This window comes from Magnolia sinica, chromosome 10 (genome assembly GCF_029962835.1).
Source record: "Magnolia sinica isolate HGM2019 chromosome 10, MsV1, whole genome shotgun sequence".
NCBI lineage: Eukaryota > Viridiplantae > Streptophyta > Magnoliopsida > Magnoliales > Magnoliaceae > Magnolia > Magnolia sinica.
The window spans coordinates 12,585,115-12,652,819 of record NC_080582.1 but is presented as its reverse complement, the minus strand read 5'-3'; the positions used below and the strand labels follow the sequence as shown (position 1 = coordinate 12,652,819).

Sequence of the window (67,705 nt, the reverse complement as noted above, 5' to 3'; positions counted from 1 at the left end):
TTGGTGGCTACTAGCCTCTCATGCAACACAGGAAATCATCAAAGGGTCCACCCCACCAGAGCATGACAGCTGAGTGTTCAACAACAGTGAGATGGCCTTTGGTCGTTGTTGAACCCCAACAGACTTTTGAATCGATTTGGATGAAGATACCATTACTTTATGTCCAAAAATGCAACTTTGCATGTGGTATTGTTTTAGAAGGTAACGAAGAAAAAGTAGGCTTTAGGCATTATTATATATGATCATGTTCAATTAAAATAAAGGTGTTTCTGTTATTTATTCTGATTGTTTCATGATTTGATTGGCTTGTGCATCCAAACGCAGTGTTGAAGTTGAATTCTATCAGGAGCTATCTAATTTTACTGAAAACTCTGATTAAGATCAAATGCTCAAGTGACAGAATGGTGTTTCCATTGCTTAAACTGAATGTTTTGCTATTTAATTGGCTTGTGCATCCAAATGCAGCTTTAGGATTGAACTCTAGTAGAGGCTGTTTTACTAAAAACTGTCATTGAGATCCAATGCTCGATCAAAAGAAAGGTGTTTTTAATGTTTAAACTATTGAATTACCCTTATGGGTGGGCCCGCAGGATCCGACGATATCTACATGATTTTGAAATCTTCACACAGACCTAAAGATGGAAGCTCGACATCGAGTAGTTTATCTGATCACCCTTTCGATTCTACAGTTAAGATGCTCATGGATCATGATTGATGTTTTTATTGTCTAGAGGCAGGCTTAATGGACAATGAGTATTTTTCTCTTCCTAGTTTCTCTTTAAGAAACTCTCTTGATTGAAATGCATTTGACGAGGGAATGCATCAGCCAGGATATGAGAGGAGTTCAGATGAAGCAGGGTTTATCCCCTTCACATCCTGTGTTTCTCCCATATTCCAATCCTTTTTATATTTAAATTTAAATTTTCAAGAGAAAATTAAAAGAGGGATATTGGAGTGAAAATTGTGTATGACCCATACACTAATAGTTGCCCAATAGTGGGCCCTATGGGTTTATATCTAACATCTCGCAATCAATTATGTTGTCGGATGGGTACAATATTGGTTGTCCATCTAACTTGTATTATAATAACCAAGAAAAAAACCACAATCATAAGAATCAGAGACATGAGATCAACTATAATACCATTGTTTCGTAATAAGTATTAAAGTATTAAGTGATCACCTTACAAGTACTCAGCAACCCAAGCATTGCAATGTATGTTGTAGTCCAAATGAACATATGAGATGGATTTGACTCTTGATTTGAAATACTCGCCCAATATATGTACTTATCCAACTTACCGAATTTATTTAGAAAACTCAGTTTATCGCAAACATTAATTTCAATCATTTTTAATATAATATTATAATACACATAATTTTAAAAAATATATTATTTAAAAATTTATATGGAAAAAAATCAATACTGTCAACAAATAAATTTTTAAGCGTGTATTAATAGTTTTAAATACTTGCTATAGTTTTTTTTGAGATCTTTTTTATATAAATGTGTAATTTAGAATTGATTAGGTTGTTTTTTTAGCATAACTAACTCTAGTCAATGTAAAGACCTTTGTCATTGTACACTAAAATAACAATACCCAATCTCATTTTCTTACACACAACGAATGTAGCTGAGTACACAAAAAGTCACATATGGCATTGGTAACTTGCATGATGCAATAATAAGATTGAATCAATACAATCTATAGGTAATTGGCCCTTGTATGTGTCTACAAGTTGTGTCATAAAATAGACCATAGTAGACATATGTCGGGTTTATAATACGTAGGTCATTACACATGACGTATAATTATATATGCTCACAACTTTGATTTTTATCAAGCCATAACATTAATTGTATAGAAGAACAATTAAGCGATTATGTTATTTTGACTTTGATTTGTATTATCTTTAGTCACTTACGAGCAAAGGCAGATATAATGTCTCGTCAGTTATATCATCATTATCTATTCTTCATAATAGAAGGCAACTTATACCTTAATGTATGAATATCACCCCACTTGTATATTCAGAGTTGGTTAACTCATGTGAGTGGGTAACCGTTTTGCAAACAATAGTAGAGATCTCTTAGGATCTCAAAGTAAATATTAATTATCTATACACCTAATCAATATTAATTCTCAATACTAAACAAAATGAATATTTATTTATTAATTAGATACATAAGTATATCATATGGGTATACAACTCCATCATTTAAGCTATTTCAATCTCATTTGCCTAATGTGACCTGCAATAGTTCTTTAACTATAAATTTCGTTATGAGGTCTATCAACATCTCTTTAGTGGGAATGTAGGTAAGGATGACCTTTTTTATCTCTCACTTAATTACAAATGTAATGATATTTTATCTCAATATGCTTAGACTTCTAGTGGTGTTTAGGGTCCTTCGCCAAATCAATGGTAGACGTTGTCTATCCTCTATGATACAGGCTCATAAATACCTAGTACAACACGTAGACCTTGTAAAAATATTGGGACTCAGACACACTATTGAACAACAGTATAACAAGCAATATACTCCTCGGCTTCTATGGATGAAAGAGTTGTAGATATTTGTTTCTTGCTCGATCTAATCATGAGATATCACCTACTCTGAGTAAGATTATATAGCCTAAAGTTGACTTTCCCTTATCGAGATCATTATCCCAGTTGGTATATGAAATTCCTTAAAGCTAGATATTCATGCCTTTATATTATAACATCGGGTCCTTGGTCACGTTTGACAACTTGTTAATGAGACTATGCCAAATTACTCTAATAATTGCTAATTATATCAACTATATAACTATTATCCAACCTTGTACATAGCATGACATACATTAAGTTATCTACTACACATTCGCATAATGATATAGAGTGGGTCGCGGACAGTTTCATGGCCACGATGGATCAAAAAAGGTCTGGTTGACGACGGAAGTGATCCGGACTGTCATACCTTAAATCAAGCGTATTTCACAATCTGGAATGAGTTATCGAGCGTCAAAATATATGATTTTGGGGTAGAACGAGCTACTTTAGCCACCCAACCCCGCTATGTCGGGTTACGCAAGACGGATTTGCGAAATACCACTAGATCGACGGTCGTTTTCCTATTTTAATTTTGTTTTTACTATAAATAGTAAGTTTTAGTTTGATTATAACTCTGCATCTGTTGGGCTTTAGGAGTTATGCCCTACACGAGAAGTGCTTAGAATAATTAGGAGAACGACTTGGTAAGGCTAAATAGGACACTTATTATTGTTGGTCGAAAACCTCGTACACTAGTAGACATCACAACTGTCTATAAATAGTAAACTATTTAAGTTGCGAATTCTAGGAGTTTTAATTGTAGTTTGATTCTGATTTCTCTCTCATTGCTTAGTATCCCTATTTAAAGGGTTGTGAACTTGTTTATTTCATTCATCAATCAATTACGAATTTTATAGAATTTATTTTTATTTTGTTTGCTTTCTTTCTCGTGAATTCGAGAAGTCTCTGTGAGGAGTCTAGAGAAGTTTCGTAGATTCAAAACAATTATCCCCCTGAGGAAGACGGTGCTCGACCTCACATCCTTCCCTGCGTCACATAAGGTCGCAAGATAGACAATTTCTCAGCATCAATCTAAGAACATTGACTTATTCTCTAGCTTGATAGTTTTTCTCATGTAAGTTTCAATAGCTTTTGAATTTTTTTTATCATAAACAGCTCTCAGATTTTTTGTATGTAGGTAATTTAATTTAAGCCTAAAAACTTCTTAGAACGGTTCCTGATGATTTTTACTCGAGAATAAAGTTAGCTTCATTAATATTTTTCATCTCAAAATTTGAGAAAAATCAATCTTTAGTCGTTATCAACAATCGCATATCATTATTAACTAGCAGGATATCATCTACATAAAAAGATAGTATAAAAAGATCTTTTAAACCACTTCACATATATACAATGATCTTCTTGAATCATTGTGAACTCGAAGGTGGTAATAGCTAAGTGGAACCTCATGTACTACCTGCCTTGAAGATTGCTTCCGCCCATAGATAGATTTCAATAATTTATAATTAAAAAAAAAATCAGATTATTTTTATCCATATATCCCACAAACTCTTACATATATATTTCTTCATCTAAATCGCCATTTAAGAATAAGGTCTTTACATTCATCTGAACAGCTCTAAGTCTAGACTTACAATAATGAACAAGATCATGTGAATCAAGAAAAATTTGTAACAGGATCATGTGGACGAGAAGAACTTTTGTAACGAGTGAAAAAGTATCATCGTAATCAATTGCTTCAATCCAAGTGAAAGCTTTAGCAACTATTTGTGCTTTGTACTTGTCTATTATACCATCTACCTTTGCTTTATTTTAAGCACCTATGTATTCTTTATTGCTTCATGGTTGGGTAGTAAATTTACAAATTTTTATATTTTATTTTTCTTCATGAATGCGATTTAATCATCCATGGCAACTACCGTTGGAGATAACAATGCATCCTGATAAGAATTAGGTTCATCATCGCCAATTGCAATGAAAAAGATGTATCTTTGGGAAGCCTGCTAAGATGTATTTCTACTGTTATTGCGAATTATAAGAGCATCACTATTATGAGAGTCGAAGATCCAACTCTCCTGAGATACTGATCAGGCGGAAATATTGTATATTTAACCCTATTTATACATGTTTTCCCTTACATTCAAGTGTTTAACTGGACTTAATTAGATATGTTTCTAACATACAAATTGATTTCAGAGTTAAAGAAAATTTGAGTTTAAAAAAAGAAATTAAGGTTTGAAAGAATATAATTGAATATTTGAATATTTGAGAATTGAGATTGAAGATATGAAGACTTAAAAAGCCAACGAAGAGAAGTACCAAAGTGAGGAAAGCAATAGAAGATCAAAGTATAAAGAATATAAGAAATTTAGCAGTCATCATTTGATCGACCATAGCCTTCGATCGACCGAAATTGATCAACGAATGCATCAAACTTTGTTGAATTTATGTCGGAATTCACTGGATACTTTTTGCATAGTTCAATCGAATATTTCATGATTTATTTGAAAAGTTTACTAGACATATTTTGTTAACTTCGATCGATCGACAGATCAGATCAATATATTGGCACAACATCCGATTTTCAAAATCAGTTGTTGGACGTTATTGAGATCCATCGATCAAGCATCGATCAACGATGAAAGTAACTGCGTAAATTCGAGAAGATTCTAAGGCGATGGAAAAGTTTGGTTTCCAAACTTATAAATAGGAGTCTCTAAAATGTCCATAAGCATCATTCTAGGGTTTAGAAGAGAGAGATAGTGAAGATGAAGCTATTTCAGTGTTGTTCTTTTGTCCATACTTCAGTTCTAGTTTAATTTTCTGTTTTCTTCTTTTGTTTTATTTAAGATGTTAGCCATACTAGGCTAATCTCTTAGCTAAGGCTAAATGATGAACCTCTTAATGAATTTTGATATTTAATTTTTTTTTAATTTAAGTTTATGGTTTTAAATGTTGAATTGTGATTGTTTTTATTAAATTATTAGATTGGAGAAGGAATCGATTTGTAAAATCGATTGATCTATTGTCAACTCTGGGTACAATAGATACTTTTGATTCCCTGTGATCGATTGCCTATATCTTCATGAGAGATAATTCTATCTCGATTTATATATCTTATTGGATGCTTATTATTGGATTTACTACTCTATCTTACTATTAGACATATTAGAATTTGGTTGTAATTGAGTTATTAACTTGAAAAGATGAATTGAATTCAGAATTTATTAAGTGAGAATTTTTAGATTCTTAGTGCTTTATTTATTATTGAAACCTTTTTCGATTCTCGTTGGATTAAAATCTAGACCAGCCTTTTTATTTCTTATTGTGTTCTCGACCCAATTACCTATAGAACGATCTTGGTCTCACCGAGTTAAGACTACATTGCAGACCTTCACTTGGGGTTATTAACCCTTTGGTTCGATCAAATACATTAGGGATTTTAAAAAGTTCTATATTTTTTTGTTCTTTTTTATGACACACACACACACACACACACACACACACACAATGAAGGTCATGTCTCGAGATCTTATCTTATTTCACCATCTACAATTAGGGGCTTGAGTTAGCTCGGATTGACTCAGCTTGAGGGACGACTCAGGGCGAGTCAAACTCCATACAACCCAGCTCGATTTGAAAACGAGTCAAGTTCGAGCATAGTGCAGCTCGACTCTACTCGACTCGAATATATATATATATATATATATATATATATATATATATATATATATATATATATATATATATATATATTTTAAAACAAAACCCTACCTAACTCGTGTCCGGCCTTCCCTTTCCCTTTCCCTTTCCTATCTCTTTTCCTCCCTTTCCCTAACCCAACCCACCGTTGCCCGCGCCTACTTGAGTAATCTCTCTCTCTCTCTCTCTCTCTCTCTCTCTCTCTCTCTCTCTCTCTCTCAGCATCTGCTCAACTTGTCTCAACCTGGCTCAGCATCTACACTTAGCTATTCGTCTCAGCTCTATCACACACACTCTCTCTCCCTCTCTCAGCACCCACCACAAAGGTAGGTTACCTTCCTCTATCATTAATGATTTATTTAATTTTTTATATATCAATGAATTTTAATTTTCTGTTTGATTTGGGTTGTGTCCTAGGTTAGGTTGGGTCGGGTTGGATGCTGACTTGAGTCGGGTGTGGGTTGGGCGTTGTGTGGGGCCGGGTTTGGGCTTTGGGTTGGGTCGGGTTGGGAACGAACTCGACTCAACTCGAGGTAAGCTCGACTCGAAAGCTTTGGCAAACAGGCAAAGCTCCAATGTTAAGCTCGAGCTCGAACTTGAGTAAGGCACGGACGAGTCAAGCTGAGCTTGGCCCACCTTGACTCGACTCGGCTCGATGTACAGCCCTATTTACAATCCTCATGAACTGGAATGTATTCTCTTAAGTACATAGGGTACCATCCCTTTCAATGCATAAGGTATTTGATAAATAAGCACTTGATGATTTTGCTATTAAGTTTACTTTTATGAGAAGTTGACAACAAAACATATCCTAAAGATCTCAAAGTGCATAGATAACCTAAAGAATGAATCCTTCTAATCCGCATCTCATGTGGAGCCTTAGAAATAGATTTAGACTTAGACGTTATTAAAAATATATGTGATTGTAAATAGTGTGTCACTTTAAAATATGGTAGAGAGATTGGCATATGCCATCAATGACCTAACCATATCCAACAATGTCTTTTTTCTTCTCTTTGCAACTCCATTTTGCTATGGATTATAAGCCATCATGTACGGTTGGACGATGTCAACACTTTTACAAGTATGATTTGAATGTTTTAAATATATATTTACCACCTATATCAAATCTACATATTTTATATTTTTATTTAGCTAATTTTTTCACCTTAGCTTTGTATTTGAGAAAACACACAAATGTCTTATATTTATGTGAGATGAGATACGTATATCAATAACATAAGTAATTGTCACTGAAAGTTACTCAGTATTTGCATCCATTTCAAGCACTACTATATATTGGAATATGTCCCTTGAAAAATCAACATGAGCCCTAATCCACTGGTCATGTGGATGGGATAGATCACGATGACATAGGTCTTACTTGTACATTATAATACACTTTACTATTTAGTATTATCTTGAACTTATATGTATAGAGGTTAGTTAAGGAGTGAGTCATCTAGTAATTCTTGAGAACTTGAGATTGGACACTACAGTCATTGACTAAGGAGAGTTATGATCAATAGATCTCAACATCTTATTTAGACCATGACCGTAACACAAGTACGTAAGACACCTATGTATATTTTATGATGTGATGTAGGGTCATCCTTTCTTGAGGTAATTGACTTGGGCCATGATGGATAATATATACTAATAGAGAGCCAACTTGGTGTTGGTATGTCTTTACCCTTTTTCCAAGTAGAAGTGTGAGTGTACCATGGATACTAAGATTTTTGGTGACACTTACATTAGTTTGATGGAGTTCAAGTTACTGAGACTAGATGACCATAGTGATCAAGACTTGTTGTTACATGAGATGTGATTAATCCTTAGACCCAAGGACATGATATATCCACGCCGTCCATCTATTTTTCTGGCTAATTTTAGGATATGAGACCAAAAATGAAGTAGATATAATCTTAGGTGGACCACACCACAGGAGACTGATTGACCATTAAAAACTTCTCGTGGGCCCCAACAGTTTAAGCTGATTTTTTATTTTTTTGCCCTTCGTCCATGTCCATGTGACCTTATCAATAGGTTGGATAGCAAATAAACATTAAAGTGGGCCCCAGGAAGTTCCGAATGGTGGGAGTTCAATCACCACTGTTTCATATGCTACAGTTTTCGGGGGTGTGGATTAGCTGCCACCCGGGTGACAGCTTAGTGGGCGTTACTCTTACCTTGTGACGCCCACCTTGAAGAATTTTTTTCACATCCACGCCGTCCATCCGTTTTTCAAACTCATTTAAGAACGTTATCCCCAAAACTTAAGAAGATACAAATCTATGGTGAACCACACCACTCTAAAAATTGGTGAATGACCATTAAAAACCTTTTGCAGGCATTCAATCATCACCGTTTCTTTTGGTGTGGTACAACTGAGATTTGGATATAATTAATTTTTGGGATTTTCTCCTAAAATGATCTATAAAAACGGATGGACGGAGTGGATATACCACATATGATCAAGGTGGTCCCTACGGTAAGGGTAACACCTAATCCATGCCCCTTTTTTGGGCCATGGGCCTATGGCCCAAAAGGAGCTGAATAAAATGTTTTTTTTTTTAATCTTTTTATTATATACATCAAGGTGGGTCCCATGGGCCCATGGGCCCAATGGGGGAGTCCCCACGGAAATTACGATCCATCACAGCCACGAATTAGGAGAGCTGACTAAGCCGAGCGTGATCCAATTAAGGTTGTTGCGTGTCCCATTGGGAGAATCTCCACCGTTTGCTAGACGTGCTGACGTGTCATGGGTTTGCACTATCTATCTTAGCCTCTTTTATAGAGAAAACTTTGGTAGAGTGAGATGCCGATCGAGTGCGTACTGAATAAATTGTTGTGCCCGTGTGTCCTATCCAAGCCGTCAATCTGTTTTATCAGCTCATTTTAGGACATGAACTCAAAATTGAAGCATACCCAAAGTTCAAGTGGACCACACCACAAGAAAGAGCAGAGATAATGACACACACCGTTGAAACCTTTCTAGGGCCCACAGTGATGTTTTTTTGGTCATACAACCGGTTCATAAGGTCACGCAGACATGGGTGAATGGAAAATTCAAATATCAGCTCCATCCAAAACTTTCTTAGCCCCTAAGAACTTTTCAACGGTACACTATCAATTCCTACCGTTTCCTGTGGTGTGGCCCACTTGAGTCTTGAATATGCTTAAATTATGGGCTTATGCCCTAAAAAGAGCCGGTAAAAAGGATGGACGGCATGGATAAGATGCATACATCATGGTAGGCCCCACAGAGATTCCTCAGTGGGCTATAGGACACAGATTGCTTCCAGTAGTGTGTTATGGTGATACATGCCAAAGTTATATCCGCTTCGAACCAAATGCCTTTGAGCCCTTGGCGACAAAATGTATTAGGAGCAGATTTGTATTGGCTGGCTAGACTACTTAACCGCCAATTAACAAGAAATCTGTTAATTTATGAAGAAGAGGATTAGTACTTTGGATGAGTTATTTTTACCTTAAATATAAAGACTTTTATCACAAAGGTGATAGTTTGATTAGGTTCCTCAACATAATAAACATTAAGAAAGAAAACAGGAAATAAAAGGCCAAATGCCGATTTTATTAATATAAATGTAGATGTAATACAATCGATAAATAAATAAAATAAAGTAATAGAAATTAACGACGGTGGTTCGAGCAGGCGATGCGAGACGGTCGTGGACGATCGATGGTCTTCTTGACTTGGACATTCGTAAGACAATCATGATTTGGTCAACAAGCTATGAGCAAGGAAATCATTAAGGACTTGTAGATTATGGGATATTCCACAGTGGGGTGATCATGAATGATTTACTAAACCCAAATCCAACGATGCATTAGACAAAAGTGAAAAACTAGACTAAACTACGCTAATCGATTCGAACTAATTGCAACATATTGCTTGACAGAAGCGGAAAGGTTAAACTAGGCTATGCTAAACTAAGATAAGTATCCATGCGTGACGAAAGATTGATAGGCAGCATTGAGCTGAAAAAGTTGTTTTGCGGGATTGGCCGGGCGTGCCAAACAGACTGGATATAGCAATCCAGGGATAGAGCAATCCCATGGATCTCAAGACAATCCACTGACAACACCATCATTACCTAAAAATCCATGCCATCCACCCTAGTACCATTCAATCCCTTCCAATCCACCCGGCCAAACGGGCCCTAAACCCAAATCCAACGATGCATTAGACAAAAGTGAAAAACTAGACTAAACTACGCTAATCGATTCGAACTAATTGCAACATATTGCTTGACAGAAGCGGAAAGGTTAAACTAGGCTATGCTAAACTAAGATAAGTATCCATGCGTGACGAAAGATTGATAGGCAGCATTGAGCTGAAAAAGTTGTTTTGTTGGATTGGTGAGGGCCTATAGCTCTTTGCTATGTGCTGTTTTTACAGGCTTGAGAGCCTACAGTGAAGCGCGGTCTCTAGTAATGTGAGAGATTACGATGGCTAACCGTGTGATCTCATGCAAATCTCCTTAATACTTCACGTAAGTGTAGCCTTCCAAATTCAGCCACGTGTACAAGAGGGTTGTTTCCAACAAGTAATGTAATTGTGTATGCTCTCGTAGGCCATCACTCTTGCCATGACCATTCCGATCTTTGAAACATGTAAATGAAGCCTTGTTAGAGAGCTTCCCTGTACTCGCCTTAAATGCTTTGCCAGAGAGTTGCTTTTGTTAGAGTCTTACATTTAATGCTTTGCAATACAAACACATCTAATCTCTTAGCATTAGAATTCATCTTCACCACGTGCAGTATTTGACCCTCACGTGACGTTTTTCAAGTCATTTAATTTGGTCGTGTCAAATCAAGTGTAAACAATGCACCTCACATCTCTTTGCATTTAGATAATACGAAAAGACATTGAATCAGAATTGAAAGTTCTTCATCAAATTGGCCGTTGGGACAGCCATTTCTTTTGATGTTCCTGGGATTCCCATTATAAAGGATACCCTAGTCAAATTGGTTATTGGAAATCGTTTCAGTCATTAAATTGGTCATTTTAGCCCTTCATTCGGCCATGGTAATTTTGACCTAATCGACCATTAATGGTCGGTTGTGGGTCGGCAGTTAGTTTGTTGTTGGTTCTTACATATTAACAGTTAACTTCGTTGTATTGATGACCAACTTCACTATTTTGACAACTTCATTTTAATTAAGATAGCCTCGCCATGTGACGGCTAACCACTTTGCGTTGGCCCGTGTTGGTCGCAATAAAATTGACCACAAATTGGAACTCAATTCTTCAAGCCAAAAAGAGACCGTGAGGTAACCCTCCTTCCCTTAAAAGGTCGGCTTCTTAGACTTTCTTTTCCATCGTATTGTTGGTGCTCTCTCTTAAAGCCATCAGCTAATCTCTGCACTGGTACACTTAAAACACACATTACAATGCACCATAATGCTGCTGACTGAATCATACAAAGTCTCCTCAGACTACACAAGCTTTTACCACATATATACCTGAAAAAGGAGCAGGACAGGGTCCGATAAGGATGGATGGTCAGAATAGTTTTTACACACCATAGCAGACCTCTTCAACGAGTTTGGATGAGAACGGACTAGACTGACAGTTTGGATCGCTGAAAAAAGGCTGAAGAAGGCTAGTTGTTGATGGTTTGATCACTGAAAAAGGCTAGAAATACATGACCAGACGCCACTTTTTAAACTGATGGGGTTTCATCCACCATGCACATGGCACTCAATCGGTTCCATCCAGACTACCCAAATGATAGGGTTCATTGTGGAGGGAACAAAGCTCAATTACCACAGTGATAGATAGATCCTAACCACCCAACCACTGGTTGCCAAATGGACAGATGAAAGTTATGATGGCCAGAAGTTCAAACTCATAAAGCGAAAACAGACGGTTTCAACCTGTACTAATCACGGTCTCCCCTCCATCCACGACGGGATCCACCACTACCGTACTCATGTTTCTGGTACATGAGAAACCCATAAGAAATGATCATGAAATGTCAGGATCAAGATGGGTGATCAAACCAAAGCAGACCAAACTATCCCCTTCGCTGGTTCAGCCTCCCATTGGGTTCTTGAAATTTTAGTCGAGGTGTGGGGTTCAATCAGGCATGTTAACATCCAAAGGGGGAAAAATAAATAAATTTGAACAGATGCAAATAGTAATGAGATTCAAATGTCATGAAGACAATGTTACATGCAGTCGTATGACGGAATTTGAACAGCAATTTATTTGAGTTATAAATGCATAGGCTTGGTTTTATACACCTAAGGAGGATCTTAAGCCCTTTTTTTTCATCCAAACCCAAGAGTTAAATCTCAAAAATCAACTTCATAAAAATATGAACGCATGTAGAGAGATACAACCAACATTGAATCAATGATCATTTCACTAAAACTACAAAATGAAACATTACCTTAACGACGAACCAGAACTGATCTGAAATAGATTCCATGTATGCCCAAATGGGATTTCTCGCATGAAAGCCAGAAGTTGCACAGGGATTCGCGCCAAGTCCTATCTGGGGCATGCGGGCTTTTTTCTCTTTTCCTGATTTGACTTTATACATTGACATTTTGATCAAGCAGAGTATTTGGATATCAGCTTGTCCACGTGAATTATGATGTCGTCAATGCGTGGACGGAGAGCAACCTGCGTTTGGAGCATCCATGTCACAAACTGATGGAGAGGCTCGGGGTAGGGTGGGTTGGGCCCTGTGGGCCATTTTATCTGGGCATTCATGACAGCCAACTGTAAGCTTCCTCCAGATTCGCCAAGCACGTACTCAAAGGGAGATTCACCATACCTGCAAGCAGCAGCGAAAGATAAATCTAGGACCGCAAGAACAGAGAAACTATCCAGTACGCAAGTAAATGCAGGTACATATCTTGCAAAAGATGTGAGACATGATACGATGTATCATTTTCTCTTATAACTAGTGATTTAATAAATGTTGATTGGCTGAATCATAAGATTAAAGCATTCCCAACAAGGTAGAATAGCAAAAAGATTCAATTGCTGAGGGGTCGCTTGTGTGCAGGGATTTTGGGGAAACGGATTCAAAATCCATTTCACCCCTTTGAGAGGACGTTTGGCAGCAAGGATTTTAGAGGATAAGTCAAAATCCTCAAAGAGGACCATTTTGAAATCCTCCCGTATTGTTGTTGTGCAAAATCCAAGGATTTCAAATCCTCCTTTTGATACTCCAGGTGCGTATGGCGCTTGACACATGCACACACAAATTGTACACATGGCATAGGTTAGTTCAATCTAAACTGACTAGCATGTGGACCTCACTGTTGTAATCTATGGTCCCAATATCATATTGATTATCTTGGAAATTTTGAGACAAGTTACATCATCAAATTCATTTACACATGAATATACACAATATAATTCTAAGTCAAAATCCAGGGTGCCAAACAATTTCTGGGTTTCTCAGCATTCAAAATCCAAGCTTCCAAACACACATGAAAGATTCAAAATCTCAAGGATTTAAAATCCTAGAGGTTTTGAATGCAAATCCCCTGATATCCAAGCTGCCAAATAACCCCTAAAGGTAATTGACATTTACACACACCCATTCAGATGCATGCGCTAATTTTGTTTCGTCGTGTAGTCATGAGAGAAAAATTAGAAAAGAGAAGGTGCATGTAATAAAAGGAATGGGCAGAAGCAGTGGCTCCAACATTGAAATGCTACAATAAGTCTATTCATGGACAGATAGACAATAATATTAATACCTTCATATAAACATAAGGTTAAAAGGAACAAGGAAAAGAATATAGGTTGGTTCAAGGACAGATACCATTTTCCCTTCATAAACACAATGTTACAAAATGGGTTGATGTTTGTAGGCCAAAAAAGGAAGGGGGTGTGGGGATTCGTAACCTGGGTCTTATGAACAAGGCTCTTTTGGGAAAATGCGTTTGGAGATTTGGTGCGGAGGAGGGAGGTTTATGGAAGGAGATAATATCAAGTTTGGGGTGGATCGGGGAGGTTGGTCGACCAAAAAGGTGTCTATTCACGTAGATTTGCGGAAGTTTGGAATTCTATAATTGATTTTAAAGATGTGGTTCTAAGTGGGTGGGTTTTGGGGTGGTTGATGGCTCTAGGGTGAGATTTTGGAAGGATGTGTCACTAGGTAATTAGAAGCTCCAAGATCAATTACCAAGGCTTGCTCAAGAGGCTGTGGACCCTAATATTTCAATTAATCATTGTTTTTCGTCTCAAGAGGATCGAGGGTTTGGGTTCCCTTGTGTCGAAGGGACCTCCATGTGGACGAATTTGAAGAGTTGGTCTCTTTTGAATCAGCTATTGGGGATTTCTCTTTCGGTAGGCATTGATTCAGTGAGGTGGTTGGACTTGAAGTCGGGGGGAATTTTCAGTCACATCTCCTCTATGATGTCAGTTGGTCCTAGTGGTGGGGTTGAAGCGCACGCATTCTTCCTTTGGTACTATAGGGGCCCCTCCAACTTGGCGGATTTCACATAGCTAGTTGGATGGAATAGGGTGTTAACGATTGATAATTTGAGAAACAGGCGCCATAATTAATGCTTGTCCTTTATGTTGGTAAGATGAGTCGGTGAATCACCTTTTCATGCATTGCTTGTTCTCTAGGCAAGTGTGGGGAAGATTCTTTGGGCTTTTCAGTGTTTCTTGGGTTGGGCCGAGATTGGTTGATGATTTTTTCAGGCAGTGGCACATAGGCAGTCTTGGTAAAGGTGATTCTAAGGTCTAGAGACTCTCCTAGCCGAGCTATGGGCTATATGAAAGGAGTGGAACAATATATGCTTTCGAAACACATGTGGCAGTCCAAGAGGAATCTTTCTTCGAGCAAAATCTTGTGTCTTTGAATGGGCAGTGGCTTCGAATAAAGTTTTCGCTGTGGATTTTCTTTTCTGTTTCTTTTTTTTGCTTTCGGCTTTGTCATTCCATTAATAAATTATCATCCTTCAACAACAACAACAACAACAAAAATTTTGTTACAAGGAACACGGATTAGAACAGTCCCTTTTGTCTACTCTTCATGCGAATAATTTGAAATTTACCTCAATCAGGCAAGAATCCTTGAGGTTTGGTAAGCTCGCACGCATGTACAAGGGATATCGTCTCCACGTTGCAACATGTACAGCATGGCATCATCATCATCTAACCGTATCCCAACTAATTGGGTTTGGTTGCATGAATCCTGATGTGCCATTCTACTCTATCAAGGGCCAAGCCTCTCTTGGTTCTCATATCCACTCCCTTCCTCAATCTAACTCAAGGAACGGTACCTTTGTGACTTCTCTTAGCATGGTCAATAAAAATTCTGTATATTATTGAAAATAAGAAAAGGTAGCAGTTATGCATTTTTTAAAAAAAATTTTGAGAATTAACGCAGAGAATTTTATTAAAAGGAAAAAAGGGAGAAACAACAAAGGGAGAAAGCACGGCTCTGCTGAGATAGCAAAACTGCTAAGCAACTAAAAAATCAAAATTACAATCTGTGGGCTTAGAAGAGTAGGTAGCCCATTCGACCACATAATGAATAGCCCTAAACCTGATAAGGTCCGCTGAATTGGCTTTGTCGTTAAAGCACCGATCATTCCTTTCAACCCAAACAGCCCACCAAACCGCGAGGAGAGCTATCCGCCAGAGGGGAGTCCTGTGTTTCCCGCGTCTAACCCCATGCAGTTATGCATTTTACAGAAGAACATGTGACCTTTTCAGCTGCTTAACAAATTGGACTTCCAAGTGAAGGTTAGTTGCAGACAGATCTTTTAGAGCATAGTGACTCTCATAATTATAGGGTCCTCATCAGCAAAGTTGCAGTTTGTTGACACGCAAATGTGAAGCAATTGCTCATTGATCCAACACATTGATCTTATGGGCCAATCGTGAATGGGGAATGACCTGAAAACTGCTCGGAATGAAAGATCCTAAACATTTGGTTGTTGGACTATTTTCCCTTGAATGTGGACCCTTGCAAGGATTTTCTTGCCAACTATCTATTTGTAGGCCATTCATCAAAAGGTTAGGACCTCCTAATGGGATTTTCATGGCATATAATAGTGAGGTTCCCATCTCAACAGCTTAGATCACTGATGGTTCCCAGAAGTACAGAATCCAGCAAGCCAGACTGTATGCTTGCTGATGAAAAGTATCCTACAACCAATGTTATCAAAATCATACGATTTACAAAATGAATCTTACGATTCATATCATATCGTACAAGTGTATGATTTGAATTGTACACCCAAATCACAAATCCCAAAGAATCGCATCAAATCGTATGAATTGTACGATAATCGTAGATTACATAAATGGGCCTAAAAATTACTTAAAATTCAATTATTAATTTTTTTTCAAATTTTCTTCTTTCTATATACCCTTTTGCTCATAAAACATGAAAAAGGCCCCCCCCCTATTAAATATGTCCTCAATTTTTTCTTTAGAGATAGAGGAGCAAGAGGAGATTTGGGGATTTTGATATTCAAAAACTCAAAACAAAGAAATCAAGATACTATTCACAATGGAATCAAATGCCATTTTTTCTAACATGATTCTACACTTAAGAAAGGTATAAAAGAAAAAAATTATTCAAGGATTATCGCATATTTTTTAAGGTAAATTTTTCAAAAGACAACAAAAGAAAACGAAGGGAAAAGGCAAGAATCCTTTAATATCATGATATATATACCATATCCATTTTCTCAGTTGATAATATCATGATATGTATTACTTTTTTGGTACAAGTTGAAGGGAAATGGATGATTAATGAATTCTTAATCTTTTCTGATTTACTTATATTTTTTTATTTGTTTTTCATATGTATATTTTAAAATTAGAAAAAATCTTACAATTTATGATACGGTTTGCGATTCGATACGATTAAACCCCTTTTACGATTTGTGACACGATAACAATTTTGACAATATTGCCTACAACTTTAATTCATAAGACATCAAGTGGTCCCATCCGGATTCCTATCAATAACAAATCACCTTTTTATAGTTTATGTCAACCTTTACAAGCATTATATTCATGTACTAAAAGTGTCTCATATCTAAATCAACCCAGCTGGGGTGTTCTTCAACGATGGATAATTCTTTTATCGCAGCTGATATTCCAAAGGAGCGCACATGTTACAATGGTACCAGAAAGATGTGGGGCTCACATGATGATGATGTATGTTCACCATCCAACCCGTCTATACGATGTGTCACCTTCGAAAACCCTTCCAACCCAAAACTCAGCCCGATCCTAAAGAAATGTGGGACAAAGCAAATGGAACGAGCAGTGCGGGAATGCCCACCCTTGAATTCTACAAGAGCCCAAATGAGTTGCAAAACAGCCTGAACCTTGGCATGACGCTTCATCTAGATGTGGATGAAAGGTAGGAATGGCCTTGACTATATATACACAGCACAGTGGGTCCTCCGTGCTAATCAACGGTGGTGTTCCCTCTCAATACGTTCCCAGAGCTTTGGCCCATCTGAGTTTTTGATCAGTCTGATTTTGGGCCCTGGAGGTTTTCTGAGGTGACGCATCTTATGGAAAGGTTGGATTCTGTGAAAGCATCGCTGGACCCCACATCTGCCCAGTGCCACCGTAAGCTTATGGTGGGACCAGTACCATTGGAGCATGCCTCTATTCCAAAATGCTACAAGGACGTGTCTTATACATTAGCCAACAGAAGAAGCATGTTTTATTATACATTAACCAACAGAAACACATTTTCTTAAATATAACATTTAGCTGAAAATGCAAATAATTAACAAGAAGAAAATAGAATAATGACAAAAATAGTAAATCAAAAAATGTGTGTCACATTGAGATGAAAGTTTTAAGGAGTCCTCACATTATTGCGTAGAGAGTACATCCTAGAGACCAAATATCCGTCCTCTCATCAATGTCAGCATGGCTTGGACAATCCCACAACTCAGGGGCTCGAAAAGGAGCAGAACAATGCTCAGCTGCCCATTCCTACACACCAACCAGACAATACAGGGCATCTATAAGCAAATTGGAGGATCTAACTGAACGCTAGTATGAATATACAATCACATTTAGCAATATACAAGGAAGAATTATATGATCCACAACCAGAGGATATCAAAGGGACCTGAGCTTGTGCAGGTTGGGCAATCCAGGCCATTAATCAGATGGGCATATTTTGGAAAATCCTAACCCTCAAATGGATGGTCAGAGTAGAATAAAGACCATGCTCACTAGAAAGAAGGCTAATGAGTGGAGGGCTAGGATCTTCCAGTCTGGTACAGTTTTGTGAATGGTCCATCCATGGTTGGGCCAATCATATCAATGGTCAAGATTGCAAAACCATGGGCCTCATTAACACAAATAGTCTTGAGGATGCTGCACATATCCTCAGCCTGAGGATCATATAATTCATCTATATATGATTCAGAAGAAGTGTAACAACTTCATTTGGTCTAAATCAATGCAAAGCAGAACAAGCACTTGCAAAATCAATGGGTATAGAACTAGAATTTAAAATACAAATAAGACCCAAGATGGCAGAACTGATGACGTTGACCAACACCGAAGGTGTTAAATCTGTCACCATTAATATAAATAGATACAGAATTAACTACTGTGAATCGGGGTGGTTCATGTTGAAACTTGAAAATGAAGTATGATGATCTGAATGACTGCCACAGCTGAAACATTGACAAGTCTAGTTCTGCTGCATACAAGATAGCTTCATTGCATTCCCATATGATATATTCAAGTCAAGGTGTTCCGACGGTAACAGTGGCGACGCTAACGGTGGCCGTAATGGCCACCACCATTACTGTTATGATAAAGGCTGTAAAGGCCCCTATATTGGCCGTTACGGCTTTTTTTATTTTTTGAAAAAACCGTTACAGGGCCTTTACGGCCTGTTTTTTCTGCAACGGCTGTTTCAACCCTGTAACGTGTAACGGTTATGACCGTTACCGTTACGTAACCTATTTTGAATACCTTGATTCAAGTTAACAGGTAAGACGTCTAGCTGGAAAAATAAAGAATCCAAGTAACTAATAGAAATTGGAAGAGTTACTTGTAAAAACTTGCAAAAGGTAGACAAACTGAGTATAGGTATGTTACCATGTTTGGAAGTTCATGTTTCCGAGGCTCAACATGATTCAATAGTGCTAAATGAGACTGGTAAGCTTGGTGCTCGGCCTACCTCATCTCCTATAAATCAAAAGCATTCTTTACATGAATCTCAGGGTGATAGTCTAACAGACCCTGGCATGTACCAAAGATTGGTTGGGAAGCTGATCTACTTAACTATTACAAAGCCGGATATCACTCAGGCTGTGAGTGTTGTTAGCAAGTTCATGCATTCGCCAAAATCGTCACATCTTGATGATGTGTACCATATACTAAGATACTTGAAATCTTGTCCACGATGCAGTTTTCTCCATGCTAATCATGGATATGTTCGTATTACTGGATATTCTGATACTGACTGGGCAGGGTATCCAACTGACAGAAAGTCAAATTTTGGCTATTGTACCTTTGTTGGAGGTAATCTGGTGACTTGGAGAAGTAAAAAAACAGTTAGTGGTGTCTAATCCAGTGCGGAAGCAGAATATCGGGCCATAGGAACTTGTGAGATTCTATGGTTGAGATCTATTATGTTAGAGGTTGATTTCCCTATCAACTTTGCTACTCCTCTCTACAGTGATAACCAAGTTGCCATCCACATTGCATCTGATTCAGTCTTCCATGAAAGGATGAAACATATTGAAGTAGATCTCCATTTCATTCAAGAGAAGATTTCCTCTAGAACGTTGTGCACTCAATTCGTCAAATCAACTGCACAGTTAGTTGAAATTTTCACAAAGGCGCTCAGTTCTCCTATGTTGCAAGAGATTTCGAGCAAGTTGGGTATGACAGATATTCATCCACCAACTTGGGGGGGAGTGTTGGAACATTCATTTGTTATATAGGAGTTTGGTTGTAAATATGCAAAGTAGCGTCTTTTGTGTAATTTTATATTTATTAGGGGGTTATGATGTAATTTGTAGATAGAGGAAACCCTACATATAAACAGAATAAGAAAAAGAGGTGGTCACGCTTTGAGCTCTCTCTCAACTTTTCCTCCTCTCTCTCATCTCTCTCTACTTCTTCTACAAAAACTACTAGACTTACCCATACCTAAACCGAGATTTGGAGAGAGCAATGTGGAACAATGGAAGGTCAGACTGTTCTAAACATGGCCAGGACAAATTTCACCTTGTCAGCTCGGAAGCCCTGCCTACCATTATTTGAAACTACATATCTAACCTAAATCAACTGCCAGAGATGCTCCACAAGGACCACAATTAGTACTATTGATTTTCCATTGGATCGTTACCAGTGACGGATTTTGCACAATGGAAATTTGCTGAGGTTCTGAACTTCAAAAGGCATGACACGGTTGTTTCTCATCTTTTTGGTGAGCACTCACAAATATCACCATGCAAGACAAGTTCCAGTCTTTGCAAATTCTTATCAAGGTGAATTGCAGTTGCAAGTCCATGCACAGACCACCCTTCGAAGAGTTCTTTTCTTTTATGAACAGCTTGTAACTTTATTCAAAAAGAAAAGGCAAAGAAGGAAATACAAAGGCCAGCAGCCACACCACAGAGGCCACAGATCAGGCGGAAGGCGAAAACTAAAAGCCCCAATCTCCCCTCGAATAGTTGGCATCAATATATGGAGGTTGGAAGCTACTGCCTCGGTTTTTCATGGGATAAGGACCAAATGCATCCTCCCTTGTGTTTCCAGCACCAACAAACCCAAATCCAATTTCAAAAATACCTCGTCAATGTTCCCTGTATCTGAGCAAATGGTGGACAGACAATATATATTTTTACTTGGTTCCAATTACACCTCTGTTTATGGGTTAGACTTCTATGATAGTTCATCATAATCTTTAAAAAAGAAAAAAACAGGTCCTCCAAACTATGCACAACATATAGTTGTATAGCAATCTAAATAATCCAAATCATGGACTCTACTCAGCAAATGTCGTCGATGTATGTCACGCAATACCCACGTGTAGGCGTACTCGTACAGTTCGGGGAGGATGATTATCAAAGGTACATAAGAGAGTTCCTCAATTGGTACGAGCAGAGGATGACCTGAGAACAGTACTGCCAACATGTTGGGCAACAGTACTACTCTCAACTGCAACAGGATCCGGACAATGATTACAAGCCACCTCATCACTCAATGTGGGGATGAAATATGGCCAAAAATGTGTATTTTTTTTAATTCGTTTACTTTTACATGTCTTAATTATTGTAAGCTTGCATTGGTATTATATAAACTCATTTTGATTACTATTTGAGTGATTTCTTACGACAACGCATGCCTTTTGGTCCTCATTAAATGGAAACTTATTATTTAATGCATTCTTTTTGCAAATTTTTCATTTCTGAATATGTAAATGTGTATTTAGGCATGTCCTGAAGCTTCACTGAAAAATTACACCATTTTCTCCATGTTTCCCCCTTTTCTTTGCATTTCCAGTTATCAGCGATAACGATATTATATCTTTATCTCCGGCCAGCGAAACTTGTAGCGATACCAACAACTCGAACACTGTAAAATACTACATAAAAATAATATTACCTTGAAAGGCAAAAATAGCACAACTTGACGTTGAAAAAACTAATACACCAATAAAATATCCACAGCCCATAAATACTAAATTTATGATAGCAGATACTGATTGAATGAATAGTAGTATAAGCCAACACCTGCAGTTGTAGTGCCTCAGAACGACTGTGAACAGACTTCTTTGCAGGCCCAGCACTTCCAAAATCCATTAGAATTGCGAGGGGATGCTGTCCTTTTCTGTGCGTGATGAGGACATTACCTGGTTTGACATCATTGTGAGCATATGGAGGGTCAAAGCTGTGCATATGTTTCAGTCCTGCACAAAGCTGTTGAAGAGACCTCCATTAGTAAAATGGGCTTTCTGTACATGCATGTAAATGCAACAACCAGCAGTGAAATTACACCACTAAGGCATAAAAACTAGAATAAGAAAAGTGCAGTTTTGAAAACATAACAATTCTGAGTTTTTTCTAATGTCCACCGTTGTGGGTGAACTCATTGTGTTCCCAGATGGATTGTTCATCCATCCAGACCCTCAGACATATTGTCCGCCATTTAGATAAGAGTCCATAAAAAATTCACACTGACCAGATGCCCTGAAGCTTCCAGTCAGGGAATCTTCTGTGTACCTTTTGTTGAATGCCCAAAAGTTGGCCAATTTATCAATTGTTCAGTCCAGTTTCATATTCTTTTGTCCTTTGAGGAACAATAGCATGGTGCGTTAAACTGCCCAAGTGTATGACATGCCCATCTTTACCCCACAATCCATGCTTGTGCTCATCAATCCAGACCATTCAACAGATCTTGTACCTCTTGTACAGGCCACATTACAAAAGTGGCATCACTATGACGATCCTAATTAACCAAATTTTAGAAGAAAAAATTTGCTAATAATGATAAAAAGTAGTCAACTGATTAGGTGATTGGATCACCCATTCAATGAGAGCTTGGGCTATAGCCAAGCAAGAGGTGCCACATCCACTCAAAGGTATTGACGGGCAAGCATGTGCACCAATTGGGTTCAGCGAACCTTAGTTCACCCACATGGCAGGCATTAGAAAAAACCGTAATACTAAATACAGTGGTCAAAGAATCCCTCCTAGCCATAAATCCAAATTATAGAACTGCAAACTTTCATTTTCCTTGATACCCCCTCGGATGCTCTCTCTTTGTTTTTTTTTTTTTTTGGAAATTTTATTAAAAATTAGAATGCCCAAACCACCCACAAATTGAAACAAACTAAACACACCGAGGAGATTGAAATTTGTCTTTGAGCCAATTGCCAAGAGCAAATCATCTTCAGCCTATACTGCTGAAGAGAAATGCTCAACAAGAAATCTTGCTCCATGCTTTAGAGGCAAATTCTCATCTCCTGTTTCAAACTTGCAAATCAACAAAATCACCAACATATAACCATGCAAGGGTTTGGTAGCATTAAAGAATAATGGAATTGCAGATTTTCCATAGTGAACTCTTTAAGAAAGGAGTTCCATATCTCTTCCACCACTGAGCAATGGAGAAGCAGACGGGCAGCATTCTCTTTATTTGCTTTACACATTCGACATCTATTTGGGATAAGCACACCACATCTTTGCAGTTAAATCCATCTTCAGAATCCTTTGGAATTTGTATAATACAATCCAAGATTTGCATATGGATATTGAGATTCATATTCACCTGCCGGAATATCTGAAGAACATTAATTGTTGAAAAGAACTCCTTTTTATCTTTCATTACTTTGGCATTGTCTAGTAATGTTCCATCCAAATGAACTGGAAATAACAAGTAAGCTTCATGATTCCGTGATCCTTCCTGGGCACCCTACACAAATATAATAAAGAATGCTGCATTAGACATTTAAAAAAAAAAATGACTCTAGACAAATATTCCACAAGAGAACCAAGTATAGAGTACGATTTGTATGGGATCACTAATACCTTGCCTATGAAGCTAATCCAATGATGAAGTTGATGGTGGGCCAATGATCAATGGTTAAACTGTTAGGTCCATCCGGTGGACCGCACATGCACTACGTGCATGTTTAAGTTGGCAAAAGGGGCCAATTTTCAGTTTGGGATTCTGTTAGTTTCCTTTAACAGTATTCCAACAAAAGTGGGTGCGTGAGGGTACCCACTGCAGTAACATGTTACGTAATGCTACGGTATTAGTTAGGAAAGTTTTTGTCTAACAAGAGTTAGAGATTAGTAATTACTTGTAGTGTAAGCAGTGTTTTAAGTATTGACGATATCAGCCGACATATCCCAAGATATTTCTTATATCCCACCTATGTGATACGAAACACATGAGTAGTGGGATATATCCCACATGTTCGATCCGGTTAGTATTTTCGATTTTCGATCCTTTTGTTTATGTAAATCATGTTAAATCAATGTAAAATTGTTACAAATTCATGATTTTTCATGTTTTGCATGAAAAATCATAGATTGAGAGCTTCGATTTCGAGATTTGGAGGAGATAGGCAGAGTTGCGGAAAAATGAAAAAAAAAATCAAATTTTCCTAATTTCTCGCAAATCGGTTGCAATCTGTGTCTAGACATAAAATCAAACATATATGTAACCCGATCTAGTGATTCTTCTTTTGTTTTTGAATGTATTACTTGTGTTTCCACACGTCTTCTTACATTTATAAATTATATGAATAAACTTTGAATACACTTGCATCAATTCTCGCGAATCAGTTGCAATCTTTGTGTCTAAACATAAAATCAAACATGTATGTAACCCGATCTAGTGACTCTTCTTTTGTTTTTGAATGTATTACTTGTGTTTCCACACGTCTTCTTACATTTATAAATTATATGAATAAACTTTGAATACACTTGTATCAATTCAGTTAGACAGCGCATTAATTAGGACTCCATACAAAGAAAATCTATTATGTGCACATGTTTTTAGTAATGTTTTGATTTGTGTATTGATGTCTTTTTTAACAATCACTGAAGTTTCATTGAAAAATTCGACCAATTTCTCAATCTTTTCCCATATTTCCAACAACAACGATACATTACGCGATACAACCAATATATCCCATGCAATAACTAATACGTATCCGCATCCCAAAGGTGTGATATGTAACGTGATACTGATATTTTCAACACAGGGCGTAAGTTACTAAATCTGTCATTTTGAAAAGATTGTCTACAGAAAACACTGTACATATGAAACACATAAGCTCTTTTAAAACATAATTTGATGAATAATTAATCTCTTTTTGAAACATATGATGGTAACAGGATCATTGTTAACGGTGGACTGCCTCTGACGTCGTAACATAATCATTGTTAATGGATGCTGCTTATGCTTAAGGAATCTGAAGATGTGAACAACCTCCACATTCATTGTTGCTTCTCGCACTCAGTGTGGATGTCAGTGGTGAGGTAACACAATTTAGCAACTGTTCGTTGCTTGGAGAATCCAGCAATCGTGCAAAAGGTGCAAAACCATTTGGCAGTTGTGCTTCGTTGCAGCACTGTGAACAATGCAAGGAGCAAAACAATCGCACCTCTGAGGGTCTTTGTTCGTAGTTTCTATTCTAATCCGTAGAGTTACACCTCTTGTTTTCTCGTGGGTGGAAGCGGCAGGTCGCCCACCCCCTTTTGGTCTTGAGGAAGGCCGCACTGCTGGATCAACCTGCTTTTGTGCTTCTGTTTTGGTGCTAGTGTCCTTTTTTATCTGATAAAATTGACTATTGCCAGCTCAAAAAAATAATGGATCCACCTTTCTTCTCCAAGGAGAATCTGATTGTGTTGAAGTGGATAAGACCAGCAGACCTGAAAACTATGCTGCTCCATCCACGATTCCGACCTCAATTGTATTTACTGGGCCATAAACAGCCAACAAACCCCAGCTAAACCCAGACAGAGTAGATCTAAATTGAACAGATAAGGACCACTGTGCAAAGCAAGAATCGATCTTAACCAGAGCAGCAGATTTCTAAATTATAAGAGCTTCCCAGGACCTCCCCATTGCATCTTTGCTAACCCGGCCTCACTATCAATTAACCCAAAGCTCCCTAACTTAGAAGACATGTGCTCCTTTTTAGTTTATTGAAGAACCAACACATCCACCGGTGACGATGGACAAGCTCTTTAATTGCCAGTCTCTTCTCCTCGCTCCCCACATCTCTTTCCAGTGTCTTCGTGGACAGATGGGACTTAATTGACATCCCCCTTCAGGGAGCAAGATATGTGTGATCAAACAATAAAGCTATGAGTTGGTTGAATCACTTTCTGTTCAACAGCAGATGGGAAGACCTCCTTCCTGCTGGTCAATGAGAAGCTGTTGTTTTCAGATCACAGGCTGATCCTCGTCCTCAACTCTGGAATCATGGGGACCGAGGACCTTCAAGTTCGAAAATATGCGGTTACAGCACCGAAACTTCCGTCCTACAGTGATCACCTCATAGAAGTCTTTCTCAATCTCCATAGAAAACATGGGGCCAGCAGGAGGCTTCAGCAAAACTCAGGCTATTGAAAGATGATCTTGAAATCTGGAATGGGGAACTGTTTGGGGACATCAAAGTCTCCAAGGACAAGCTAATGCTGAAACTCGAAGCATTGGGTGGAGCTGTGGAGCTGAGGAGCTGAACCCTTTTTACCCCGAAGAAGCCGCTAGGAGAGGATGTTAAATCAAAAGTTGGAAGATGCCATCCGATTGAAAGATATTTACTAGAGGCAATTATCCCACTCCAAGTGGATCCAGGGGAGGGCCAGCAACACTGCATTATCCCACAAGATAGCCAGCGCCAGAAGGTCCAACCAAATTTCAACTATCAGATTCAACAATGAGCTCCTCTGAGACATGGCAACGATTGACAAGTCTGTCTTTGATTTCTACCAGACAACTTTCCCAGACGTCCCAGACAGCCTCCAACTTGCTCGCCTCCCACTACGGAAGGCTGATCTGCCAGAGGCTATAATATCTGTCAATGAAGTCAAGCAAGCTGTCTCAGCATGAAGGGAGACTGGGCTCCAGGCCAGGATGGCTTCACACTTGCATTTCATCAGCAATGCTGAGATTTCCTTCAAGAAGACATCATGGAGATCTAGCTGGGAGGGATCATAACTGTTCTTCCATTGCTTGTATCGCTAAAAAGGAAGGGGCAGAGGAGATCTGGCATTTCTAACTGATTAGTTTAATCAGAAGCATTCATAAGAACATGGCCAGGTTATTGCCAGGATGCTGAGCAAGGTTATGGAGCAAATCATTCCTCCTTTGCAAAATGATTTTCTGGCAGGTTGAAACATAGCTGATGAGATGTTGCCCATCAATTGATCGATGAAATTCATAAAAAGGGGAGGGAAGGCTTTCTACTCAAGATTAAGCTGGGAAAGGCCTCAATTGTGTTACTGGAGATCTCAATTAGAAGGATGGGGTTTGGGAACGGATGGAGCAGATCAGTTTGTGGGTTACCTTGGTTTGGTTTTTCATCCTGATCAATGGTACATCAGTGGATTTTTTCAAGAGTTGGCCGGTTCTGCACCAAGGGAACCCTATCTCTATTTCTGTTCAACATCACTCATCGCTGAATGTGTGAGCCAGATGTCGGCGAAGGTTTCTGTGGGTCTCATCAGGGTATCCTGATCAACGGTTCTCCTTCCTGTTCACTCATATTAAATATGCTGATGATACAGTGTGCTTGCGACAGTGGGCGGGTCAGCAATTCAGAGATATTCTTCAATGCTTCAGTTTTATTCTAAACTTTGGATTAATATTGTGAAAAGCAGTTTAGCGGGCATCAAATTGGATGTGCTGGCAATTAACTCCATAGCTAATTCAATTGGATGTACGGCAACGATCTTCCCCCTACATCTGTTTGGGTGCGGTAAACCTCAACTGAGCGCTAAAACGCTGCAAAGCAACTGACTTCCTGGAAGTGCAAATTATTGTCTCTAGAGGGCAAAATTACGTGATTCAGTAAGTATTGACAAGTACACCAATCCAATTGCTGTCTCCTTTTTTAGTGTTGTCTCAAGGAGGTTGACAGGCTTGGACCAATTTAGAAGTAGTTCTTATGGAGCAGTGAAACTGATAAAAATAAATATTTTTGGGTTGCATGGTCGGAACTTTGTAAGCCATGTTCCAGGGGCAGTCTTGGGCCTCTTGGCATTATTCCTCTTCAGACTGTCTATTCCTCTCTTTTGGTAAAATGGCGGTGGCGGATTGGAAATGGTGACCCTCCTGTTCTTTATCGGATCATAGTGGTCAAGTATAGCGTGGCAACTAACAGACGGGGCATCAACAAAGTGAGAGAAAAGGTTCACCAATAAGAAATTCAATCTCAACTGTAGTCTGTCTGTCATCTTTTTTTCCAAAGCACATGAGATTCAAAATCTGAGATGGGACAAAGGTGCAATTCCGGGAGGACAGCTGGTGCACTAGGAAACCACTTCGGATCCCGTGCGAGTCCTTGAACCGAAATGATGTAAACATAGAGAGGAAGGTGGCTGATACATTTCAGTGCCTGACTGGTGGGATTTTTCTGGAACCCAGGTTTTTATTACAACCCCAAAAACAACAAGGTAAAGCTTTTCCCAGTTGTTGAGAAATCTGGATCTATGTCAGCCGTTAGGATTTGGGACCTACAAGCTAAAGGAAGGTTCCGGGTTCCCATGCCTCCTTGGTCAGTCCTCTTGATCCTCTTGCCTGGACCAATGTAGTTTGGCTGGCAGGCCCCCTTCAAAAGTAAACGCCTTATGCTGGCTGTTTTGTCAAGATCAGCCGCTCACCTTATATCATCTCCCTAACATGGGCATCGCTTTACCAAATATATGCACCATTTGTGCTGCAAAAGAGGATAATGCTCCACACCTATTCTTGCATTGCAAACTGGCAAGGCATGTATGGGTTGCTGCATTCAAGAAATTTGTGTTTCGATGGGTAGTCCCCAGGTCAATGGCAAAGTTCATTGCAGGGTCATGCCGACATGGTGTGCCACATGGAGACCAGTGGAAAAGGGTCTTGTGGATATCACCCATCAAGGCTGGCCTTTGTTGCATCTAGCTAGAAAGAAACAGCAGGATTTTTAGGGAAGGCATGTTCAGAGGTGGCAATCTTCAGAAATATGTGTAGTTGGATGGTTGAATGGGAAAAACAGCAGAAGTTGCTGTGGAGGATTCTGGCTGTCCCATTTCAATGCAGTTGGGGGGAGCTGCTGTGCAGTGGCTTTAGTTCTCATAGAGGGCCTGAAATGTGGCCATGTCCTTCCCTTGGGTAGTTTAAGTTGAAAGTTGATAGGAGCTCCATGGGAAAACCAGGACCAACGGGGATTGGGCGTTGATCACTAACGATTAAGGTGTCAGATTGCTGGATTTCTCAGGTCCTGCTGGTGTTCTCGACTCAAATGGTGCTGAAGCTGCCACCCTCTGGGCATCAGGCTGGCAGTCGCATGGGGTTTCAGCCCCATTGTGATCAAAGGCGATTCAGGTGGTGTTCTTAAATGGATTAGGGAGTATGCTCCATGGAATCTGGCTAATATCTTCAATTAAGTTACGAAGCTGTAGAAATATATATCTCACCTTTTCAAAGGTCCACTGGTCAGGCAATCTAGAGCAGATATGTTGGCTAAGAATGCGGTGTAGCTTCATGAGTTGTTGATAGAGGAGTCCTGCTAGCTTTTTTGTGGTGTTGGGGCTCCATTCATCCATGTTGGTGTGGTCTTATCCCCTAATTTTTTACCCTGTCGTTGACGATTGTATTTGTTCTTTTCTTTTGAATAAAAGTTTCCATTCATCAAAACGAAAGAAAGAAGCCTAAGCCAGTTTTTGTTTAGGTGCAATGCTCCTTTCTTAGAGGTGCAACTCTAGTGGGGAGGTCCTGTGGATTACTGTTTTAATTCGTTCATAATGGGTTTAAACTTGAGTATACGGTCATATCAACGCACGATTTGACAGTTTTGGACGGGAATGTACATAAACGCATAATCATGAACGGTCAATATCAAGTGGGGACACATGGGCACTAATCAATTGATTTTTCTAGACTTGAAATTTCCCAAAAATCCTAAATTTCCAGATTTGGAATTCTTTGTATTTTCATGGGATTTTGAAAATTCCAAATTAGAACTTTACTTGATATAGGAAAGTTAAGAGAGGAGAGAGAGGAGAAGGGGAGAAAGTACGTGCACACGTCTCTCTCCCTCTTCATGCCCCGTCGATACGGATGCAAAAGAGGGGAGCCATACACTATCCTAACAGTGGGCCCCACATGGACCATGGCTCAACAAATAAAAACCGTTCATTCTCTTCTTTGCACAATGCTCTCTCCATTGACAACTCTTTCTCCACGTGATGCAAAGCCCCATCTCTTCCAGTGCCCTTCCAACTGCGTGGGATGTTTGGCGCTCTTGACGGGCCCCAGACTGCCTGTGCGCAGTGCGCACCCGAGTGACCTGAGCCCTGAGACCCCCCCATATCGACCCAACACGTCGCCACAATTGTGGAAGTACCACTCACATGTCTATGCGGTGCCCTGTTAGCATGCTACACCGTGAAGAATATGTCGTTTTTCATGTATGCATGGTGTCACACAAATTGCACAAACACCCCTTTCTAGAAGCGCACGTGGGGAATCTCTACCCCACCTACCCGTGTTAATGTCATCCCCATGACATCACACACACCATAACTCTCCTCTCCATACCAACCCCAACCCCCCAAAAAAAAAAAATAATAAAAACTTCTCAGGCTCCTCTTAATCATCTACTAAGCATACCCATAACATCATTATCCCATACCTCCCATGCTCCTCTTAATCATGCATTAAGCCCCTAATTGTGGATTAGTTCCTTAATCCCAACTTAATCTAACCATGGTTGCATTTTTAACCCTAAGCCTAACCCAACCTTGGTTAATTCTCTACAAAAGCCCCTAATTATTTTCTCCCCAGAGAGAGAGAGAGAGAGATTAGTGGGCCATCATCCAAGCCCTTGATCAAGTGAGTGTTCTCCTTCACTCATTCATTTCTTTTCTTTCCCTTCCTTGCTTCTTTTGGATTATGTAGATGTGGGACCCACTGAAGGTGGGACCCACTGATGGTGGGCCCCACTATGATGTTTGTATGCCATCTGAATCATCCAATAGTGTAGATGATGGGAAAACACAAAAATTAGCTTGATCCAAGACTTTTGTGGGACCCACCGACCATGGGCCCCACTGTTATGTTTACAGCCGTCCAATCTCTTCATAAGGTCACAAGATCTTGATGAAGCGAATGCAAAAAATCAGCTTGATTCAAAACAATGGCAGGCCCCACCACAGAAATCAGTGGGGACAATCTACCCACCATTGCAACCTTGCTGGACCCAGCAACGTCCAGCGTGATGTATGTGCCTTTCCACCATGTCGTTCATTGGTTTTTCTAGCTTATTTTTAGGGTGGGCCCGCTAGTCAATGAGACCCACCTGCTACTACAAGCACGCAAATATCCGGTCAATCTAACCATGTGGGACCCATTATGGCCCACTACAATGTGTATGAGAAATCCTAACCGTCCAAATGGTGGACACCATTAGGGTGATCAGAACCCCTCTCTCACACACTCCCACGTGTGCACACGCAATAATAATAATAATAAAAGGCAGCAACGTCTGCATATCAGCGTGGAAATATGCACGCTGACAGCGCAGCGTTCTGTTACAACGGCAAACCGGAGATCACCATTTTTTTTTGTAGCGGGGCCCACTTGAGCTTTGGATCTTCCATATTCCTAGGCCCCACATCCACGTCCAGGTCCATATGAGTCAATGTTTTAAAATCGATGATATCGGCCGATATATTCCACGATATATTTGTACCCCACCTGTGTGACACGAAACGCACAAATGGTGCCGATATATCCCACATGTTCGATCAGGTAAGTATTTTCAATTTCCAATCCTTTTTTTTGTTGAAATTATGTTATATCAATATCAGGTGGTTACAAATCAATTGGTTCTTCATGTTTTGCATGAAAAATCATGGAGTCGAAGCTTCGATTACGATATTCATTGGCTCTTCATGTCCATCTTCTTCTTTTTTAGAAAATTTCCTTCAACCAGCTATTAATCGAGACTAATTTTGAAGTATTTCGGAGTACTTGACGAAATTATCATCACAAACACTCTAATTTCGAAATTTAAGTGTAGGTGGTCCGATTTGGGAAAATTCGAGATTTACCCAATTTCTCCCAAATTACTTGCAATATTGCACTCCAAACATGCAATCAAGCATCTATGATGGCTGATCTACTGATTTGTTGAGTCCTTGTCAATTTTCAGAAAATAAAAATCATTTTTAATTAAAAAATTATTAAAATATTACTTTTTTTTCAAAATTTTCCTTCAACCAGCTATCAATCAAGACTAATTTCGCAGTATTTAGGTGTGTTTGATTAAATGATCATCACATACACAATGTTATGCATTCAATTTGAATATAGTTGCATTAGTTCTGTCAGACAGCACATAGCTTAGGAGCCTATAGAAAGGAAATGTATTGTGTGCACTTCTTTTTTGAGATGTTATGATTTCAAAGTGTGTATTAAGGTCTTTTTTAACAACCCTGAAGTTTCATTGAAAAATTCAACTATTTTCCCAATGTTTCCCCATGTTTTCCAGAAAGTGTAATAAATTATCCAATACAAACGATATATCCCATGCAATAACCGATACGTATCTATATCCCAAGGATGCGATACGTAACACAATACCGATATTTCAAACATTGAGCATAAGCAATCCAGGGCCCACCAAGGGTATCAGGCATTGCGCACACGCACTCGGAAGGGCAGTGGAAGAGACGGGGCCTTACACATGATCTACATCGGGTGTCCACGATCTAACCATCAATAGCTTAAATTGAACCTCATAGATCTATAACTTACATCAAAATCCCAGCTAATCCAGGCCATCTGTGACTCGATACAAGTTGTCATCGAAACGAAAGCATAACATTCCATAGTGTTTACAACTTGAGAACAATCAAAACAATCTACTCCCATTCGACCATACAATAAAAGGATTCTAAAATAATAATCAAATAAAACCATTAATTAAAACATCAACCCACAATTCATCATTCAGTCGGACATTGTGCACACGTGCTCGAAAGGACAATGGAAGAGACAAGGCTTTACACGTGATCTACATCATGCATCCATGATCTAACCATTAATGGCTTAAATTGAACCTCCTAGATCTACAACTTACATCAAAATCCTGGATAATCTAGGCCATCTGTGACTCTATACAAGTTGTCATCTAAACAAAAGCATAAAATTCCGTCGTGTTTACAACTTAAGAACGATCAAAACAGTCGCCTCCTATTCAACCATACAATAAAAGGATTCTAAAATAATAATCAAATCAAAACATTAATTAAAACATCAACCCACAATTCATCACTTATCCACAAATCAATCACGTTCAACAGAAAGCAAAGGTTTAAATCAGTCCATGTGTACTCAAATGATCTTACATTCAACTTTCACTGTTGGCGAAACGGTGAAACTAAAAACTATTGGATCTCCCAATCCATATATCCATTTGCGCCCAAAATTTACGTGATGGTTCCTTATCGAGAATACCACCACATGTACGATCAAAATGCTAAACGAACTCTGATAAATTCGCGAGAGAAATCAGAAATCGATGATTACCACGAGACGGGTCAACTCTTATACCATTTGTTGGATTTTTAGGTTAAAAACACAACAGAGTTTAAGTTTTCAAAATCCAAATTTACTACACTGATCCCTAAGACTTTGTAGCGATAATGTCATATTTCTATAAGTTTAAACCCATTATGAACATACCAAAATCATAATGCGGTTTTTCCTCTAAAACTCATCGATGCAATCCTCTACACTAAGAGGCCACTCCCCTATCTATCTCGGGTAGAAGAGATCAGAGAGTTGTCACGCCATCCACGGGGTGCACCCCACAAATTCACACATATGAATGGAGAAGAGGAGGATGGAAAGGGAGATGTGATCTCTCTCTCTCTCTCTCTCTCTCTCTCTCTCTCTCTCTCTCTCATTGTAATGACGACCAAGCAAGTGTGGGATGTCTGTGCTCTCGCATGTCTCTTCTCTGATATACAATCTAATTTCTAAATACTAGTTAGGGTTTCAGGGTTGTACACAAGTATGTGCACCACTACCCGACGAACTTCCTCGTACCCTACTGTGACTAGGGAAGTTTGTTGATCCACCTCATCCACCCATATACACATGATCTAATCCTACCCATATACTCATAATCCAATCATTTCACTGTCACAACCATATATTAAAAATCTATATCTCATGCTAATCAAATGATGGACCATCAAATCCGGGCCATCAGATCATTATCAAGTGCAATCAAAATAGTTTTAGTGATTAAAAAGAAACTTCAATAGTTGAAAACTTTTAAAAACCCTTCTAAAACATTTTAAGTGTTGGGCCCAGCAACAAATCACTTGATGAGTTCCCGATCTAATCAAATATAGCCCCATACATGCCCCTAGGAAAACCTATTGGAACCCCTGTTGGCCCTACAAAAATCAAGGGACCCTGATGGACATCCCAACTACACCCACATTTAATGGCCCCTAGGCACCTCAAAAGGAGAGCCAAATCCATCCAATCAGGATTGTGATCCTTACACATCTTCAAGCCTTAAGGATTAATCATATTTCATGCAACATCAAGTCTCGATCACATTGACCACATTCCAAGCTAATGGGCCCCCAAACTAGTGACGTGAACTCGATACTCCAATTCAAGTGTCCAAAGGTCCAATACAAAGATCTTATATCCATGGCACACCTACATTCTCATGTAGGGTAAAGATAAAGGCACAGCCGATGCCAACCCGCCTCCCATTGGTGGAGACCGTTCCATCTTTTACCTAATTAAGTCCCTCACACAAGATGATTGTACATCCCATAATATAATGTTCATAGGTGTGTCCTAAATGCCTTAACGATCATGGCTCAACAAGATATTGGGCACCATGAATCACAACTCTCCCTACTCAATGACTGCCGTGTCCAATCTTAAGTTCCCAAGGACATGCGGAGGAGTCACTCCTCACATAACCCATATACATGTAAGTTTAAGGCAACACCATATTAAGGCCCATCAGACTGTCTAGAAGGACACATGGTCATCATGATCTACGACTAAGATCAACCCTATCACATCCACACGGTTAGTGGATTAGGGTTGCATTGGTTTTCCAGGGCACAACTCCAACATTCGCACATTGGATGCCTCCCTCTCTTAGGTGTTTTAAGGCGAGATTAAGTCGGAGGTCTTTTGGAAATCCCAACCTCATTGGAGTTCGAGGGATAGTGCGGGATAGTAATTGAGTTTACTCTGTTCAGTTTCTTAGGTCCTATTGGAGTTTTTTACTCCAATATTGTTGAAGCGGCACCCATACATATCAATAATATCGGCCAATATATCCCACGATATATCTTATAACCCACCTGTGCGACACAAAACGCACAAGTAGTGGGATATATCCCACATGTTTGATCTGGTGAGCATTTTCGATTTTTCGATCCTTTTTTTTTTGTAAATCATGTTAAATCAGTATCAAATTATTACAAAGTATGAAAATTCATGGATTGGGAGCTTCAATTTTGAGATTTGGAGGAGATAGGCCAAGTTGCAGAAAATTGAAAAAAAAAAATCAAAATTTCCCAATTTCTTGCAAATTGGTTGCAATCTGTGTCCAAACACAAAATCAAACATGTATGTAACATGATCTAGTAATTCTTCTTTTGGTTTTGAATGTATTGCCTGTGTTTCCACGCATCTTCCTACATTTATAAATTATATGAATAGACTTTGAATATACTTGCATCAATTCAGTTAGACAGCGCATAGAATAAGACCCCACACAAAAGATACCTATTATAAGCTTCTCCTTTTTTTATAATGTTTTGATTTATAAGTGTGTATTGATGTCTTTTTTAACAATCATTGAAGTTTCATTGAAAAATTCGACCAATTTTCCAATGTTTCCCCATGTTTCCAACAACAGCTATACATTACGTGATACAACTAATACATCCCATGTGATAACCGATACGTTTCCATATCCCAAGGTGTGATACGTAACGCGATACCAATATTTCGAACACCAGCGGCGCCTATGTTTAAAGTAGTTAAGATCATCGTTGAGTTCAGCCAATTCCCTGCAATTATTGAAGGAGATTCTAAGCAATCTCTTCATTGCAGGGTTGGAAGGTTGCAGATTTGGTTGAGGAAGTTAAAGATCTGTGTGGCGACCATCCGACAATTTTTGCTTATATTCCTAGAGGAAGCTATTGAGGAAGCAGATCAGCTAGCTAAAATTGGGGCAGTGAGGGATGTCTTTGTCCTTGTGGATGGGCATAATGGTCCTGATTGAGTGTGGGTCTGTCTCAAAGCACTGAGTTTTATTTAGTTCCTAGCTTTGGAGCTGTTGAATTTTCTGTTTATTTCCTCTCTTGTCCTGTTGGGTTTTTTTTTCTTCCTTCATCTCTTTCAATAATATTTCTTATTGCCCATCGGAAGAAACAGTCCATGTTATAAAGCAATCAGGTTTTGCAGTCCTTCGCAAAATTAGTAGAAGACAAAATTATATAGAGCACCATCAAATAAAGTTGGTCAAGAAATAGCATCCCTTAGCTTAAATAATATGCACAGGTCCAAATTGTATGGGTTTTCCTAGACCCTATGAAGCTGAAATACATTTAATAACGCAACCCAAATTTTTGTGAAATATCCAGCCCATAAAATTAATTTTGGATTTCTCGACTTATCGAAATCCTCTTAAACTATTACCAGAACTTGAACAAGCAAAGGAGAGAAGAGGCCATGACTCCATGTTGGCTCTATTACATAGTGATTTATCCTCTCTAAAGTTGACAATTTGGATAAAAACAACAAGGTTGTCAGAAGAGCACAAAATGATCATAGACATTTAACTTAGAAGGAAATCAATGAATAAAAACAACAAGGCTACATAACCTTGAAGAAAGATTATGTCACCTAGTTTGTAATAAAATACACAAAAATAACCAGACATGTGATAAACATTATTTTCACATTTTTTTGAAGAACAGAAAATTATGATAGCAATAGATTTTTACAGAAGAGGCATGTGTGTGAGTGCAGGAAATATGTATAGGAACTACTATGAGTTCACAAAAAACACCTTGTGAATCTGTTGTTCTGATTCAAAATTACACCAAACCCCCTCTTGCAAAGAGTGGACTTCTTAATCAGAACCTATTACCTAGTGAGATGAATTTTTCTTCAAAGTGTACATAAAACAGATACACTCATAGGAGAGAACAATCCATGTGCCATTACCTTAACCGCAATGATAGCATGATCAAGAAGGGGAAGTAAATTAGGATGATTGAACAGGGATGAAAGACGGATCTCCTGCCTCACCAACTCCAACTGCTCATTATTTTGAATTAGCACTTTCTTCATAGCATATGTGCCATCATCTGCAGGAATGTGGCCCAGCAGAGTTAGACATCATTGATACCACACAACGTGAACAACAAGTGAAAATGAAAAGCCGTCACATTCATCATTGATATTGTTTTCATTGCAAGAAGTTTGATTTCTCATAGTTGAGCTCAATCATTGTGTGAGTTTACTAACGTAATGTTAGCAACACGTCCATAGTAGACATGACATACATGCATGTTAATCAGGTTCTTCCAAATCATAGGCCCATAGTGGATGGAGCACAGCACAAAAAAGAAAATAAATTAATCACATCGTACTCATTGTCCATTTGGTATTCATTAAATGGACAGTTAAAAGAAATGGAGAGCAGCAGAAATTCACTGTTAGATTATCATGTCCAAGTCATCATGGGATGGATAATCTATAGGAAATGCCACAACTTCACTGTTCGATTATCGCTTTCGCAATCATCATCGGATGGACCATCTTCAGCAGGTGCCATGACATCACTGTTAGATCATTTCTTTCCCTGCCAACATGGGATGGTTCATCTGCAGCAATCATTGAAACATCACTGTTAGATCATTGCTTGCCCAGCCATCACTGGATGGTTCATCTACAGCAGACATCACAACATCACTGTTAGACTATCACTTTCCCAGTCATCATGGGATGGATCATCTACAACAGTAGACATGATATTACTGTCAGATTATCATTTTCCCAGTTATCATGGGATGGATCATCTACAACAGTTGACATGATATTACTGTCAGAATATCATTTTCCCAGTTGTCATGGGATGGATCATCTACAACTGGTGTCATGACATCAACCGCTAAGAGTATGCACCATCTGGATAATATCTGGATGAAGAGTGGATGACGTTTAGATGATGCATGGATTATAGCACTTGCGTGGAGATCCTGATGTCGTGATGATGGTGGCATTGAGATGATGGCGTGTTGATGTTGCAGAGAGGAAGATGGTGGCGGCAGCATGATGATAAAGATGATGGTAAAGTTACCCACAATACCCCTCTGATACATGTTAATTCATAATATTAGAGAAAGAGAGAAGAGAGAGAGAGAGAGAGAGAGAGAGAGAGAGATCATGTCAACTATTGTAAATGATCTAGACATTGTCCGGATGGCACATGGTTTATTTGGAATAGATTGTTACAAGAGATAAGAACACCTTAAACCACAATAAGAGATAGAACTCAAGAAATAAGAGTAAGAGAAAAAAGAACACAAAAGATGAGAACAAAATCCTCCCAATATGGTGCTCCGCAGGAACACACAGAATATGACACTTTTAGAACTAACAAACATCCAAATGATAAAACCGTCCTCTCAGTGTTATTTTTGGTCTATGCACGCACTGTGGATGTGTTGCTTATGCTCCCTTCGTTGTAGAGAACTCACAATATAGTCTAGGCCCCAGAACACTCAATCACTTAAGTAGCACGAGGTAATCATATATGGGATGTGTAACATGTAAATAAAAAATCCACTCCTAAACCAATCTTCTCTTAACTTTATTCCATATTTTATAATTATTCTCATAAAAATCCACTTCCCTGCATTCAAAAAGAAGCCCAGGAATAAATTCATTAAGGCTCTGTTTGGAAGTCCTGTGCAAAACAGCACAAAAGGCAGAAAAAAAAAAAGTCACACATCATGTGCTTTCTGGTTTTTGAGCATCCCCAAGTGCATGGCAGAATAGATAACCATCAATTCCCCCAAAAAATCGTCACAGCTCACCCGAAAAGGAAAAAGGAGACAGAATCATCAAAATTCAAAGGTACAATTTGAGATTGAGAACCAAAAGCATAGGAAATAACCAGCAAAATCATGATCACCTTTTCAGAATAAGCACAAAATACCCACCATATCATAGTCAAAACTTTCCAGATTAAGAAGCAGAAGGATTTCCAAAAGACAGTGTTATAGAGAATGCTAGTGTATTATATTTATAGTGTGTCCTTTTAGTGTAAGTGCATGTGCACACTTCCCTATTCCCCTGCAGTGTACTATATGCTTTTTCATAATAAAATATTATGTGTTAGGGCATGCAAGCCTAACACATATCATCTCTCCCAAACCTTCCTCCTCCTTCTCTCTCAATATTCTCATCTCTTCTTCACATTATCCTCATCAAATCTTTTTCTACTTGGTATCAGAGCAAGTTCAAGGCATTCCGCATCCAACAGGTTGAGAGGCGACACGTCACCTTGCTGACGTCAGCGTTGTACGGACGCATGGGCTCTGTTTGAGCTAAAAGTTTAGGGGTTTGATAGATCTTGATTTTAGAAGATTTGTCATGATTTTTTCAGAATTTATTGGACCTCATTTCATGGTATTTTGGGCGAAATAGAGAAATTCGAAAATCGGTTCCAGATTCCGTTTTTCTTCGATCTACCTCAAATCGGTAAGCTTTTCTTCGGTTTCTTTGCTCAAGATGGACCGAAATCTTCCTCCCAAGCTATCCATGGTGGATTTTTTACTTAAGATCAATGTTTGAGAGGTTTTTAACCTCAAATGGGCGTGCGGCTGGGCCGTTTTTCACTCAGTCAGGCCCTATTTGACTGCGTTTCATGGTATTTTGGATGATTGATATTTGTTTGAGGTTTATCTCTTGTTATGTTGAAGGATTGAGTGAGATAGAGTTGTTTGAATCAATCTTTCATGGCATAGGGGGTCTCTTGGCATAGGTTTATTTCTCTTGGACTGTATTATGGCTGACAAAGGGCCCTTATCTCTTGGCATAGGGTCTCTTGAATCTAACCCCTTGCAAATTACCTCCATTAAGTTGAATGGTGACAACTATCTTCAATGGGCACAATCTGTAAAAGTATTTTTAGGAGCCCGTGACAAGTTATCGTATATTTTGGATGATTCCCCAAGCTTTACAGATGTTACCTACAAGTCTTGGACAAAGGAGAATTATCAAGTTATTGCATGGTTGTTTGACATGGTATCAGAGCGGAAGGTCCTATGTTCGAATCTCGAGAGCAGCATATTGGGATACACTTCATGATATGTTCTCAGAATCTCAGAATTTTTCACGGGTATTCCAGCTTATTCAAGAAATTGGTCGGTTTCAACAAAACTCCAGATCCTTAAAAGACTACTATTCGATGCTTCGGGGTATGTGGGATGAGTTGGATATGTATCAGCCTCTTTCTTTCAAATGTAAAGAGGATCATGAACATGCTCATAAGCAACGGGATGATACTCGTATCATGCAGTTCCTCGCTGGGTTGAGTTCTGATTATCTTCACGTTCGTGATCAGGTTGTTATGCAGGATCCTCTTCCCCCATTGACGACAGTCTATGCCATGTGTCAGCGTGCTATGATCTCTACTCTTCCTTCTCATTCATTTGTGCCACCCGAGCGTTCGGCACATCTTGTTGGCGATCAGTACTCCCTTGGTCTTAGGGTACCATCCTTGAGCTCAGGGCGCATTTCTGGTTTTGGTGGTCGTGGTAGAGGCCGCGATCTAGATCGCAGTCGCGGCGGCCGTAGTCTTCGTGGTCGTGGTGGACGTGGACGAGGACGTGATGGTTCCCGCATTTGTTCACATTGCGGTGGAACTAATCACACTATTGATTATTGCTGGCAGCTACATGGTCATCCTACGTATGCCGCTGCTTCTGTTGCTTCCACTGTTGCTTCAGTCTTCCACCCCGACAGCTGAGCAGTCTACTTCAGGGGAGTCTCTTATTATTTCTCGGGCGGCATATGATGCCCTTATGCGGCTTCACATTCGGGATATTCCTGAGCCTTCTCACGCAGCTTCGGCCCAGTCAGGTACCGCCCTTCTTGCGTCATCCTCTCCTACCTCCTGGGTCATTGACTCTGGAGCTTCCTCCCATATGACTGGTAAGTTGCAATTCTTTTCTTCTTATTCTTCTTCTTCTTCTCCCACTCAGTATGTCACAGTCGCAGATGGAACCCAATCTCCCATCTCTGGGATTGGTTCCATCCCTCTCTCTTCTTCCTTGTCTTTATCCTCCGTATTGCATGTGCCTCGTTTTCCATTAAACTTATTGTCTGTTAGCTCTCTTACTAAATCACTCAATTGTTCCATCACCTTCTTTCTTTCTTATTGTTTGTTTCAGGACCTACAGACGAAGAGAGTGATTGGTGGGGGGCATGAGCGAGGAGGCGTTTATCTTCTCGATGATACACCTGTTGCCGCTTCTAGTACCCTTTCTCTAGATCAAGAGTCCATGACTCGGTGGCATTGCCGCTTAGGCCACCCATCCATTGCTAGATTGAGACTTTTATTTCCCTCCTTACCTGTCACTAAACCATTATGCTGTGATATTTGTGAATTGTCTAAACATCATCGTGCTACGTTTCCTCCTAGCTCTTCTGGGAGGAAATCTCAACCTTTTCTTCTGGTTCACTCGGATGTTTGGGGACCAGCTCCAGTTACCTCGACTTTTGGATTTAGATATTTTGTTACCTTTATTGATGATTATTCCCGCATGACTTGGATTTATCTTTTGAAATCTAAAAGTGAAGTATTTGATGCATTTAAAGTGTTTTATCATGAAGTGTGCACTCAATTTCATTGTTCCATCAAATCCCTCCATTCTGATAATGGGGGAGAATACATGTCTACTGCCTTTCTGTCCTTCTTGCAGGAACGTGGTATTTTATCTAGGACGTCATGTGCTCGCACTCCTCAACAAAATGGTATTGCAGAACGAAAGAATCGTCATCTTCTTGACGTTGCTCGCACCCTTCTACTTGGTATGCATCTACCCAAACATTTTTGGGGTGATGCTCTTTTAATTGCTACTTTTCTTATTAATCGTATACCCTCACGTATTCTGTCTTATAAATCTTCATTTACTATTTTGTATCCTCATGATAACCCATTTCCTCTACCACCTAAAGTTTTTGGTTGTACATGCTTTGTTCAAATTTTGGATGGGAGTAATGATAAACTTAGTCCCAGGGCGATTAAATGTGTCTTTATAGGGTATACTCGGAGTCAGAAAGGTTATAAATGCTTTGACCCATTGACTCGCAAGAAATATGTCTCTGCCGATGTCACCTTCTTTGAGGATCTTTCTTTTTTTTCCTCTCCAGGTAGATCCCTCTGTGATCCTCTTGCGCATCAGGGGGGAGTATAACTGTTATCCTCTTTCCACTAATGATCATGGGAAAACTCCTCTCCCTTCTATTCAGCATCCTGTTGGTGATATGGTTGAGCCTAAGCCTCTGCGGGTATATCATCATCGAGATAAATCTTCACAAGCTCAGCCATCTACCCTTCCGCTCACTTTGGATATTGGTTCAGGTGACTCTCCTAACTCGAGTTTAGATCTTCCCATTACCTTGCGCAAAGGGTCACGATCTTATACTCAACACCCCATTAGTAATTTCATTTCATATGATCATCTTTCACCATCTTTTCAGTCATTTGCAGCTTCCCTTTCATCACAGACTATTCCTAGATCTCTCTCACATGCTCTTCAAAGTCCTGATTGGATAAAGGCGATGATGGAAGAAATGTCTGCTCTTGAGAAAAATCATACTTGGGATCTTGTGCCACTTCCTGTAGGCCATAAACCTGTTGGCTGTCGATGGGTTTATACAATCAAGTTTCTTCCAAACGGCTCAATTGATCGCTATAAAGCCCGTCTTGTTGCTAAGGGTTACACACAGACTCATGGTGTGGATTACTTCGAGACATTCTCTCCGATGGCTAAGCTTAACTCGATTCGCGTTGTGCTCTCCTTGGCCGTTAATTTATCATGGCTCTTGTTTCAGCTTGATGTTAAGAATGCATTTCTCCATAGGGATCTTGCAAAGGAAGTTTACAGGCATCAACCTCCTGGCTTTATTACTTCTCACAACCCTGCACTTGTATGCCGGTTGAAGAAGGCTCTTTATGGACTCAAACAATCCCCACGTGCATGGTTCGAAAAATTTAGTCAGGCTCTCTTGGAGTTTGGATTTTTTCGCAGTCATGCCGATCATTCTCTCTTTATATTTCGACGATCAACGAGCATCATAGTTCTCGTTGTCTATGTGGATGATATTGTTCTGTCCGCTAGTGATTCTGCTGGAATGAGGGAGGTCAAAGATTTTTTGAAGACCAAGTTTGAGATCAAGGATCTTGGTCCTCTTCGCTACTTCCTCGGAATTGAAGTTGCTCGCTCATCATCTAGATTGGTCTTGTCACAACGAAAATATGCGCTCGATCTTCTCATGGAAACCGGCATGTTAGGGTGCAAGCCTGTTACCACTCCCATGGATACTTCACGGAAGCTTCGACCAGATGATGGTGCTCTCCTTACTGATCCCGAGATGTATCGATGACTTGTAGGCCGGCTTATTTACCTGACTATTACTCACCGGAATCTCTTATTTGCGGTGGGAGTTGTTAGCCAATTCATGCAAGCTCCCCATACTTCCCATCTCACGGCTATCTACCGCATACTTCGGTATTTAAAATCAACCCCGGGTCTTGGCCTCCGCTTTCAGTTGCATAGTCATCTTCATCTTTCTGGCTATTCCGATGATGATTGTGCAGGTAGTACTTTTGATCGCCGCTCTACATCCAGCTTCTATACCTTCCTAGGTGGCAATCTTATAACCTGGAAGAGCAAAAAGCAGCTTGGTCCTCGGCTGAAGCTGAATATCGTGCTATGGCTCATGCGACATGTGAACTTGTGTGGCTTCGCAATCTTTTTGAAGAACTTGGCTATCCTCCTTCGAGTCCTATTCCTCTTCATTATGACAACCAAGCAGTCATCCATATTGCTCGTAACCCAGTTTTCCACGAGCGAACCAAGCATATTGAGGTTGACTGTCACTTTATTCGGGAGAAAGTTGCTTCTAAGGAAATTGTCACTCCTTTTGTTCGATCTGGGGATCAACTTGCTGATGTTCTTACAAAATCCTTGAGTCGAGATGCTCTTCATCGTGTTCGTGACAAGTTGGGCATGATCAACATCTATGCTCCAACTTGAGGGGGAGTATAGAGAATGCTAGTGTATTATATTTATAGTGTGTCCTTTTAGTGTAAGTGCATGTGCACACTTCCCTATTCCCCTGCAGTGTACTATATGCTTTTTCATAATAAAATATTATGTGTTAGGGCATGCAAGCCTAACACATATCATCTCTCCCAAACTTTCCTCCTCCTTCTCTCTCAATATTCTCATCTCTTCTTCACATTATCCTCATCAAATCTTTTTCTACTAGTGTGTACCATTTAATATATGGTACAAACCCTATGATACATCCAGGCCATCCATCATCATCAGATGGACCTGCTTGAATTGCAGGGTAGGATGTAAAACAACCCATCCTTGAGATATTATCAATGTTTTGGGAGATTTGCGCCTTGCAAAATCTTACATAGGATCCTATGCATCATTTGATCATTAGTAAAGTTCTATTTTGGGAAGATCATTTAAGACTTAGAATCTTTTCAGTTGTTGATATTTCCTTTTTTGAATGCGAAATTTTGATGTCAATCTTTAGGGTATTGTTTAGATCAAATTTAGTGAAGTCTAGATTTAAAATATCTCTTTAGATCTATCCTGTGTTTAGGCATATATAAAGAATTCACAGGCTATATGTAGGAGAAAAGTTGATGAAGAATGAGATATAGAGCCTTCTAAGGCCATATGATTTTTAGAATTTCTAAAGCCACAATCCAAGAAGATACATGGGAAGAAGCCATCAGTGGACTGATATATAAATCAACCACTGGATCAACAGATTGATTAGTTGATGGAATAGACAATCGACCAACAGTTAAATTAGCGGAGGAAGAGATGAGCAACTAAACGGTCAAAGTGGCACATTCTACGGTGTATGTCAAAGTTGAGATGGACGTTTTGGTCCCATCCCTACAACAATCAAAGCTCATAAATCGGAGGCCAACGATGATTAGGACATCGCTATGGCAATAAGGAGCTAATAGACTCACAAGTTCATTATTGCAAATGTGGTACTGGTGCTTAAAACACGGAGAGCATGAAGACAAAAGAAGAAGTGGCGTGATACCAAATGTGTGGGAATTCATCATCAAGTACCGCCAAACCCAAGGATGACAGGTGATAAAGTCATATAGATTAGACAAATTTCTACCAGCTATCAACTCAAGGACGAGTTCTTTTGAAGCTCAGGGAATTGATGCATTCAAGCAATCGTCATCAGATGGACACACTTCAATTGTGGGGCAGGATGCAAAACAACCGTTCTCAGGATATTTTGGTTATTTTGAGAGTTTTGTGTCTTCGGAAATCTTTAATAGGACCTTATGTGTCATTAAGTCTGTTAATGCATGAGAAATATGGGCCGTTAAGTCCGTTAATGCATGAGAAATATGGGTCGTACAGTTGTATGGCTCACCCAATGGATATGGACGTGGTCCGTATAGCTGTACAGCCCACCTAGCACCTTCTCTTGTCTATTCTTTAGTTAAATTGGATTAGGACTCTTGGTTAAGAATTAAAGGGAATTTTTGCTTTTGTCACTTAACAGTGCTTTTGTCTTTTCACTTGCTTATTATTAATAAAAATAGGAGGGGAGGGGATGTCCGGCTCTACAACCTCTTTTCCTTTCTTTTCACAACTCTCTGCCCTCCTCTTATTTTTTCTTCTTTCTGCTACCTCTAGATTACAAATTTACATGGTATCAAAGCAATCTTGTTTCTAATCTAATCCATCTTTTTCCCATCTACCCTGTCCTTGTTTCCTCCTTTTTTCAGGCTCTTACATATGTGCTGAACATCTTTTAAGAAACCTAAGGTTCCTTTTCTTTTTGTTGTGCCAGACCTTTGTAATGGTCCGTGCGTGAGAAGGGGATGAAGTGTTCATGATCATCACCTCTCTTGGGATGTGTGAACATGTGGACTGATTGCCTTCGTTGGATGCCATATTCGTGATAATCAACCCTCGTGATTGGTTGGAACATGTGGACGCGTTGGTTATTCTTTTCAAGTGTGGCGTCATACCATGTGAAGCGTAGAGGTTTATTCAAAAAATAAATAAAATAAAATAACAACGCACAAGTTGAGTGTTCTTTGGTCATGAAAGGTCAGCCCATGTTCGTATAAGCTTGCGGTATATTCTAGTCCTTTGTTCCACATGGAAGTGAGAAGTGATTCGAGAACTGAATTCATAAATTCATCTAATCTTTTAGGGGTCCAGATAACCTCTATTAAATTAAATGGAACAAACTACCTCCAGCGGTCTAAGTTTATTCAAGTATTTTTAACTGCAAAGGAAAATTTGAAGTACTTAACCACAGAAAAACGTTATAAGAGTTCTAGTACATATAAACAATGGATTGAAGAGAATGCTCAAATTACGACATGCTATGGAATAGTATGGAATCATCCGTCAGTGCTAATGTAATTTTTTTTTATACTACAAATATGGTGTTCCATAAAGGTCATTACAAGGTCGTAAAGGCTATTACGTAAAGGTAACAGTGGCAAATCATTATACGTTACAGGGTCGTAAAGGCCGTAATGGTTGTTACAGAAAAAATGACCCATAAAGGCTATTACAACCCCTGTAACGGCCCATTACGCTCCCCATAAAGGCCTTGATGGCCTCGTAATAGTCCATTACAAGGCCGATACAGGTTCTTCAATTTTTTTCAATTTAAACAGAGAGAGAGAGAGAGAGAGAGAGAGAGAGAGAGACCGTAATGGCTATTACAAGGGTCATAACAATCGTTACAAACCATATCGTAAAGGTAACAGTGGTGGCCATTATGACCACCATTACCGTTATAGAATACCTTGACCACAAAGGCAGTGAAGGATGCATTACGGGATATGTATTCATTTGAAAAAAACATCTCTCAAATGTACTAATTGTTTGAAGAAATATTTGGTTCAACAAGGAGATAAATCCCTCAGTGAATATTATTCAAAGATTAAAGGAATGTGGGAGGAATTGAATGTGTACCAACTAAGGTTTACCGTTGCAGTAACGGTGGGCGTAACGATGCCCAACGTTACCGATACAGCTACGGGACTATCAGTTGTTACGGCGCCGTAACGGCCGATACACCCCCTATAACCGTCATAAATTTTTCTTTTCTAAAAAAAAATCAAAAAAAAATTCATTGAATTCAGAAAATTCTAAATATTTCAATTATGCATTCATTTATAATTTTGAATGTGTTTATGGTGGTGTAACAGTCCACTCTTTGGTGAGAAAGTTGTATCGGGCAGTTTGATGAATTTATGAACCTGACAACCTTGAATTGACTGCAAAACTCATAGATTTAATTTTCTATCTAATACCAATGAAAGATATATTAAAATGAATTTAACATCAAAATATCTCACATGTGTAAGTGTTTGCTATTATTTTCCATAATTTAATCTACAATTCTACAATACATACATGTCCTTGAGGAGTGTGAGGCGAGGACATTTATATATTCTATTATCATTAACACACAATATTCAACCATTAAAACAAGAAAATATCGAGAGAAAAAAATGATTTTTCCTCATTTTTAAAAATTGACCAAAAATAGTACGAAAATTAAAAAAAAAAAAAATCAGTTGCATAATCTGTAAAATGCACATTCATATGTTCTAATTTGAATAACACATTATATTCAACCATAACAACAAAGATTTTTTTAAATGTATAAATACCTATTTTTTAAGATTTTTCAGAAAATGGTCCACAGAGCTTCGATTCAACAAAATCCTTGAAATAACTTGTTTTGATCCTCAAATTCAAGCTAAGAATAGTCAAATTTTGCAGTAGAATAGTTTAGGAAAGAATTCGGAAGAGAAAAGTGCAAAAATGGGGAAAATCGCAACTTAAAAATTTTTTAAAATAATAATAATAATAAAAATAAAACCTAGCCGTGTATAAATGTTACAGGGCAGTAACGGCCATTATGGGGCGTAACGGCGATGCGAGCCAAAAACTGGGGTTACCGTTTCAACCCCTATGTTGCGTAACAGACTCGGCCATTACGACTGATATATAACCGATTTGGTACACCTTGGTACCAACCTCCCACTACAGATTTAGAAAAACAATGCCAGATGAATGTGACGAGCTTTGGATGCTAAATCTTTATCTGGTTTAAAATTTAAAGCTTGAATATGAAGCGGTTCGTGCACAAATTTTAGGTGGCAAGGATTTGCCATCTCTAAACAAGGAACATGCACGCCTCCATCGTGTATCCTCGAGGTCTACAAGTGAAACCAATGATAGCTCTACTTTTGCATCATTTACTGGACAAGGCAAAGGCAATGATCATGGTGGCATAGGTAATCAAGGCAGCCATGGTGAAGTGAGAGGATGTTGTGGTAGACAATAAATCTCTTGATGTGGAAGTTGGGCATGTACCTGTTGTGGTTGAAGAAGACATAATCCAATCTCTTACTTCTGTCGACTCCTCTATTCCCACTACTCAACAATAACTCTACTCGTGATGCAAACAAATAGATAGTGCGGCCACTCATATGATGTACCATCAACCATATCTTCTTCTAAGCCTAGTGATCTAGTGACTTCTCCAAATAAGTCTAATGTTCCTATTACCTTGAGAAAAGATAAGCGTGTGTATATTGATCATCATATCTCCAAATGTCTCCTTCAATGCTTCCTTCCAACTTTTCGCAAATTTACACTATCATTATCCTCTCATTCTATTCACAAGTTATATTAGGAAGCACTATTACATAAGTAGTGGAAGCAGGCGATGGAAAAGGAAATGGTTGCACTTTACCAAAATAACATTTCAAAGTTCACAAGTCTACCTACTGTTAAAAGTGTTGCTAGTTGCAGGCGGGTGCACACCATTAAGTTTTGCCCTGATGGTACTATTGAACGTCTGAAGGTTCATTTGATTGCCAAGGGATACACTCAGACCCATAGTGTTGATTATACCGAAACCTAGACCCTTAGTGTTTATAATACTAAAACCTTCTCTCCTATTGCCAAGTTTAATTATATTCATGTTATTTATTCCATGGTCGTTAATCATATGACTTGCCCCTCTTCCAACCAAATGTTAAAAATACCTTTTTTTCATGGTGATCTCACGGATGAGGTTTATATGGAGCAACCACCTAGATTCATTGCTTAAGGGGGTCAGAAAAAGGTGTGTAAACTGAGAAAGACACTCTATGGGTTAAAGCAGTCTCCACGTGCATGGTATGACAAATCCAATAAAGTTATGATGAACTATGGTTTTCTTCAAAGTCATGAAGATCATTCTGTCTTTGTACAGAAAGGCACATCAGGTCTTATTGTGTTAATAGTATATGTTGATGGCGGTGTTGTTAAAGAAAGTGACGATAGATGGATTGAAAAGCTGAAAAGGTATCTTCAAAGGCATTTTCTCACAAAATATTTGAGTCATCTTCGATACTTTCTAGGTATAGAAGTTGTCAGATCAAAGAAAGGAAGTAATTTATCCCAACGGATATACATTTTGGATTTGCACATGGAAACGGGTCTACTTGATACCAAGCCAGTTGATAAACCAATGGATCTGGATTACAAACCTATTGGTGATCACGGAGATAAGTTTGAAGACCCACGAAGGTATAAAAGATTGGTTGGGAAACTCATATATTTAACTATTAATCGCCTAGATGTATCTTATATTGTGAGCATGGTGAGCCAATTTATGAGCTCTCCGAAAGTACCTCATGCGAATGCAATCATTTGGATTTTGTGATGTATTAAAGGAGCACCAAGTTGGGGAATTCTATATAGACGGAACAATCATCTTCAAGTCATCGGATATTCTAATGCGGACTAGGCAAGTTCTTTGACAAATAGGTGATCTACTACTAGGTACATTTGTGGGAGGAAATATAATCACGTGAAAGAGTAAGAAGCAAAGTGTTGTAGCCTAATCGAGCGTTCAAGCAGAATATAGAGCAATGGCTCACACTACCTGTGAAGTAATGCAGATTAAGAAACTATTGCAGAAAGTAGGGTTTGTGATGAATCTACTTATGCAGTTGTTTTATGATAATGACGCAACATCCAACATTGCAAACAATCCGGTCTATCATGAAAGAACCAAACACATTGAAATGGATGATCACTTTATAAGTGAAAAGGTCTCCAGTGGTGAAATCTCTACTCCATATGTCCATAATTAGGATCAACTTGTTGATGTGTTCACCAAGGCTCTACCTCACAATCAGTCTACATGCATATATTCCAAGCTTAACATCGACAACATCAATGCTCCAGCTTGATAGGGAGTGTTAACGCATGGGAAATATGAGCCTTATGGTTGTACAGCCCACCTAATGGATATGAATGTGGTTCATATCATTGTACGGCCCACCAAGCACCTTCTCTTGTCTATTCTTTAGTTAAATTGGATTAGGACTCTTGGTTCGGACAAAAGGGAAATTTTGCTTTTGTTACTTAAGGTGACTTGCTTGTTATTAATATAAATAGGAGGAAGGGAGAAACCCAGCCCTACAATCCTCTTTTCTTGTCTTTTCACAACTCTCTCCTCTTCTTTCTTTTTCTTTCTTCTACTTCTAGTTTACAAATCTACCAAAAAAAATTTTGAAAGGTAACGCTATCAAGGATTGAGCCCTGAATCACTCACACACACTACGTTGTCTCTACCAGCTCATCTAACAAGCCAAAGACTCTGAAAGTTATTAGTAATTTTCTATTTTGAAAAAATCATTCAAGATTTAGAATCTTTTTAGTTGATGTTACTTCCCTTTCTGGATTGAGATTTAGATGTCAATCTCTAGGATAGGATTTAGATCTAAATTAGTGAAATCTATATTTGAAAGATCTCTTTTAGATCTTTATCTTTTATATTAGATCTATAGAAAGACCTCTACGGCCATATGATGGGAAGAGTTATTGAATTGTGAGTTTAGAATTTTTTATTTTTTATTTTTAAAGTGTCAAGTTCAGAGAAAAAGTATTATGTCGCGAAGTGAGAAAACCCTGTAAAAATCAACCCTTTTGAATTATGTGGCGTGTGTTCTTCTCCTCTTCTTTTCTTTCTCATCCACCACCATATATCAAATTGTATCGGAGAAAGTTCATCCATGTACTTTTATAGATAAATGCTAAGCAAGAAGATAAATGTCAAGGAGAAAATAGTGGGGAATTGTCATCATTGGAAGTAATGCTCCATAACATTTTGAGTGGATTGGATAATTTGACAACATCAACACAACATCAAAGAGTACCTCCTTGTGCACGAGCACGTGGGAACATCTTGGAAATCAGATGTCAGTGGTTCCAACGATGTTCCATTCAATCATCATCATGGTAGAAGAGATAAATGATTGGAAGATTGTGACTACACATGATGTAACACTTGACATGCCTGAGTTTTTCAGAGAAAATTTCAGTAAACTAATCCAAGATTCATTAGAGGAACTGTTTGAAAATCTTACGGATGATGTGCCTAGCAAAAACACCATAATCCATGAGGATACACATGAAGAGCCCATCTATGGATTTGCATATAAATATATTAATGGATCAATGGATGGATTGGTTGATGGAACACACAACGGACTTGCAGTTAAATTAGTGGAGGAAGCTCAACATAAAATTGGTGCATTATGCTGTGTATGTCAAAGTTGAGATGGACATGTTGGTCCTGTCCCAATGACAATTGGAGACCAGGGAACGCCGCGTAGACAAGGAGCTAATAAACTCACAACTCCATTACTATAAAGCTAGGGGGTTGATGCTTAAAATGTGGAGAACGCAAAGACGAAGAAGTGGCATGATCTATGAAACTATCCAATGTCAGTAGTGTCAATCCAACAGATAGGCCTTCATCATCGATTGTCACGGAAGCCAAGGAAGACAAGTTATAAAGTCAAATTGATCTGACAAAATGCTACAGGATATCAACTCGAATACGAGTTCTTTCGAAGCTGGGGGAATCAATGCATCCAAGCATCCATCACCATTGGATGGAAAACCATTGATTGTGGGGCAGGACATAAAATGATCCATCCTCAAGACATTTTGGTTATTTTAGGATACTTTTCTCTTCGTAAATATGTAATAGGGCTTATGTGTCATTAAATGATTAGTAATTTTCTATTCTTAAAGGATCTTTTAAGATTTATAAACTTGGATTGATCCAATACATTGTTACCGGCTATCAACTCAAGGACAAGTTCTTTCAAAGTTGGGGGAATAGATGCATCCAAGCCATCCATCATCATCAGATGGTTCTGCTTGGATTGTGGGCTAGGATGTCCTCAAGATGTTTTGGTAATTTTAGGAGATTTGTCTCTTGGGAAATTTTAATAGATTTTATGTATCATTAAGTCATTAGTAGTTTTCTATTTTGGAAAGATCTTTTAAAATTCATAATCTTTTTATTTGTTTCTATTTCTCTTTTTGAATTTCAAATTTAGATTTTAATCTTTAGGATATGATTTAAATTATATTAATTAAAGTCTAGATTTGAAAGATCTCTTTTAGATCTTTATCTTTTGTATCTAGACCTATATAAAGACTTCTTCTTCATCTTCTTTTTTTAAGGCAAAGAAGGTTGGCGAAGGAAAAAAAATTGTATCTAGGCCTACATAAAGACTTCTTTTGTAGCTAGGCCTAACCTTCTAAGTCCATGTGCATGGTAAGAGTTAATGAATAATGAGATTGGAATTTTTATTTTTATTTTTAAAGTGTGAGTTTAGGGTAAAAGCATTCTCTTGCAAAGGGAGAAACCCCTATAAACCTTTGAATTGCACGGTGTGTTCAAAAATCCATTCCTCTCCACTCTCTCCTTTTTTCTTTTTTTCTTTTTTCTTCTTTTTCATACAACATCACCATACAAACCATTGACCATTGATCACTGAACATTGGCAACAGATTCCAACTGTCCAACTGCAGTACCATCACTTGGATGAGCCACAAACCAAACATCATGCTGACTGGAAGTACATGACTACCCCATCCATAACCATTGCTGGAAATCAAGAAAAGTTTACAGTAATGGTCCAGGAAAAAAAAAATCTCCTTAGACCAGATGGTTTATAAACAGCTCATAATCACACATTTTTCTTACAATTGGCAAATTTATGGTGCGACCCATCACTTAATTTGTAGTTTCCTGCTCATTAGATGACCCATCACAAATCTATGGTCAGGATTGATCAACCCATTCCTCCAATCATATAATTTGTAGTTTCCTGCTCGTTAGATGAGCTGGTAGAGACAGTGCAGTGTGTGAGTGATCCAGAATTCAATCCCTAGTTGTGTTACCTTTCCAAAGAAAAAAATATATATATCATATGATTTGTAGGGTTGATGCATACACACTGGATCAGCCCAAAACAAAATCCATTTCTAAGACTTCTAAATGTAGTAACTAATGAAATTCATAACCACATTTTCACCTCAAATTTCAAAAACCAAAATTTATTGTTATAAAAAATAAATAAATAAATAAAAATAAAAAAGGTTGAGAATAAAAGAAAAAGCGATTTCTGATGCACCTGAAAAAAAAAAAAAAAAAAATCATTTCTATCATTTTCCCAAAAGAAAAGGTACCAAAATTCATGAATATGTTCTCTTTAAACTTAAAAAGAAATATATTTTTTAAATCCTTAGCTAGAAATTATCGAATAAAAAGAAAAAGAAAAACTTCTCAAAATCCAAGAGAGAGAGAGAGAGAGATAGAGAGATTCAACTACTATTTACACCCAAACTGATAGATTTTGCATACAACCATTCTCCATCTTGGGTATTGAAAAAGCAACACATTTGTACTATTTCAATAGCGAAGATTGAAATTGAGTGTACGCAAATCAAACAGAGAGCGGCGAATATATCAAATTTCCAATCAGAATCTGAAGGAAAGAGATTGCAATCTGGAGATCTAAACAGACCTGAAACATGAGAAGAGTCCTTGAATTTCTTTCCACTCCCAGTATCAGCAGCAGATCCGTCGGTAGTGACCTCCTTGACGAGATAGACATACGCGAATCCGCCTTCTCCCAGCTGCCTCACGATCCTGAAACGATTCTCGTTGATCCAGACATCCCCACCTCCGTTCACGGCATCGTACAGAGCATTCAAACCAGAGAAAGAACACCCCATTCTCTCTCTCTCTCTCTCTCTCTCTCTCTCTCTGAGATCAGATCTCAGTTATTCATCTAAAGACCATGCTCTGAGGAATCTAGCGAGCTTTCGCTCTCTGCTTCTCTCTGCTCTATTCACCACCTCTCTCTCCCCCTCTCCCTCTCTCTCGTGTTAGAGAAAGTTATGGTACACTTAAAGAGCACGGTAGCTCATAGGCATTCACTTCTAGTTTATACACGTGGCATCATTTTAATTGATCTGCGTTAGGGTAACTCGTGCTGGGTTACTTTCGCAGAAGAGATCCAACTTTCATTAGATCTACCCCGTCCATCTGGCACAGTACATCATTTTAACCATTGAAATCAAAAATCATAATCATCCAACTCTCAGGTAGGCCACACCACAGGAAACAGTTGGGAAGGAATATCCCCCGTTACTTTTGTGTAAGACGTAGGGGTGTACACGAACCGAGCTACCATGGTTAGCTCCCTTGACTCGACTCGAAAAAGCTGGATTCAACTCGGTTGGAAGCTGAGTTCAAGTCGAGTAGAGCTGATTTTTTGAGCTCAAAAGTGAGTTTGAGTTGAGTTCAAATAGGCCCCAATTCAGCACGACTCGACTCGGATCGAATCCAGCTCAATCAACTCGAATCAAACCAGTTTGGTGACGCGGTTATTTTGCCATTCATGTTGCTCACAATTGTTTGATAAAATAACTCAATGAGATATGACTGGTGGCAAAGAAGATTTGGTTGGTTACATGGAATGTTTGGCCGATGGCAAGCAAAGTATGTACATTAAACAAATATTTTTTTTCTTTTTTTTTTGTTTTTTGATTTTTATGTTAATTAAAATATGTTTAATAAAACACTTGTAAAACCATTGAAACTATAAAACAATGAGTTTTTTAAGTTACAGTTTAGGTGTTTGTAGAAATGTCTCAATGGCGAATTCGACTCAATCTTGGCTCAAACTCGGCCCAAGCTGCTGACCGAACCGAGCCGAGCTAGCTAGTCAGTTTCGAGGACTGAGCCAAGCCGAGTTCAAGCTAAGGTCAGCCAATGCTCAAGCCAAGTCCATTTGAGGCCAGCACAACTCAGTTCAACTCGACATACAACCCTAGTAAGACGCTCCATGGCGTTTATATGTCATCCAATCCATATGGTATATCGCGTTGGCATGAAAGCGTTGCCCAAAATTCAGAGATCCAAAACGCAGGTGGGCCATATCAAGTGAATTTAGATGTGTTAGGTATAATTTTCTTACGGTGGCCCACCTGAGAGTTGAATCATCTGATTTTCGATATTAAGGCCCAAAAAAGATAGCGTGCGCGACGAACGGTCTGGATCCCGTACACTTCTAAGTAGTTTCACCTACGCTGGTGAAAGTAACCCGGTAGGTCGGTATTTGACCATTTTGCATCTTACTTGCGCTGAACTGTACAAACAGGAACCGCAATTGTGTACAGCACCAGTGGGGCCCACACTGTTATAAATGTAAAATCCAATCTGTGCATCAGGCGATAAACGTTATTTGTACCGTAAATACAAAATATAAGCCTGCCTAATCATTCATATGGGCCACACCATTGGGAAAAATGTGAAATTGCTCTCCAAACCATTAAGTTCACACGGTGTGGCCCGCCTGAATTGTGCATCTGGCTGATTTTTTTCCTTTTCTTTGATTCATCGTGCTGAATTACACCTGATTAAGGAGGCTAATTAAAGACACACCATGTTGGCCCCGCACAAACCTACGGTTGGCATCCCATCTCCATTGTTTCATTTAGTGTGGCCCATCTGAACCCTGCATCGAGCCGATTTTTCTGTCATGTAGGCTAAACCAATGATATAACCTGGTAGACGGAATGGATTTTACAGAATTTAATTAAAGTAATATTTTAATAGTTTATTTATTTTTAAAAATTTGAATGGTTGAAATGAAAATTAATTGATTGATTTGGATGAATAAATAATATTTTATAAAGTAATATATTAATAGTTTATTTATTTTTAAAAATTTGAATGGTTGAAATGAAAATTAATTGATGGATTTGGATGAATAAATAATATTTGGAACTTGTGGTCCATCTAAAGTGGGGGCAGACATTTTGGATGGTTTGATTTCAGGTAGATCGGTTTCATATCTATGATTGGTGAGTGCATGTGTATGGCTGCCATGAACCATTGCCCGTAGGATCAAAGACCTTTTCAATGACCCGGCATACGTTGGCCGTAGGATTGAGGTCCTTTTAAATGAACGGCATACGTTGGCCGTAGAATCGAGGTTCTTTTCAATGACCCGGCTCGTTTGTACGATAGAAATCCCTCTGTGTATGGAGGGTATCCAAAAGACTCGAATTATAATATTTCAACCGTTTGGTTGTTTAAATATTAAAGAGAGTCCATATTCCAATAAAAAAGATGAATCATTCAATGTGTTGAGATATTCCAATATATTAAAAAAATAATAATAATAATAATCTTTTACATATCTACCGCCCAACATTAGGCACATTGTATAAACGGTTTGGATCTTTAAAATGTGACCCTTGATCCAAACACAGTATATAACAATTATTCCCATCGGAGTAGAGCTGGGCACTAGGTAACTAGACTCGTAGACTCGTAGACTCACTTGTCCGGTGAGCCATAGAAAAAGGCAACAGTTTCCTCATTTGCAGCTCTCTTTGGTATGACCGACTAGGGTTTTGGATCAAGCTCGAATTTGAGCCCAAAATGTTTCAACGGGTGCCGCATCATGTGAACCATTCATATTATGTTTCCATGACACATGTGCAAAGTGTACATAAGTGCTTGCGTAAGAAGGTGAGCATTCCTTACACACACACACACACATACATTTATTGAATTGTAATTTAGCCCGTTAATGCCCACTGCACCAAACTTGACCCGGTACTTGTGATTGAGTCGGACTCAGTCTGAATTAGTACAGGCAAAACTTGGATTTGGATCCGAAACCTGACTCAGTACTTGTGATTGAGTTGGACTCAATCTGGATTAGTGCAGGCAAAACTCGAATTTGGATCCGATCAGAAATGCTGAACTCACTACCAATTGAGTCAAGTTCGAGTCAAGTTTATTTCAAAACCGAATTGAATTAAAACCCTGATTGACCCTCAGTCCAATTCAACTCAATGCCCAACTCTACATAGGAGTGTCAAATAACTCACCCAAATTTATTTTTACATGTAATTGTCAAGTGTTGTTCTTGTCTACCATTTCATAAGGCAACATTCTACGTCCTTCTTCTTACATGCAGGGATCATTCTATCGAAGAACCGTTGATTTAAATCAAAATGGGATCACAAGTTGCCTTCTAATCTCATTGATTGAGCTATCCTGCTCTCAGGGTTTATTTGATTCTCATATCGACAAATAAATACTCTGTAAATTGATCATTATTGCTTTTTATATTTTTGTAGAAATTAATCCTTCAAAAATCATGCAATTTTAAATAGATATGGTGTGTTTTTATACGGACAAATATATGAAGCCCACTGTGACGAATATGGATTATCCATGCTGTTCATCTGTTCCATGAGCTCATTTCAAGGCATGCCTCAAAAAATAAGGCAAATCCACGGTTCAAATATACCACACCACATGAAATAGTGGTTCTAAGAGGCGTCTTTGGTTGAAAGTCAATGCCTATGTCGGACCACACTTATATTTATCTCTCATCCAACCGGTTCATGAGAAAATGCAGATATAGATAGAAAGAAAACGGAAATATCGGCTTGATCCAAATTTTCTATGGCCCCAAGCAATTATCAACAATATGCATTTAATGCCCTTATTTAATGGGGGTGCCATTCATTGAAGGCGTTAGATTTACCTCATATTTTTGTTCATATCCCAAAATGAGCTAGCAGAATAAATGGACAGCATGTATATAAAAATGCATTACCTTGGAGTTCATATTTTGCCATCTAAATTTTATTCCGGCCTCTTTATGCTAAAATAAATTTTATGTCAGTTAATGTCTGAAGTGGATTGCCTACTGAGTAAAGTATATTAGGTTCACAATGATTTATGTATTTTATCCCCTTGTCCATTCAATTTACCAATAATTTTAGTGCTTGAGCCCAAAAAAGAAGTATATCTAAAGTTTAAATAGACCACACCACAAAAACACAATATGAATTGAGCTTACACACTTTGAAAATTTCTCAAGGCCCCATAAATTTTAGATCCAGATTATGTTTGTGTTTTAACTTCACCCACGTATCTACAATCTTACGAACAGTTTGGATAACAAGTAAATATCACTGTGGGGCCAGAAAGGTTTTAGTGGAGGAAATCATTATTCCAACTGTTCCCGTGGTATGGTTCACTTGAGCTATGGATATAATTAAAATTTGGGCTCAACCACTTAAATGAGCTGAAAAACAGGATGGACGGTGTGGACAAACCACATGCATTCGCGGTGGGCCCAAGTGAGTTTACTTGGAACGATAAGAAGATCTCATTTAATAACTAAGTACGCAATCTGATTTCATTGATGTCAACCTCCATCCAAAAATACCAGGGAAGAAAGGATGAGTTAGCATTTATATTATAATTTAGAAATCAAACAGGCATCTGGATATTTGGACTTTTCTCCCTTTAATATGGACCTTGTTTTTACCTTTTCTCTATCTGATGCATTTTTGAACGTCCAATGGGAGGGAAATCAGAGCTGCTTCTCATCAATCGCATGGCCCATCCGATCAACGGTGTGGGTCACTAAAACGTGGGGTTCACATGGAAGGAATTTGTGCATCTTTGAAGATGACACCTATAATCAGTAATTAGACGTTCTGACCATTTGCTCATTGATCTGGACCGTCCATCGGTTCCAACCAGGGGAAAAAAACATATCAGCGACGGTAGATAGCCCAAAAATACGATTGGTCGGCTCATCCCAGCCACCTCATCGATGGACATTTTGTTTTTTATTGTGGACGGTTCACTGCCACTGGTTTACCCATTCATTAGATGAACACGGATCAGAAGAAACTTGTGTGCCGTGTGCATCTGTGCGGTAGGTGCTTGCGTGTGATCTTCCATGCTCCAGCAGAGTATTTTATAATTTCTCTCCTACGACTACGAGTCTATGATACGACGTTTTCACCGGACGCGGATTGCGTCCTACCCCCGCCTGGACGGTAATCCGTCCGGCAGGGCTCTGTGGGGCCCACCGTGATGTAAGTGTTTTATCCACGCCGTTCATCGCTTTTCTCAGATCATTTTAAGCTATAATTTTAGAAATTAAACAGGTCCACAGGTCCAGTGGACCACACCAAAGGAAGCTACAGTGATAATAACACTCACCGTTGAAACCTTTCTAAGGGCCACCGTGATTTTTATTTTTTTTACCATACAACCTATTCATAAGGTCATGTAGACTTGGATGAAGTGAAAAAAAAATATCAGCTTGATCCGAAACTTCTCCATCTCCCAAGAAGTTTTTAATGGTGGACGTTCAATCCCCACTTTGTGGTCCACTTAATCCATTTACCTATCTCATTTTTTGGTTCATACCTTAAAATGATCTGATAAAAATTATTAACGGCGTGGATAAAATAATTACATTACTTTGGGCCCCACAGAGCCCTGCCCGGACGGATTACCGTCCGGGCGGGGGTAGGACGCAATCCGCGTCCGTTTTCACCCGTTGTTTTGAGAAAAAACAGATACTGCGGCAGCGAATGATTTCCATACACATGCATACCTCAAATTTCCTAGTGGAATCCATAAATTCAAATCAAACCGTTCGATTTTGTGGGGCCCACCGTAAAAAATGTGATCCAAAAAATAAACTGGACTTGTGAGCTTGAATCTCATGGAAGGCTAATACCAGAAATGAGTCGTGTTCCACTGTCAAAAATCAAATATCCATTTAGGTACATTTAGATTCGCTTAGTGGAGGAGATTCTCGAGGCATCTCAGATCCATCGTGGGGCCATAATAAGGACAGTTTGGATTCCAAGATGCAGAGCACCACGCGTGTAGACAAAGGACGCGGATTGCGTCCTACCCCCGCCTGTCTCCCGCTGGGAACGGGCAGTAGCTTTGAGTGGCCACCGTGAGGTATGGGTCTTATCCACACCGTCCATCCCTTTTTTTTCCTATTATTTTAGGAAATAAAACTAAAATTTAGGTAGATCCAAGTCTCAAGTGGAACACACCGCAGGAAGCAGCAGTCATAATGAATCTCACCGTTGAAAATTTTCTAGAGCCCACAGTAATGTTTATTTACCATCCAACCTATTCATAAAGTTACATGGACCTGAATAAGAGAAAACACAAATATCAGCTCCATCCAAAGCTTATGTGGCCTAAGAAGTTTTCATCAATAAGAGTTTAATCTCCATTATGTAGTCCACTTAAGCCTCGGATCTGCCTCATTTTTGGGCTTATTTTCTAAAATGATACCAAAAAAATGGGTGGATGATGTGGATAAGACCCATACATCACGGTGGCCACACAAAGCTCCTCCGTTCGCAGCTGAAGACGGCTGGGAGCGGGACGCAATCCGCATCCATAGACAAAATGGGCTGACGCTTCGACATATGCTCGTGTGCAGGTTGATCATACCGAAACGAATTGGCTACTACCCCTAACACCAGCCCCGGGGCTGGTGCTCTATGCTCTGTGGGCCAAACCATGATGTATGTGTGTCATCCATTCTATTCATCTATTTTTAAAGATCATTTTAGACTTGATCCCAAAAATGATATATATATATATAAGCCTCAGGTGGACCACACCACATGAAAACAATAGTAATTGGATATCCACCATTAATATCCTCCTAAGGTCCAATGTACTGTTTATTTGACATCCAATTTATTGATCAGGTCATACAGGCCCAGATGAAGAAAAAAAAAAATTCAACTTGATCCAAAACTTTTATGGCTCTCAAAATGTTTTTATTGGTCAACCCTCATTAAACATTGTTTCCTGTAATGTGGTCCAATTGAGATTGGGATATATCTCATTTTTGGTATCATACCTTAAAATGATCTGTAAAAATAAATGGACAGCATGGATGAAACAAATACATCATGTTGGGCTCCACAGAGCACCAACCACCAGCCAATGGCTGGTGTCAGGGGGAGTAGCCAATCCATTTCCCGATCATACGCCACAAGAGGGCGCCGATTGGATACTGACAAGGCCAGTAGCCAAATCGCTACTGAAGTGACATAACCAAGCTCTGTGGACCCCACCATGATGCATGTTTTGTTTCAACCATTTGGAGAGATAATTTTATGGCATTACAAAATGAATGAGATAGATCTAAAGTTCAAGTGGACCCCACCAAAGAAAGGGGATAGTGACATCCACAGTTCAAAACTTCTTAAGAGTCATGGTAGTTTCTGATTAAGTTTATATTTTTTTTTTGTACTTTATGATCTCTATGTTAACTTATAAATAAGTTGGATCTCAAAAGTACATCACGGTTTCCTATGGCCAGTCCATTCGAACTTTAGATCTATCTCATTCTTTTTGTATTACCATAAACGGTCTCTAAAAATGATTGAACCATATGTATACAACACACCATCAGGTGGGTCCACATAGCTTGGTGACGTCACTTCAGTAGCCATCTGTTGTCGGCACCTAATCCGCTTCCGCGACAAGACACCTCTCGTGGCGCGCGTGCTAATCCAACACGTGTGAAGAACGTGCAAGTCTTTCATCTGGCAGACCGGCCACAGAGATTCCGGGCTCAGAATAAGCGGGTCAACTCATTTAGTTCGGAGATCAACTTTCTTACTCTGGCGGAGTGTGATCAATGATACGCAGCTCATTTATAAATTGAATGCGTCTTACAACTGGTCAAATTCTGCTTACAGGTTGATACATTTATTGGACCGTCAGGGGGAAGAATCCAACGGTTTATTTTGCAGAACAGAAACAATAGAAGTCAATGGTTCAGTGACTGTAGAGCCCATTTTTATCTATTTATTTTATATCTACACCGTCCACACGTATTTCCAGCTTATTTTAAGGCATGAGTCCAAAAATAAAGCAGATCCAAATACTAAGTGGACCACACCACAGAAACAGTAGTATTAAACGACAACAGTTAACAACTTCGTAGGTCCACCGTAATGTTTATTTTCCATACCGGGTTGATATATTATCAACCAAAACTTATGCTTTTTAATCTCTTAAATCGGTGGACATTTATTAGACGGTTAAAAATGAAATAACAAATCCACCTGTTTAAATTCAACCGTAAAGTGCAGCCGAACCAGAAAAAACGGAAGTGGATGGATCAGTGACTGTGGAGCCCGTTGTGATGTATTTATTTTATATCTACACCGTCCATCCGTTTTTTCAACTTATTTCAGGTCATTAGCTAAAAAATAAAGCAGATTTAACTCCTAAGTGGACCACACCACAGAAACAGTAGCGATTGAATGCCACCCATTAAAAACTTTGTAGGGTCCACCATAACGTTTATTTTCCATCCAACCTGTTGATAATGTCATACAGACCTGGAAACACAAATATCCGCTTGATCCAGAACTTTTGTGGTCCCAAGAAGTTTTTAATGCCCGCGATTCAATCACCACTTATTCATGTGGTGTGGTCCACCTGAGATTTTTATCTGTTTCATTTTTTGTACCATACCCTTAAATGATATGAAAAAATTGATGGACGTCTTGGATATAAAGCACATACATCAAGGTGGGCCCCACGTAATGACGGATACACCCAATCCTCCACCGGTATCCACGACTTAAGGAGTTTAGGATTGTTCAAACAGTCTGTTTTTGGGACGGAAAAGTATCAACGGTGGGCTCAACAATTTAGTCAGTTTAATTTTAATTCTCGGATTCCACGTATACAATTTATAAGTGCATGTGTATCAAGCATCATATGATGCCCGAGTATCATATAATTCAGGAAGATCTGATTAACACGGACGCAGCACTTCTAGAAGTCGTAACGTACAGGTGCGATATCCACAACGTGGATCTAGTGGGTCCAACCATGTAGACGTTCTCAACCAAAAATCAAGCTGGTATACACATCAGCTGGGCCACGCTTTAGAAACGAGTGAAAATCTTAGAAAAATCGGCAATATTGATGGCTGTCTCAAGCTTTCTCCCGTATTTCAAATGGTTGTATCGTAAAACTCTTCATCCCTTTCACTGCACACCACTATCAAAGAAGGTTTGAAGGATGTTTGGATGGGTGAGATGATCTACGCATGGTCCATGTGAGCTATGGTGGGGTCCACTCTTAAGATCCAATAATTGTAGAGGGATAGCTTAGGGATTTAGAGAATGGGTGAGGTGAGGAATAAAAATTATTTTTAATGTCACTGCAGCCTTAAAATGTATAGTTGAGAAAATGATATAATAGGGTGGCTTTATGGAGAGAACATTATCATAATAACATAAATTAGACATGACCTTTGCGTGCTCGTCAAATATTTATTCTTGTTATACATATTGGTCACATGCCTAAGTTGATGGATTTCGTAGGCCTTACGGCTTTGATAAGTGGATCCCAAGGTAAGTGAGTTGCATGGAGGATGTGCCCTTTTTAGGTCAACCCCAATCAAATGGCCCAGTTCCACCCTATCAAGGAGTATATCTTTGATTAAATCATGGGTCATCAAGTCTCTATTTTTTCTTGTATCACCTATAGGACTTCTTTTCACTTCATTAAAGCCTTTGATTTGGCCAAAACCAACTTGTATTTTATAGGTCCAAGATAGTTTTAGTGGATTTATTTGAGAGAATGTGGAATCGACGTATATATTTTAGTTGAATTCCAAAAATAAGCTTTCTTTTAAACTCTTTTCTAAAATGCTCATAAGGTTTCAAGATATGGTTAAAAAACACTCACTTGACTTTGAGTAACGGTTTTCTCATGATTATGTCTAGAGCTGGGCAGAATCTGACTCGATCTGACGAATCCGACCCAATCCGATCCGAACCAAAGGCCAAGATCGGGTCTGATTGAGTAGTCCCACTTAGATTAGACCGTACATCGAGTCGAGTTCGGATCGGTGGCCAATTCGGACCGAGTTGATCCTCACAATGTTTGTTCAACAATATTTCCTGTAATGTTGTCCACTTGAGATTGGGATATATCTCATTTTTGGTTTAGTACCATAAAATGATCTAGAAAAATAGATGGACAACATGGATGAAATAAATACATCATGGTAGGGTCTACAGAGCATCGACCACGAGCCATTGGTTGGTGGCATGGGGAGTAGCCAATCCGTCCTCTCAGCCTCAGCTCACGGCTCAAGGTGCATCGAGCACTGAGCTCTGACACAAGAAAAGAGACGCAAATTTCCTGTGAAAGCCTTTGCCAGGAAGTTCCTGCGTGGGATGTTAGGTGGGTCCCACCGTGATGTTTGTGATAAATCCACACTATCCATCCGTTTTGTGAGCTCATTTTAGGACATGCGGCCAAAAATGAAGTGTATCCAAAACTCAAGTGGCCCTTACGAGCGGAAACTATGTAGATTCAATGACCACCGTTTGAAACATTCGCATCCATAAAGTTTAATATCAGAAGAAGTTTTCGGTGTTTTCACTTCATCCAAGTGGGAATGACCTTATAAACAGTTTGGATGACATATAAATATCAGGGTAGATAATAGGAAGGTTTCAACGGTAGGAAACTCTCTCCTTGCTTTTCGCTCTCGTTCAGCCCACTTGAGCTTTGGATCCACCTATTTTTTGGTATCATGTCTTAAAATGAGCTCCCACAACTGATGGACGGTGTGGATTTCTTACAAATATTACCATGAGCCCCACATAGCATCCCAGTACAAGAAATTCGTGTTCCAAGAAAAGAAAGATGATGAAGGAAGCGGATTGACATGTGTACCATGTACCTGGCTAGCTGGTGTATTGACGTCATCAAGTTCTATGCGTCTCATCGTGAGGTATGTGTTATATCCAAACCATCCATCCATTCGGCAAGCTCGCCTTAAGGATCGAGCCGAAAAATAAGACAAATCTAAAGATTAAGTGGACCACACTGCAAAAAGCAGTGAGGGGTTGAACGTCTACCATCGAAACTCTTTTAAGGGTCATAGAAGTTTTGGATCAATATGAAATTTGTTTTTCCTCTTCATCCATATAGTTGTGACCTTATTAACAAATTGGATGAAAAATAAACGTTATGGTGGGCCTTACGAATTTTTTAACGGTGAAAATTATATTTTTTTTATAAAAAAAACCGAAGATTCGATCCGAACCTTACCCAATCTGATTCGACTCAGTTTCCCTGACCGAGTTGGACTCGATTTGGGTCGGGCTAGCAGTGCAACGGATCGGATCAAGTCAAAGGACCCGGACTAGGTCCCGGATCAGATTGAGTTCGGGTCAGTGCATTGAAAATTTCGAACCAAGTCGAGTTGTACCCAATCCAGTCCGACTCGACTTGATGCCCACCTCTAATTATGTCTATTGTATTTGAAAAGGACAAATATGACCTCTTTAACTATTTTTTCATTACGAATGTATCGCGAAATCCACTTCAATGATGGATTACACAGTGGGCTCTACGACAATGCGTTTGTTTGATCCATGTTGTCCATCCTTCGTAAATCATGATTTGAGGGCATGGGCCCAAAAAATGAAAAGATCTAAATCTCAGGTAGACCCTACAAGAATTAACAATGGTAATCAAATCCTACCATTAAAAACTACTGAGGCCCACTAAAATTATTTGTTTTGCCATCTAACCTGATCATTATGTTGCATGGGCTTGAATTAAGGGGCTACTACAATTCTTTTTTTGCCATCCAATCCCCTAAGAAGTTATCAAGAGTAGGTGTTCAGTCCCTTTCGTTTCCTATGGTCTTGTCCACTTGAGATTTGGATCTGCCTCGTGTTTAGGCTCATGCCCTAAAATTACCTTGCAAAATGGATGGACAGTATGGATATACCACATACATCTTGATGGGGCCCACAACTTTTGAAACCACAATATAGAAGTGGTGCTGGAGGAGAGTCCTTGGTTGTGATCGTGGGAGCTGCGAACATGGATTTCCTTAAAAAAGCTTTCCTGCACAAGAAAGTAAGGTGGGGTTGTAACACCTGGGCCAATCAGAACAGTGTCCCGAGCCATCCACGAGTGGATCGTCGTAGGATCACGCAATTCGATCGCACATGCGAGGCTCAGCCACCACTAATAAATTAAAACGAATTAAGTCGGTAATGCGATCAACTCTGAATGTGTTCGGCTCGAACACGGGCCGTAGAGCCGGTCTGCCCAATGATACTTGGCGATTGTTTGTATGGGTCGTGCAATGCCCAAAAAGAGGCAGATAAATCTGAAACTATGGGAAGCTATGGACCTCACTAGACTTGTGCTTTATTGCGGGTAATGGACTCAAACGACGCCTGGAAACGGACGATTTGTGCCGTCTAGCCGGCTCTTATGAAACACAACTCTCCCAAGTAATGACCTAAGATATGAATTTTTAAAACAATTAGCCCAGCCACTTAGGACAATAAATTGTGACATTCCGACCTTTAGATTTCACCCAAACTTGCACCGTAGGTCGAAGATATTTACATGCCCTCGTCCACCAAACCTGACCCTTGATCGAAGGACGGTGACAGTTTATCACGAATCGGACCCTTGCGATCAATTTCTGTGTCCGTTTGCCACCAAAATTTGGACAGCCCCTCATCAGACTATGGGACACCCATCTCGTGGCACAAATGGCCAGGGGGCCACTAGGGCAGCCCCGAAAACCATAAGTGTGCCCCAAAGGGTCACTTGTGGTAGGAATTGCCACCCCAGGGCCAGTTGGGTAAAAACCAAGGTTATATAAGCCTTCAACTCTCTCTCTCCCTCACTCCCACAACACATTTCCAAAAAGAGAGAGAGAGAGAGAGGAGAGAGAGTGAGAGAGGAATGAGAGTTGTGAGAGGAAGGAAACTAGGAATTGAGTAATCCCCCTCTCCTACCACCGTCATTCGCCGAAAACCGCGGCCTTACCACCGTAGAGGTGGAGTATTGCTGATCGGAAGGTAACCACTCGAACTCTCCTCAAATTTTTGTAGGATAGGCCAGCTGCATATGTCCTGACATGCCAATTCCTTTGGCATAGGGCCCTGACACGTCAATTCACAGACTCGGCGCTACTAGAGCAACTCCAAGAACCTCAAACCGACTTAAGGTGCGGACCATTACCTCTAGGTAGCCTATTATCATACCTATAATGAATCTTAGTGATTATTTTTAATAAATTACCTTGCATATTGCTTCCATTGAGTGGAATGGCTGAATTTGGAA

General features: G+C 39.1%; 1 protein-coding gene across 4 annotated transcripts; it reads right to left on the bottom strand.

Annotated features, from left to right (window-relative positions):
- Window positions 1–11,110: 11,110 nt before the first annotated feature.
- On the bottom strand, window positions 11,111–54,565 carry LOC131257999 (uncharacterized). 4 transcript variants are annotated; one of them, XR_009177759.1, is made up of 7 exons: window positions 54,213–54,565; window positions 37,220–37,362; window positions 23,549–23,692; window positions 22,012–22,197; window positions 18,114–18,238; window positions 12,684–13,073; window positions 11,111–11,751 (listed from the first exon to the last, which is right to left on the bottom strand). XR_009177759.1 is itself a non-coding variant. In XM_058259020.1 (6 exons), the coding sequence occupies exons 1-6, from the start codon at window positions 54,421–54,423 to the stop codon at window positions 12,848–12,850; spliced, it is 1,035 nt and encodes a 344-aa protein (XP_058115003.1). In that variant the 5' UTR covers window positions 54,424–54,565; the 3' UTR covers window positions 12,475–12,847. The 4 variants fall into 4 exon arrangements, 2 of the variants coding, with proteins under 2 accessions (XP_058115003.1, XP_058115004.1); XR_009177760.1 differs by having other exon boundaries at window positions 11,111–11,648; XM_058259020.1 differs by lacking the exon at window positions 11,111–11,751 and having other exon boundaries at window positions 12,475–13,073.
- Between the last annotated feature and the right edge of the window lie 13,140 nt (window positions 54,566–67,705).

Coding starts and splice junctions, on each gene's coding strand:
- LOC131257999 (XM_058259020.1), bottom strand. CDS start 54,423: ATGGGGTGTTCTTTCTCTGGTTTGAATGCTCTGTACGATGCCGTGAAC. Junction 37,363..54,212: donor GGACTCTTCTCATGTTTCAG/GTCTGTTTAGAT, acceptor ACATTCCTGCAG/ATGATGGCACATATGCTATG. Junction 22,198..23,548: donor TTCTTCAGATATTCCGGCAG/GTGAATATGAAT, acceptor TCTCTTCAACAG/CTTTGTGCAGGACTGAAACA.